This window comes from Hydractinia symbiolongicarpus, chromosome 1 (assembly GCF_029227915.1).
Source record: "Hydractinia symbiolongicarpus strain clone_291-10 chromosome 1, HSymV2.1, whole genome shotgun sequence".
NCBI lineage: Eukaryota > Metazoa > Cnidaria > Hydrozoa > Anthoathecata > Hydractiniidae > Hydractinia > Hydractinia symbiolongicarpus.
In genome coordinates this window covers 41,460,836-41,532,924 of record NC_079875.1, presented here as the reverse complement: position 1 = coordinate 41,532,924, position 72,089 = coordinate 41,460,836, and positions in this window count along the sequence as shown.

Sequence of the window (72,089 nt, the reverse complement as noted above, 5' to 3'; positions counted from 1 at the left end):
ACCACTAAAACGCATAAGTCTTGTAGTTTTCAAAAATGTTTACATTTTTGATGAGACGCTGAATAAAAGAAGTTTAATCGCCGGCAAACGAAAACCCGCGATTTCCCGTAAATCCCGGGCTTGGCCCGTATAGTCGAATGTATACAAAGAAAGTACCCTGTGAGTAAACTCATTTCCAAAACGATTTTTTAAATTATCTTTTCACCACTAAAACGCTTGAAACTTGTAGTTTTCAAAAATGTTTTCATTTTTGATGAGACGCTGAATAAAAGAAGTTTAATCGCCGGCAAACGAAAACCCGCCATTTCCCGTAAACTCCGGACTCGGCCCGCATAGTCAAAAGTATACAAAGAAAGTACCCAAGGAGTTAGCTCATTTCCCGAACGATTTTTTAAATTATTTTTTCACCACTAAAACGCATAAGTCTTGTAGTTTTCAAAAATGTTTACATTTTTGATGAGACGCTGAATAAAAGAAGTTTAATCGTTGGCAAACGAAAACCCGCGATTTCCCGTAAATCCCGGGCTTGGCCCGTATAGTCGAATGTATACAAAGAAAGTACCCTGTGAGTAAACTCATTTCCAAAACGATTTTTTAAATTATCTTTTCACCACTAAAACGCTTGAAACTTGTAGTTTTCAAAAATGTTTTCATTTTTGATGAGACGCTGAATAAAAGAAGTTTAATCGCCGGCAAACGAAAACCCGCCATTTCCCGTAAACCCCGGACTCGGCCCGCATAGTCAAAAGTATACAAAGAAGGTACCTAGGGAGTTAGCTCATTTCCCGAACGATTTTTAAAATTATTTTTTCACCACTAAAACGCATGAGACTTGCAGTTTTCAAAAATGTTTTTATTTTTGATGAGACGCTGAATAAAAGAAGTTTAATCGCCGGCAAACGAAAACTCGCGATTTCCCGTAAATCCCGGGCTTGAACCGTATAGTCGAATGTATACAAAGAAAGTACCCTGTGAGTAAACTCATCCCCAGAACGATTTTTTAAATTATTTTTTCACCACTAAAACGCATAAGACTTGTAGTTTTCAAAAATGTTTACATTTTTGATGAGACGCTGAATAAAAGAAGTTTAATCGCCGGCAAACGAAAACCCGCGATTTCCCTTAAATCCCGGGCTTGGGCTGTATAGTCGAATGTATACAAGGAAAGTACCCTGTGAGTAAACTCATTTCCAAAACGATTTTTTAAATTATCTTTTCACCACTAAAACGTTTGAAACTTGTAGTTTTCAAAAATGTTTTCATTTTTGATGAGACGCTGAACAAAAGAAGTTTAATCGCCGGCAAACGAAAACCCGCCATTTCCCGTAAACCCCGGACTCGGCCCGCATAGTCAAAAGTATACAAAGAAGGTACCTAGGGAGTTAGCTCATTTCCCGAACGATTTTTAAAATTATTTTTTCACCACTAAAACGCATGAGACTTGCAGTTTTCAAAAATGTTTTCAATTTTGATGACACGCTGAATAAAAGAAGTTTAACGCCGGCAAACGAAAACCTGCGATTTCCCGTAAATCCCGGACTAGGCCCGTATAGTCAAAAGTATACAAAGAGAGTACCCAGGGTGTAAACTCATTTCCCGAACGATTTTTTAAATTATTATTTCTCCACTAAAGCCCATGAGACTTGTAGTTTTTAAAAATGTTTTCATTTTTGATGAGACGCTGAATAAAACAAGTTTAATCGCCGGCAAACGAAAACCCGCGACTTCCCGTAAATCCCGGACGCGGCCCGTATAGTCAAAAGTATACAAAGAAAGTACCCAGGGAGTAAACTCATTTCCCGAACGATTTTTTAAATTATTTTTTCACCACTAAAACGCATAAGTCTTGTAGTTTTCAAAAATGTTTACATTTTTGATGAGACGCTGAATAAAAGAAGTTTAATCGCCGGCAAACGAAAACCCGCGATTTCCCGTAAATCCCGGGCTTGGCCCGTATAGTCGAATGTATACAAAGAAAGTACCCTTTGAGTAAACTCATTTCCAAAACGATTTTTTAAATTATCTTTTCACCACTAAAACGCTTGAGACTTGTAGTTTTCAAAAATGTTTTCATTTTTGATGAGACGCTGAATAAAAGAAGTTTAATCGCCGGCAAACGAAAACCCGCCATTTCCCGTAAACCCCGGACTCGGCCTGCATAGTCAAAAGTATACAAAGAAAGTACCCAAGGAGTTAGCTCATTTCCCGAACGATTTTTTCACCACTAAAACGCATGAGACTTGCAGTTTTCAAAAATGTTTTCAATTTTGATGAGACGCTGAATAAAAGAAGTTTAATCGCCGGCAAACGAAAACCCGCGACTTCCCGTAAATCCCGGACTCGACCCGTATAGTCAAAAGCATACAAAGAAAGTACCCGGGGAGTAAACTCATTTCCCGAACGATTTTTTAAATTATTTTTTCACCACTAAAACGCATGAGACTTGTAGTTTTCACAAATATTTTTATTTTTGATGATACGCTGAATAAAAGAAGTTTAATCGCCGGCAAACGAAAACCCGCGATTTCCCGTAAATCCCGGGCTTGGCCCGTATAGTCGAATGTATACAAAGAAAGTACCCTGTGAGTAAAGTCATCTCCAGAACGATTTTTTAAATTATTTTTTCACCACTAAAACGCATAAGACTTGTAGTTTTCAAAAATGTTTACATTTTTGATGAGACGCTGAATAAAAGAAGTTTAATCGCCGGCAAACTAAAACCCGCGATTTCCCTTAAATCCCAGGCTTGGCCCGTATAGTCGAATGTATACAAAGAAAGTACACTGTGAGTAAACTCATTTCCAAAACGATTTTTTATATTATTTTTTCACCACTAAAACGCATGAGACTTGTAGTCTTCAAACTTGTTTTCATTTTTGATGAGACGCTGAGTAAAAGAAGTTTAATCGCCGGCAAACAAAAACCCGCCATTTCCCGTAAACCCCGGACTCGGCCCGCATAGTCAAAAGTATACAAAGAAAGTACCCAGGGAGTTAGCTCATTTCCCGAACGATTTTTTAAATTTTTTTTTCACCACTAAAACGCATGAGACTTGTAGTTTTCAAAAATGTTTAAAATTTTGATGAGACGCTGAATAAAAGAAGTTTAATCGCCGGCAAACGAAAACCCGCGATTTCCCGTAAATCCCGGGCTTGGCCCGTATAGTCAAAAGTATACAAAGAAAGTACCCTGTGAGTAAAGTCATCTCCAGAGCGATTTTTTAAATTATTTTTTCACCACTAAAACGCATAAGACTTGTAGTTTTCAAAAATGTTTACATTTTTGATGAGACGCTGAATAAAAGAAGTTTAATCGCCGGCAAACTAAAACCCGCGATTTCCCTTAAATCCCAGGCTTGGCCCGTATAGTCGAATGTATACAAAGAAAGTACACTGTGAGTAAACTCATTTCCAAAACGATTTTTTATATTATTTTTTCACCACTAAAACGCATGAGACTTGTAGTCTTCAAACTTGTTTTCATTTTTGATGAGACGCTGAGTAAAAGAAGTTTAATCGCCGGCAAACAAAAACCCGCCATTTCCCGTAAACCCCGGACTCGGCCCGCATAGTCAAAAGTATACAAAGAAAGTACCCAGGGAGTTAGCTCATTTCCCGAACGATTTTTTAAATTTTTTTTTCACCACTAAAACGCATGAGACTTGTAGTTTTCAAAAATGTTTAAAATTTTGATGAGACGCTGAATAAAAGAAGTTTAATCGCCGGCAAACGAAAACCCGCGATTTCCCGTAAATCCCGGGCTTGGCCCGTATAGTCAAAAGTATACAAAGAAAGTACCCAGGGTGTAAACTCATTTCCCGAACGATTTTTTAAATTATTATTTCACCACTAAAGCCCATGAGACTTGTAGTTTTTAAAAATGTTTTCATTTTTGATGAGACGCTGAATAAAAGAAGTTTAATCGCCGGCAAACGAAAACCCTCGACTTCCCGTAAATCCCGGACTCGGCCCGTATAGTCAAAAGTATACAAGGGAAGTACTCAGGGAGTAAACTCATTTCGCGAACGATTTTTAAATTATTTTTTCACCACTAAAACGCATGAGACTTGTAGTTTTCAAAAATGTTTTCATTTTTGATGAGACGCTGAATAAAAGAAGTTTAATCGCCGGCAAACGAAAACCCTCGACTTCCCGTAAATCCCGGACTCGGCCCGTATAGTCAAAAGTATACAAGGGAAGTACTCAGGGAGTAAACTCATTTCGCGAACGATGATTTAAATTATTTTTTCACCACTAAAACGCATGAGACTTGTAGTTTTCAAAAATGTTTTCATTTTTGATGAGACGCTTAATGAAAGAGGTTTAATCGCCGGCAAACGAAAACCCGCGATTTCCCGTAAATCCCGGGCTTGGCCCGTATAGTCGAATGTATACAAAGAAAGTACCCTGTGAGTAAACTCATCTCCAGAACGATTTTTTAAATTATCTTTTCACCACTAAAACGCTTGAGACTTGTAGTTTTTAAAAATATTTTTATTTTTGATGATACGCTGAATAAAAGAAGTTTAATCGCCGGCAAACGAAAACCCGCGATTTCCCGTAAATCCCGGGCTTGGCCCGTATAGTCGAATGTATACAAAGAAAGTACCCTGTGAGTAAACTCATCTCCGGAACGATTTTTTAAATTATTTTTTCACCACTAAAACGCATGAGACTTGTAGTTTTCAAAAATGTTTTCATTTTTGATGAGACGCTGAATAAAAGAAGTTTAATCGCCGGCAAACGAAAACCCGCGATTTCCAGTAAATCCCGGGCTTGGCCCGTATAGTCAAAAGTATACAAAGAAAGTACCCAGGGTGTAAACTCATTTCCCGAAAGATTTTTTAAATTATTATTTCACCACTAAAGCCCATGAGACTTGTAGTTTTTAAAAATATTTTTATTTTTGATGAGACGCTGAATAAAAGAAGTTTAATCGCCGGCAAACGAAAACCCGCGACTTCCCGTAAATCCCGGACTCGGCCCGTATAGTCAAAAGTATACAAAGAAAGTACCCGGGGAGTAAACTCATTTCCCGAACGATTTCTTAAATTATTTTTTCACCACTAAAACGCATGAGACTTGTAGTTTTCAAAAATATTTTTATTTTTGATGATACGCTGAATAAAAGAAGTTTAATCGCCGGCAAACGAAAACCCGCGATTTCCCGTAAATCCCGGGCTTGGCCCGTATAGTCGAATGTATACAAAGAAAGTTCCCATGTGAGTAAACTCATCTCCAGAACGATTTTTTAAATTATTTTTTCACCACTAAAACGCATGAGACTTGTAGTTTTCAAAAATGTTTTCATTTTTGATGAGACGCTGGATAAAAGAAGTTTAATCGCCGGCAAACGAAAACCTGCGATTTCCCGTAAATCCCGGACTCGGCCCGTATAGTCAAAAGTATACAAAGAAGGTACCCAGGGAGTAAACTCATTTCCCGAACGATTTTTAAATTATTTTTTCACCACTAAAACGCATGAGACTTGTAGTTTTCAAAAATGTTTTCATTTTTGATGAGACGCTGAATAAAAGAAGTTTAATCGCCGGCAAACGAAAACCCTCGACTTCCCGTAAATCCCGGACTCGGCCCGTATAGTCAAAAGTATACAAAGGAAGTACTCAGGGAGTAAACTCATTTCGCGAACGATGTTTTAAATTATTTTTTCACCACTAAAACGCATGAGACTTGTAGTTTTCAAAAATGTTTTCATTTTTGATGAGACGCTTAATGAAAGAGGTTTAATCGCCGGCAAACGAAAACCCGCGATTTCCCGTAAATCCCGGGCTTGGCCCGTATAGTCGAATGTATACAAAGAAAGTACCCTGTGAGCAAACTCATCTCCAGAACGATTTTTTAAATTATCTTTTCACCACTAAAACGCTTGAGACTTGTAGTTTTTAAAAATATTTTTATTTTTGATGATACGCTGAATAAAAGAAGTTTAATCGCCGGCAAACGAAAACCCGCGATTTCCCGTAAATCCCGGGCTTGGCCCGTATAGTCGAATGTATACAAAGAAAGTACCCTGTGAGTAAACTCATCTCCGGAACGACTTTTTAAATTATTTTTTCACCACTAAAACGCATGAGACTTGTATTTTTCAAAAATGTTTTCATTTTTGATGAGACGCTGAATAAAAGAAGTTTAATCGCCGGCAAACGAAAACCTGCGATTTCCCGTAAATCCCAGACTCGGCCCGTATAGTCAAAAGTATACAAAGAAAGTACCCAGGGAGTAAACTCATTTCCCGAACGATTTTTAAATTATTTTTTCACCACTAAAACGCATGAGACTTGTAGTTTTCAAAAATGTTTTCATTTTTGATGAGACGCTGAATAAAAGAAGTTTAATCGCCGGCAAACGAAAACCCTCGACTTCCCGTAAATCCCGGACTTGGCCCGTATAGTCAAAAGTATACAAAGAAAGTACTCAGGGAGTACACTCATTTCGCGAACGATGTTTTAAATTATTTTTTCACCACTAAAACGCATGAGACTTGTAGTTTTCAAAAATGTTTTCATTTTTGATGAGACGCTTAATGAAAGAGGTTTAATCGCCGGCAAACGAAAACCCGCGATTTCCCGTAAATCCCGGGCTTGGCCCGTATAGTCGAATGTATACAAAGAAAGTACCCTGTGAGTAAACTCATCTCCAAAACGATTTTTTAAATTATTTTTTCACCACTAAAACGCATAAGACTTGTAGTTTTCAAAAATGTTTACATTTTTGATGAGACGCTAAATAAAAGAAGTTTAATCACCGGCAAACGAAAACCGCGATTTCCCGTAAATCCCGGGCTTGGCCCGTATAGTCGAATGTATACAAAGAAAGTACCCTGTGAGTAAACTCATTTCCAAAACGATTTTTTAAATTATCTTTTCACCACTAAAACGCTTGAGACTTGTAGTTTTCAAAAATGATTTCATTTTTGATGAGACGCTGAATAAAAGAAGTTTAATCGCCGGCAAACGAAAACCCGCCATTTCCCGTAAACCCCGGACTCAGCCTGCATAGTCAAAAGTATACAAAGAAAGTACCCAGGGAGTTAGCTCATTTCCCGAACGATTTTTTAAATTATTTTTTCACCACTAAAACGCATGAGACTTGTAGTTTTCAAAAATGTTTACATTTTTGATGAGACGCTGAATAAAAGAAGTTTAATCGCCGGCAAACGAAAACCCGCGCTTTCCCGTAAATCCCGGGCTTGACCCGTATAGTCAAAAGTATACAAAGAAAGTACCCAGGGTGTAAACTCATTTCCCAAACGATTTTTTAAATTATTATTTCACCACTAAAGCCCATGAGACTTGTAGTTTTTAAAAATGTTTTTATTTTTGATGAGACGCTGAATAAAAGAAGTTTAATCGCCGGCAAACGAAAACACGCCATTTCCCGTAAACCCCGGACTCGGCCTGCATAGTCAAAAGTATACAAAGAAAGTACCCAAGGAGTTAGCTCATTTCCCGAACGATTTTTTAAATTATTTTTTCACCACTAAAACGATAAGTCTTGTAGTTTTCAAAAATGTTTACATTTTTGATGAGACGCTGAATAAAAGAAGTTTAATCGCCGGCAAACGAAAACCCGCGATTTCCCGTAAATCCCGGGCTTGGCCCGTATAGTCGAATGTATACAAAGAAAGTACCCTTTGAGTAAACTCATTTCCAAAACGATTTTTTAAATTATCTTTTCACCACTAAAACGCTTGAGACTTGTAGTTTTCAAAAATGTTTTCATTTTTGATGAGACGCTGAATAAAAGAAGTTTAATCGCCGGCAAACGAAAACCCGCCATTTCCCGTAAACCCCGGACTCGGCCTGCATAGTCAAAAGTATACAAAAAAAGTACCCAAGGAGTTAGCTCATTTCCCGAACGATTTTTTCACCACTAAAACGCATGAGACTTGCAGTTTTCAAAAATGTTTTCAATTTTGATGAGACGCTGAATAAAAGAAGTTTAATCGCCGGCAAACGAAAACCCGCGACTTCCCGTAAATCCCGGACTCGGCCCGTATAGTCAAAAGTATACAAAGAAAGTACCCGGGGAGTAAACTCATTTCCCGAACGATTTTTTAAATTATTTTTTCACCACTAAAACGCATGAGACTTGTAGTTTTCACAAATATTTTTATTTTTGATGATACGCTGAATAAAAGAAGTTTAATCGCCGGCAAACGAAAACCTGCGATTTCCCGTAAATCCCGGGCTTGGCCCGTATAGTCGAATGTATACAAAGAAAGTACCCTGTGAGTAAACTCATCTCCAGAACGATTTTTTAAATTATTTTTTCACCACTAAAACGCATAAGACTTGTAGTTTTCAAAAATGTTTACATTTTTGATGAGACGCTGAATAAAAGAAGTTTAATCGCCGGCAAACGAAAACCCGCGATTTCCCTTAAATCCCAGGCTTGGCCCGTATAGTCGAATGTATACAAAGAAAGTACACTGTGAGTAAACTCATTTCCAAAACGATTTTTTAAATTATCTTTTCACCACTAAAACGCATGAGACTTGTAGTCTTCAAACTTGTTTTCATTTTTGATGAGACGCTGAATAAAAGAAGTTTAATCGCCGGCAAACGAAAACCCGCCATTTCCCGTAAACCCCGGACTCGGCCGGCATAGTCAAAAGTATACAAAGAAAGTACCCAGGGAGTTAGCTCATTTCCCGAACGATTTTTTAAATTATTTTTTCACCACTAAAACGCATGAGACTTGTAGTTTTCAAAAATGTTTTCATTTTTGATGAGACGCTTAATGAAAGAGGTTTAATCGCCGGCAAACGAAAACCCGCGATTTCCCGTAAATCCCGGGCTTGGCCCGTATAGTCGAATGTATACAAAGAAAGTACCCTGTGAGTAAACTCATCTCCAGAACGATTTTTTAAATTATCTTTTCACCACTAAAACGCTTGAGACTTGTAGTTTTTAAAAATATTTTTATTTTTGATGATACGCTGAATAAAAGAAGTTTAATCGCCGGCAAACGAAAACCCGCCATTTCCCGTAAACCCCGGACTCGGCCGGCATAGTCAAAAGTATACAAAGAAAGTACCCAGGGAGTTAGCTCATTTCCCGAACGATTTTTTAAATTATTTTTTCACCACTAAAACGCATGAGACTTGTAGTTTTCAAAAATGTTTACATTTTTGATGAGACGCTGAATAAAAGAAGTTTAATCGCCGGCAAACGAAAACCCTCGACTTCCCGTAAATCCCGGACTCGGCCCGTATAGTCAAAAGTATACAAGGGAAGTACTCAGGGAGTAAACTCATTTCGCGAACGATGTTTTAAATTATTTTTTCACCACTAAAACGCATGAGACTTGTAGTTTTCAAAAATGTTTTCATTTTTGATGAGACGCTTAATGAAAGAGGTTTAATCGCCGGCAAACGAAAACCCGCGATTTCCCGTAAATCCCGGGCTTGGCCCGTATAGTCGAATGTATACAAAGAAAGTACCCTGTGAGTAAACTCATCTCCAGAACGATTTTTTAAATTATCTTTTCACCACTAAAACGCTTGAGACTTGTAGTTTTTAAAAATATTTTTATTTTTGATGATACGCTGAATAAAAGAAGTTTAATCGCCGGCAAACGAAAACCCGCGATTTCCCGTAAATCCCGGGCTTGGCCCGTATAGTCGAATGTATACAAAGAAAGTACCCTGTGAGTAAACTCATCTCCGGAACGATTTTTTAAATTATTTTTTCACCACTAAAACGCATGAGACTTGTAGTTTTCAAAAATGTTTTCATTTTTGATGAGACGCTGAATAAAAGAAGTTTAATCGCCGGCAAACGAAAACCCGCGATTTCCAGTAAATCCCGGGCTTGGCCCGTATAGTCAAAAGTATACAAAGAAAGTACCCAGGGTGTAAACTCATTTCCCGAACGATTTTTTAAATTATTATTTCACCACTAAAGCCCATGAGACTTGTAGTTTTTAAAAATATTTTTATTTTTGATGAGACGCTGAATAAAAGAAGTTTAATCGCCGGCAAACGAAAACCCTCGACTTCCCGTAAATCCCGGACTCGGCCCGTATAGTCAAAAGTATACAAAGGAAGTACTCAGGGAGTAAACTCATTTCGCGAACGATGTTTTAAATTATTTTTTCACCACTAAAACGCATGAGACTTGTAGTTTTCAAAAATGTTTTCATTTTTGATGAGACGCTTAATGAAAGAGGTTTAATCGCCGGCAAACGAAAACCCGCGATTTCCCGTAAATCCCGGGCTTGGCCCGTATAGTCGAATGTATACAAAGAAAGTACCCTGTGAGTAAACTCATCTCCAGAACGATTTTTTAAATTATCTTTTCACCACTAAAACGCTTGAGACTTGTAGTTTTTAAAAATATTTTTATTTTTGATGATACGCTGAATAAAAGAAGTTTAATCGCCGGCAAACGAAAACCCGCGATTTCCCGTAAATCCCGGGCTTGGCCCGTATAGTCGAATGTATACAAAGAAAGTACCCTGTGAGTAAACTCATCTCCGGAACGACTTTTTAAATTATTTTTTCACCACTAAAACGCATGAGACTTGTATTTTTCAAAAATGTTTTCATTTTTGATGAGACGCTGAATAAAAGAAGTTTAATCGCCGGCAAACGAAAACCTGCGATTTCCCGTAAATCCCAGACTCGGCCCGTATAGTCAAAAGTATACAAAGAAAGTACCCAGGGAGTAAACTCATTTCCCGAACGATTTTTAAATTATTTTTTCACCACTAAAACGCATGAGACTTGTAGTTTTCAAAAATGTTTTCATTTTTGATGAGACGCTGAATAAAAGAAGTTTAATCGCCGGCAAACGAAAACCCTCGACTTCCCGTAAATCCCGGACTTGGCCCGTATAGTCAAAAGTATACAAAGAAAGTACTCAGGGAGTACACTCATTTCGCGAACGATGTTTTAAATTATTTTTTCACCACTAAAACGCATGAGACTTGTAGTTTTCAAAAATGTTTTCATTTTTGATGAGACGCTTAATGAAAGAGGTTTAATCGCCGGCAAACGAAAACCCGCGATTTCCCGTAAATCCCGGGCTTGGCCCGTATAGTCGAATGTATACAAAGAAAGTACCCTGTGAGTAAACTCATCTCCAAAACGATTTTTTAAATTATTTTTTCACCACTAAAACGCATAAGACTTGTAGTTTTCAAAAATGTTTACATTTTTGATGAGACGCTAAATAAAAGAAGTTTAATCACCGGCAAACGAAAACCGCGATTTCCCGTAAATCCCGGGCTTGGCCCGTATAGTCAAATGTATACAAAGAAAGTACCCTGTGAGTAAACTCATTTCCAAAACGATTTTTTAAATTATCTTTTCACCACTAAAACGCTTGAGACTTGTAGTTTTCAAAAATGATTTCATTTTTGATGAGACGCTGAATAAAAGAAGTTTAATCGCCGGCAAACGAAAACCCGCCATTTCCCGTAAACCCCGGACTCAGCCTGCATAGTCAAAAGTATACAAAGAAAGTACCCAGGGAGTTAGCTCATTTCCCGAACGATTTTTTAAATTATTTTTTCACCACTAAAACGCATGAGACTTGTAGTTTTCAAAAATGTTTACATTTTTGATGAGACGCTGAATAAAAGAAGTTTAATCGCCGGCAAACGAAAACCCGCGATTTCCCGTAAATCCCGGGCTTGACCCGTATAGTCAAAAGTATACAAAGAAAGTACCCAGGGTGTAAACTCATTTCCCAAACGATTTTTTAAATTATTATTTCACCACTAAAGCCCATGAGACTTGTAGTTTTTAAAAATGTTTTTATTTTTGATGAGACGCTGAATAAAAGAAGTTTAATCGCCGGCAAACGAAAACACGCCATTTCCCGTAAACCCCGGACTCGGCCTGCATAGTCAAAAGTATACCAAGAAAGTACCCAAGGAGTTAGCTCATTTCCCGAACGATTTTTTAAATTATTTTTTCACCACTAAAACGATAAGTCTTGTAGTTTTCAAAAATGTTTACATTTTTGATGAGACGCTGAATAAAAGAAGTTTAATCGCCGGCAAACGAAAACCCGCGATTTCCCGTAAATCCCGGGCTTGGCCCGTATAGTCGAATGTATACAAAGAAAGTACCCTTTGAGTAAACTCATTTCCAAAACGATTTTTTAAATTATCTTTTCACCACTAAAACGCTTGAGACTTGTAGTTTTCAAAAATGTTTTCATTTTTGATGAGACGCTGAATAAAAGAAGTTTAATCGCCGGCAAACGAAAACCCGCCATTTCCCGTAAACCCCGGACTCGGCCTGCATAGTCAAAAGTATACAAAAAAAGTACCCAAGGAGTTAGCTCATTTCCCGAACGATTTTTTCACCACTAAAACGCATGAGACTTGCAGTTTTCAAAAATGTTTTCAATTTTGATGAGACGCTGAATAAAAGAAGTTTAATCGCCGGCAAACGAAAACCCGCGACTTCCCGTAAATCCCGGACTCGGCCCGTATAGTCAAAAGTATACAAAGAAAGTACCCGGGGAGTAAACTCATTTCCCGAACGATTTTTTAAATTATTTTTTCACCACTAAAACGCATGAGACTTGTAGTTTTCACAAATATTTTTATTTTTGATGATACGCTGAATAAAAGAAGTTTAATCGCCGGCAAACGAAAACCTGCGATTTCCCGTAAATCCCGGGCTTGGCCCGTATAGTCGAATGTATACAAAGAAAGTACCCTGTGAGTAAACTCATCTCCAGAACGATTTTTTAAATTATTTTTTCACCACTAAAACGCATAAGACTTGTAGTTTTCAAAAATGTTTACATTTTTGATGAGACGCTGAATAAAAGAAGTTTAATCGCCGGCAAACGAAAACCCGCGATTTCCCTTAAATCCCAGGCTTGGCCCGTATAGTCGAATGTATACAAAGAAAGTACACTGTGAGTAAACTCATTTCCAAAACGATTTTTTAATTTATCTTTTCACCACTAAAACGCATGAGACTTGTAGTCTTCAAACTTGTTTTCATTTTTGATGAGACGCTGAATAAAAGAAGTTTAATCGCCGGCAAACGAAAACCCGCCATTTCCCGTAAACCCCGGACTCGGCCGGCATAGTCAAAAGTATACAAAGAAAGTACCCAGGGAGTTAGCTCATTTCCCGAACGATTTTTTAAATTATTTTTTCACCACTAAAACGCATGAGACTTGTAGTTTTCAAAAATGTTTACATTTTTGATGAGACGCTGAATAAAAGAAGTTTAATCGCCGGCAAACGAAAATCCGCGATTTCCCGTAAATCCCGGGCTTGGCCCGTATAGTCAAAAGTATACAAAGAAAGTACCCAGGGTGTAAACTCATTTCCCGAACGATTTTTTAAATTATTATTTCACCACTAAAACGCATGAGACTTGTAGTTTTCAAAAATGTTTTTATTTTTGATAAGACGCTGAATAAAAGAAGTTTAATCGCCGGCAAACGAAAACCCGCGATTTCCCGTAAATCCCGGGCTTGGCCCGTATAGTCGAATGTATACAAAGAAAGTACCCTGTGAGTAAACTCATCTCCAGAACGATTTTTTAAATTATTTTTTCACCACTAAAACGCATGAGACTTGTAGTTTTCAAAAATGTTTTCATTTTTGATGAGACGCTGAATAAAAGAAGTTTAATCGCCGGCAAACGAAAACCCTCGACTTCCCGTAAAGCTCGGACTCGGCCCGTATAGTCAAAAGTATACAAAGAAAGTACTCAGGAAGTAAACTCATTTCCCGAACGATGTTTTAAATTATTTTTTCACCACTAAAACGCATGAGACTTGTAGTTTTCAAAAATGTTTTCATTTTTGATGAGACGCTTAATGAAAGAGGTTTAATCGCCGGCAAACGAAAACCCGCGATTTCCCGTAAATCCCGGGCTTGGCCCGTATAGTCGAATGTATACAAAGAAAGTACCCTGTGAGTAAACTCATCTCCAGAACGATTTTTTAAATTATTTTTTCACCACTAAAACGCATAAGACTGTTAGTTTTCAAAAATGTTTACATTTTTGATGAGACGCTAAATAAAAGAAGTTTAATCACCGGCAAACGAAAACCGCGATTTCCCGTAAATCCCGGGCTTGGCCCGTATAGTCGAATGTATACAAAGAAAGTACCCTGTGAGTAAACTCATTTCTCGAACGATTTTTAAATTATTTTTTCACCACTAAAACGCATGAGACTTGTAGTTTTCAAAAATGTTTTCATTTTTGATGAGACGCTTAATGAAAGGGGTTTAATCGCCGGCAAACGAAAACCCGCGATTTCCAGTAAATCCCGGGCTTGGCCCGTATAGTCAAAAGTATACAAGGAAAGTACCCGGGGAGTAAACTCATTTCCCGAACGATTTTTTAAATTATTTTTTCACCACTAAAACGCATGAGACTTGTAGTTTTCACAAATATTTTTATTTTTGATGATACGCTGAATAAAAGAAGTTTAATCGCCGGCAAACGAAAACCTGCGATTTCCCGTAAATCCCGGGCTTGGCCCGTATAGTCGAATGTAAACAAAGAAAGTACCCTGTGAGTAAACTCATCTCCAGAACGATTTTTTAAATTATTTTTTCACCACTAAAACGCATAAGACTTGTAGTTTTCAAAAATGTTTACATTTTTGATGAGACGCTGAATAAAAGAAGTTTAATCGCCGGCAAACGAAAACCCGCGATTTCCCTTAAATCCCAGGCTTGGCCCGTATAGTCGAATGTATACAAAGAAAGTACACTGTGAGTAAACTCATTTCCAAAACGATTTTTTAAATTATCTTTTCACCACTAAAACGCATGAGACTTGTAGTCTTCAAACTTGTTTTCATTTTTGATGAGACGCTGAATAAAAGAAGTTTAATCGCCGGCAAACGAAAACCCGCCATTTCCCGTAAACCCCGGACTCAGCCGGCATAGTCAAAAGTATACAAAGAAAGTACCCAGGGAGTTAGCTCATTTCCCGAACGATTTTTTAAATTATTTTTTCACCACTAAAACGCATGAGACTTGTAGTTTTCAAAAATGTTTACATTTTTGATGAGACGCTGAATAAAAGAAGTTTAATCGCCGGCAAACGAAAATCCGCGATTTCCCGTAAATCCCGGGCTTGGCCCGTATAGTCAAAAGTATACAAAGAAAGTACCCAGGGTGTAAACTCATTTCCCGAACGATTTTTTAAATTATTATTTCACCACTAAAGCGCATGAGACTTGTAGTTTTCAAAAATGTTTTTATTTTTGATAAGACGCTGAATAAAAGAAGTTTAATCGCCGGCAAACGAAAACCCGCGATTTCCCGTAAATCCCGGGCTTGGCCCGTATAGTCGAATGTATACAAAGAAAGTACCCTGTGAGTAAACTCATCTCCAGAACGATTTTTTAAATTATTTTTTCACCACTAAAACGCATGAGACTTGTAGTTTTCAAAAATGTTTTCATTTTTGATGAGACGCTGAATAAAAGAAGTTTAATCGCCGGCAAACGAAAACCCTCGACTTCCCGTAAATCTCGGACTCGGCCCGTATAGTCAAAAGTATACAAAGAAAGTACTCAGGAAGTAAACTCATTTCCCGAACGATGTTTTAAATTATTTTTTCACCACTAAAACGCATGAGACTTGTAGTTTTCAAAAATGTTTTCATTTTTGATGAGACGCTTAATGAAAGAGGTTTAATCGCCGGCAAACGAAAACCCGCGATTTCCCGTAAATCCCGGGCTTGGCCCGTATAGTCGAATGTATACAAAGAAAGTACCCTGTGAGTAAACTCATCTCCAGAACGATTTTTTAAATTATTTTTTCACCACTAAAACGCATAAGACTGTTAGTTTTCAAAAATGTTTACATTTTTGATGAGACGCTAAATAAAAGAAGTTTAATCACCGGCAAACGAAAACCGCGATTTCCCGTAAATCCCGGGCTTGGCCCGTATAGTCGAATGTATACAAAGAAAGTACCCTGTGAGTAAACTCATTTCTCGAACGATTTTTAAATTATTTTTTCACCACTAAAACGCATGAGACTTGTAGTTTTCAAAAATGTTTTCATTTTTGATGAGACGCTTAATGAAAGGGGTTTAATCGCCGGCAAACGAAAACCCGCGATTTCCAGTAAATCCCGGGCTTGGCCCGTATAGTCAAAAGTATACAAGGAAAGTACCCAGGGTGTAAACTCATTTCCCAAACGATTTTTTAAATTATTATTTCACCACTAAAGCCCATGAGACTTGTAGTTTTTAAAAATGTTTTTATTTTTGATGAGACGCTGAATAAAAGAAGTTTAATCGCCGGCAAACGAAAACCCGCCATTTCCCGTAAACCCCGGACTCGGCCTGCATAGTCAAAAGTATACAAAGAAAGTACCCAAGGAGTTAGCTCATTTCCCGAACGATTTTTTAAATTATTTTTTCACCACTAAAGCGCATAAGTCTTGTAGTTTTCAAAAATGTTTACATTTTTGATGAGACGCTGAATAAAAGAAGTTTAATCGCCGGCAAACGAAAACCCGCGATTTCCTGTAAATCCCGGGCTTGGCCCGTATAGTCGAATGTATACAAAGAAAGTACCCTTTAAGTAAACTCATTTCCAAAACGATTTTTTAAATTATTTTTTCACCACTAAAACGCATGAGACTTGCAGTTTTCAAAAATGTTTTCAATTTTGATGAGACGCTGAAAAAAAGAAGTTTAATCGCCGGCAAACGAAAACCCGCGACTTCCCGTAAATCCCGGACTCGGCCCGTATAGTCAAAAGTATACAAAGAAAGTACCCGGGGAGTAAACTCATTTCCCGAACGATTTTTTAAATTATTTTTTCACCACTAAAACGCATGAGACTTGTAGTTTTCAAAAATGTTTACATTTTTGATGAGACGCTGAATAAAAGAAGTATAATCGCCGGCCAACGGAAACCCGCGATTTCCCGTAAATCCCGGGCTTGGCCCGTATAGTCAAAAGTATACAAAGAAAGTACCCAGGGTGTAAACTCATTTCCCGAACGATTTTTTAAATTATTATTTCACCACTAAAGCCCATTAGACTTGTAGTTTTTAAAAATATTTTTATTTTTGATGAGACGCTGAATAAAAGAAGTTTAATCGCCGGCAAACGAAAACCCGCGACTTCCCGTAAATCCTGGACTCGGCCGGTATAGTCAAAAGTATACAAAGAAAGTGCCCAGGGAGTAAACTCATTTCCCGAACGATTTTTTAAATTTTTTTTTTCACCACTAAAACGCATGAGACTTGTAGTTTTCAAAAATGTTTTTATTTTTGATAAGACGCTGAACAAAAGAAGTTTAATCGCCGGCAAACGAAAACCAGCGATTTCCCGTAAATCCCGGACTTGGCCCGTATAGTCGAATGTATACAAAGGAAGTACCCTGTGAGTAAACTCATCTCCAGAACGATTTTTTAAATTATTTTTTCACCACTAAAACGCATGAGACTAGTAGTTTTCAAAAATGTTTTCATTTTTGATGAGACGCTGAATAAAAGAAGTTTAATCGCCGGCAAACGAAAACCTGCGATTTCCCGTAAATCCCGGACTCGGCCCGTATAGTCAAAAGTATACAAAGAAAGTACCCAGGGAGTAAACTCATTTCCCGAACGATTTTTAAATTATTTTTTCACCACTAAAACGCATGAGACTTGTAGTTTTCAAAACTGTTTTCATTTTTGATGAGACGCTGAATAAAAGAAGTTTAATCGCCGGCAAACGAAAACCCTCGACTTCCCGTAAATCCCGGACTCGGCCCGTGTAGTCAAAAGTATACAAAGAAAGTACTCAGGGAGTAAACTCATTTCGCGAACGATGTTTTAAATTATTTTTTCACCACTAAAACGCATGAGACTTGTAGTTTTCAAAAATGTTTTCATTTTTGATGAGACGCTTAATGAAAGAGGTTTAATCGCCGGCAAACGAAAACCCGCGATTTCCCGTAAATCCCGGGCTTGGCCCGTATAGTCAAATGTATACAAAGAAAGTACCCTGTGAGTAAACTCATCTCCAGAACGATTTTTTAAATTATTTTTTCACCACTAAAACGCATAAGACTTGTAGTTTTCAAAAATGTTTACATTTTTGATGAGACGCTAAATAAAAGAAGTTTAATCACCGGCAAACGAAAACCGCGATTTCCCGTAAATCCCGGGCTTGACCTGTATAGTCGAATGTATACAAGGAAAGTACCCTGTGAGTAAACTCATTTCCAAAACGATCTTTTAAATTATTTTTTCACCACTAAAACGCATGAGCCTTGTAGTCTTCAAACTTGTTTTCATTTTTGATGAGACGCTGAATAAAAGAAGTTTAATCGCCGGCAAACGAAAACCCGCCATTTCCCGTAAACCCCGGACTCGGCCCGCATAGTCAAAAGTATACAAAGAAAGTACCCAGGGAGTTAGCTCATTTCCCGAACGATTTTTTAAATTATTTTTTCACCACTAAAACGCATGAGACTTGTAGTTTTCAAAAATGTTTACATTTTTGATGAGACGCTGAATAAAAGAAGTTTAATCGCCGGCAAACAAAAACCCGCGACTTCCCGTAAATCCTGGACTCGGCCGGTATAGTCAAAAGTATACAAAGAAAGTGCCCAGGGAGTAAACTCATTTCCCGAACGATTTTTTAAATCATTTTTTCACCACTAAAACGCATGAGACTTGTAGTTTTCAAAAATGTTTTTATTTTTGATAAGACGCTGAATAAAAGAAGTTTAATCGCCGGCAAACGAAAACCCGCGATTTCCCGTAAATCCCGGGCTTGGCCCGTATAGTCGAATGTATACAAAGAAAGTACCCTGTGAGTAAACTCATCTCCAGAACGATTTTTCAAATTATTTTTTCACCACTAAAACGCATGAGACTAGTAGTTTTCAAAAATGTTTTCATTTTTGATGAGACGCTGAATAAAAGAAGTTTAATCGCCGGCAAACGAAAACCTGCGATTTCCCGTAAATCCCGGACTCGGCCCGTATAGTCAAAAGTATACAAAGAAAGTACCCAGGGAGTAAACTCATTTCCCGAACGATTTTTAAATTATTTTTTCACCACTAAAACGCATGAGACTTGTAGTTTTCAAAAATGTTTACATTTTTGATGAGACGCTAAATAAAAGAAGTTTAATCACCGGCAAACGAAAACCGCGATTTCCCGTAAATCCCGGGCTTGGCCCGTATAGTCGAATGTATACAAAGAAAGTACCGTGTGAGTAAACTCATTTCCAAAACGATTTTTGAAATTATCTTTTCACCACTAAAACGCTTGAGACTTGTAGTTTTCAAAAATGATTTCATTTTTGATGAGACGCTGAATAAAAGAAGTTTAATCGCCGGCCAGCGAAAACCCGCCATTTCCCGTAAACCCCGGACTCGGCCCGCATAGTCAAAAGTATACAAAGAAAGTACCCAGGGAGTTAGCTCATTTCCCGAACGATTTTTTAAATTATTTTTTCACCACTAAAACGCATGAGACTTGCAGTTTTCAAAAATGTTTTCAATTTTGATGAGACGCTGAATAAAAGAAGTTTAATCGCCGGCAAACCAAAACCTGCGATTTCCCGTAAATCCCGGACTCGGCCCGTATAGTCAAAAGTATACAAAGAAAGTACCCAGGGTGTAAACTCATTTCCAAAACGATTTTTTAAATTATCTTTTCACCACTAAAACGCTTGAGACTTGTAGTTTTTAAAAATGTTTTCATTTTTGATGAGACGCTGAATAAAAGAAGTTTAATCGCCGGCAAACGAAAACCCGCGACTTTCCGTAAATCCCGGACTCGGCCCGTATAGTCAAAAGTATACAAAGAAAGTACCCAGGGTGTAAACTCATTTCCAAAACGATTTTTTAAATTATCTTTTCACCACTAAAACGCTTGAGACTTGTAGTTTTTAAAAATGTTTTCATTTTTGATGAGACGCTGAATAAAAGAAGTTTAATCGCCGGCAAACGAAAACCCGCGACTTCCCGTAAATCCCGGACTCGGCCCGTATAGTCAAAAGTATACAAAGAAAGTACCCAGGGAGTAAACTCATTTACCGAACGATTTTTTAAATTATTTTTTCACCACTACAACGCATGAGACTTGTAGTTTTCAAAAATGTTTTCATTTTTGATGAGACGCTGAATAAAAGAAGTTTAATCGCCGGCAAACGAAAACCCGCGATTTCCCGTAAATCCCGGGCTTGGCCCGTATAGTCGAATGTATACAAAGAAAGTACCGTGTGAGTAAACTCATTTCCAAAACGATTTTTGAAATTATCTTTTCACCACTAAAACGCTTGAGACTTGTAGTTTTCAAAAATGATTTCATTTTTGATGAGACGCTGAATAAAAGAAGTTTAATCGCCGGCCAGCGAAAACCCGCCATTTCCCGTAAACCCCGGACTCGGCCCGCATAGTCAAAAGTATACAAAGAAAGTACCCAGGGAGTTAGCTCATTTCCCGAACGATTTTTTAAATTATTTTTTCACCACTAAAACGCATGAGACTTGCAGTTTTCAAAAATGTTTTCAATTTTGATGAGACGCTGAATAAAAGAAGTTTAATCGCCGGCAAACCAAAACCTGCGATTTCCCGTAAATCCCGGACTCGGCCCGTATAGTCAAAAGTATACAAAGAAAGTACCCAGGGTGTAAACTCATTTCCAAAACGATTTTTTAAATTATCTTTTCACCACTAAAACGCTTGAGACTTGTAGTTTTTAAAAATGTTTTCATTTTTGATGAGACGCTGAATAAAAGAAGTTTAATCGCCGGCAAACGAAAACCCGCGACTTTCCGTAAATCCCGGACTCGGCCCGTATAGTCAAAAGTATACAAAGAAAGTACCCAGGGTGTAAACTCATTTCCAAAACGATTTTTTAAATTATCTTTTCACCACTAAAACGCTTGAGACTTGTAGTTTTTAAAAATGTTTTCATTTTTGATGAGACGCTGAATAAAAGAAGTTTAATCGCCGGCAAACGAAAACCCGCGACTTCCCGTAAATCCCGGACTCGGCCCGTATAGTCAAAAGTATACAAAGAAAGTACCCAGGGAGTAAACTCATTTACCGAACGATTTTTTAAATTATTTTTTCACCACTACAACGCATGAGACTTGTAGTTTTCAAAAATGTTTTCATTTTTGATGAGACGCTGAATAAAAGAAGTTTAATCGCCGGCAAACGAAAACCCGCGATTTCCCGTAAATCCCGGGCTTGGCCCGTATAGTCGAATGTATACAAAGAAAGTACCCTGTGAGTAAACTCATCTCCAGAACGATTTTTTAAATTATTTTTTCACCACTAAAACGCATAAGACTTGTAGTTTTCAAAAATGTTTACATTTTTGATGAGACGCTGAATAAAAGAATTTTAATCGCCAGCAAACGAAAACCCGCGATTTCCCTTAAATCCCGGACTAGGCCCGTATAGTCAAAAGTATATAAAGAGAGTACCCAGGGTGTAAACTCATTTCCCGAACGATTTTTTAAATTATTATTTCACCACTAAAGCCCGTGAAACTTGTAGTTTTTAAAAATGTTTTCATTTTTGATGAGACGCTGAATAAAAGAAGTTTATTCGCCGGCAAACGAAAACCCGCGACTTCCCGTAAATCCCGGGCTTGGCCCGTATAGTCGAATGTATAAAAAGAAAGTACCCTGTGAGTAAACTCATCTCCAGAACGATTTTTTAAATTATTTTTTCACCAATAAAACGGTTGAGACTTGTAGTTTTCAAAAATGTTTACATTTTTGATGTGACGCTGAATAAAAGAAGTTTAATCGCCGGCAAACGAAAACCCGCGATTTCCAGTAAATCCCGGGCTTGGCCCGTATAGTCGAATGTATACAAAGAAAGTACCCTGTGAGTAAACTCATTTCCAAAACGATTTTTTAAATTATCTTTTCACCACTAAAACGGTTGAGACTTGTAGTTTTCAAAAATGTTTTCATTTTTGATGAGTTGCTGAATAAAAGAAGTTTAATCGCCGGCAAACGAAAACCCGCCATTTCCCGTAAACCCCGGACTCGGCCCGCGTAGTCAAAAGTATACAAAGAAAGTACCCTGTGAGTAAACTCATTTCCAAAACGATTTTTTAAATTATCTTTTCACCACTAAAACGCATGAGACTTGTAGTTTTCAAAAATGTTTTCATTTTTGATGAGACGCTGAATAAAAGAAGTTTAATCGCCGGCAAACGAAAACCCGCCATTTCCCGTAAACCCCGGACTCGGCCCGTATGGTCAAAAGTATACAAATAAAGTACCCAGGGAGTAAACTCATTTCCCGAACGATTTTTTAAATTATTTTTTCACCACTAAAACGCATGAGACTTTTAGTATTCAAAAATGTTTTCATTTTTGATGAGACGCTGAATAAAAGAAGTTTAATCTCCGGCAAACGAAAACCTGCGATTTCCCGTAAATCCCGGACTCGGCCCGTATAGTCAAAAGTATACAAAGAAAGTACCCAGGTAGAAAACTCATTTCCCGAACGATTTTTTAAATTATTTTTTCACCACTAAAACGCATGAGACTTGTAGTTTTCAGAAATGTTTTCAATTTTGATGAGTCGCTTAATGAAAGAGGTTTAATCGCCGGCAAAAGAAAACCAGCGATTTCCCGTAAATCCCGGGCTTGGCCCGTATAGTCGAATGTATACAAAGAAAGTATCCTGTGAGTAAACTCATTTCCAGAACGATTTTTTAAATTATTTTTTCACCACTAAAACGCATAAGACTTGTAGTTTTCAAAAATGTTTTCATTTTTGATGAGACGCTGAATAAAAGAAGTTTAATCGCCGGCAAACAAAAACCCGCCATTTCCCGTAAACCAATAAAACGCATGAGACTTGTAGTTTTCAAAAATGTTTTCATTTTTGATGAGACGCTGAATAAAAGAAGTTTAATCTCCGGCAAACGAAAACCCGCGACTTCCCGTAAATCCCGGACTCGGCCCGTATAGTCACAAGTATACAAAGAAAGTACTCAGGGAGTAAACTCATTTCGCGAACGATGTTTTAAATTATTTTTTCACCACTAAAACGCATGAGACTCGTAGTTTTCAAAAATGTTTTCATTTTTGATGAGACGCTTAATGAAAGAGGTTTAATCGCCGGCAAACGAAAACCCGCGATTTCCCGTAAATCCCGGGCTTGGCCCGTATAGTCGAATGTATACAAAGAAAGTACCCTGTGAGTAAACTCATTTCCAAAACGATTTTTTAAATTATCTTTTCACCACTAAAACGCTTGAGACTTGTAGTTTTCAAAAATGTTTTCATTTTTGATGAGACGCTGAATAAAAGAAGTTTAATCGCCGGCAAACAAAAACTCGCCATTTCCCGTAAACCCCGGACTCGGCCCGTATAGTCAAAAGTATACAAACAAAGTACCCAGGGAGTAAACTCATTTCCCGAACGATTTTTTAAATTATTTTTTCACCACTACAACGCATGAGACTTGTAGTTTTCAAAAATGTCTTCATTTTTGATGAGACGCTGAATAAAAGAAGTTAAAACGCCGGCAAACGAAAACCCGCCATTTCCCGTAAACCACGGACTCGGCCCGTATAGTTAAAAGTATACAAAGAAAGTACCCAGGGAGTAAACTCATTTTCCGAACGATTTTTTAAATTATTTTTTCACCACTACAACGCATGAGACTTGTAGTTTTCAAAAATGTTTTCATTTTTGATGAGACGCTGAATAAAAGAAGTTTAATCGCCGTTAAACGAAAATCCACGATTTCCCGTAAATTCCGGACTCGGCCCGTATAGTAAAAAGTATAGAAAGAAAGTACCCAGGGATTAAACTCATTTTCCGAACGATTTTTTAAATAATTTTTTCACCACTACAACGCATGAGACTTGTAGTTCTCAAAAATGTTTTCATTTTTGATGAGACGCTGAATAAAAAAAGTTTAATCGCCGGCAAACGAAAACCTGCGATTTCCCGTAAACCCCGGGCTCAGCCCGTATAGTCAAAAGTATACAAAGAAAGTACCCAAGGAGTTAGCTCATTTCCCGAACGATTTTTTCACCACTAAAACGCATGAGACTTGCAGTTTTCAAAAATGTTTTCAATTTTGATGAGACGCTGAATAAAAGCAGTTTAATCGCCGGCAAACAAAAACCCGCCATTTCCCGTAAACCCCGGACTCGGCCCGTATAGTCAAAAGTATACAAAGAAAGTACCCAGGGAGTAAACTCATTTCCCGAACGATTTTTTATATTATTTTTTTACCACTAAAACGCATGAGACTTGTAGTTTTCACAAATATTTTTATTTTTGATGATACGCTGAATAAAAGAAGTTTAATCGCCGGCAAACGAAAACCCGCGATTTCCCGTAAATCCCGGGCTTGGCCCGTATAGTCGAATGTATACAAAGAAAGTACCCTGTGAGTAAAGTCATCTCCAGAACGATTTTTTAAATTATTTTTTCACCACTAAAACGCATGAGACTTGTAGTCTTCAAACTTGTTTTCATTTTTGATGAGACGCTGAGTAAAAGAAGTTTAATCGCCGGCAAACAAAAACCCGCCATTTCCCGTAAACCCCGGACTCGGCCCGCATAGTCAAAAGTATACAAAGAAAGTACCCAGGGAGTTAGCTCATTTCCCGAACGATTTTTTAAATTTTTTTTTCACCACTAAAACGCATGAGACTTGTAGTTTTCAAAAATGTTTAAAATTTTGATGAGACGCTGAATAAAAGAAGTTTAATCGCCGGCAAACGAAAACCCGCGATTTCCCGTAAATCCCGGGCTTGGCCCGTATAGTCAAAAGTATACAAAGAAAGTACCCTGTGAGTAAAGTCATCTCCAGAGCGATTTTTTAAATTATTTTTTCACCACTAAAACGCATAAGACTTGTAGTTTTCAAAAATGTTTACATTTTTGATGAGACGCTAAATAAAAGAAGTTTAATCGCCGGCAAACTAAAACCCGCGATTTCCCTTAAATCCCAGGCTTGGCCCGTATAGTCGAATGTATACAAAGAAAGTACACTGTGAGTAAACTCATTTCCAAAACGATTTTTTATATTATTTTTTCACCACTAAAACGCATGAGACTTGTAGTTTTCAAAAATGTTTAAAATTTTGATGAGACGCTGAATAAAAGAAGTTTAATCGCCGGCAAACGAAAACCCGCGATTTCCCGTAAATCCCGGGCTTGGCCCGTATAGTCAAAAGTATACAAAGAAAGTACCCTGTGAGTAAAGTCATCTCCAGAGCGATTTTTTAAATTATTTTTTCACCACTAAAACGCATAAGACTTGTAGTTTTCAAAAATGTTTACATTTTTGATGAGACGCTAAATAAAAGAAGTTTAATCGCCGGCAAACTAAAACCCGCGATTTCCCTTAAATCCCAGGCTTGGCCCGTATAGTCGAATGTATACAAAGAAAGTACACTGTGAGTAAACTCATTTCCAAAACGATTTTTTATATTATTTTTTCACCACTAAAACGCATGAGACTTTTAGTCTTCAAACTTGTTTTCATTTTTGATGAGACGCTGAGTAAAAGAAGTTTAATCGCCGGCAAACAAAAACCCGCCATTTCCCGTAAACCCCGGACTCGGCCCGCATAGTCAAAAGTATACAAAGAAAGTACCCAGGGAGTTAGCTCATTTCCCGAACGATTTTTTAAATTTTTTTTTCACCACTAAAACGCATGAGACTTGTAGTTTTCAAAAATGTTTAAAATTTTGATGAGACGCTGAATAAAAGAAGTTTAATCGCCGGCAAACGAAAACCCGCGATTTCCCGTAAATCCCGGGCTTGGCCCGTATAGTCAAAAGTATACAAAGAAAGTACCCAGGGTGTAAACTCATTTCCCGAACGATTTTTTAAATTATTATTTCACCACTAAAGCCCATGAGACTTGTAGTTTTTAAAAATATTTTTATTTTTGATGAGACGCTGAATAAAAGAAGTTTAATCGCCGGCAAACGAAAACCCGCGACTTCCCGTAAATCCCGGACTCGGCCCGTATAGTCAAAAGTATACAAAGAAAGTACCCGGGGAGTAAACTCATTTCCCGAACGATTTCTTAAATTATTTTTTCACCACTAAAACGCATGAGACTTGTAGTTTTCAAAAATATTTTTATTTTTGATGATACGCTGAATAAAAGAAGTTTAATCGCCGGCAAACGAAAACCCGCGATTTCCCGTAAATCCCGGGCTTGGCCCGTATAGTCGAATGTATACAAAGAAAGTTCCCATGTGAGTAAACTCATCTCCAGAACGATTTTTTAAATTATTTTTTCACCACTAAAACGCATGAGACTTGTAGTTTTCAAAAATGTTTTCATTTTTGATGAGACGCTGGATAAAAGAAGTTTAATCGCCGGCAAACGAAAACCTGCGATTTCCCGTAAATCCCGGACTCGGCCCGTATAGTCAAAAGTATACAAAGAAGGTACCCAGGGAGTAAACTCATTTCCCGAACGATTTTTAAATTATTTTTTCACCACTAAAACGCATGAGACTTGTAGTTTTCAAAAATGTTTTCATTTTTGATGAGACGCTGAATAAAAGAAGTTTAATCGCCGGCAAACGAAAACCCTCGACTTCCCGTAAATCCCGGACTCGGCCCGTATAGTCAAAAGTATACAAGGGAAGTACTCAGGGAGTAAACTCATTTCGCGAACGATGTTTTAAATTATTTTTTCACCACTAAAACGCATGAGACTTGTAGTTTTCAAAAATGTTTTCATTTTTGATGAGACGCTTAATGAAAGAGGTTTAATCGCCGGCAAACGAAAACCCGCGATTTCCCGTAAATCCCGGGCTTGGCCCGTATAGTCGAATGTATACAAAGAAAGTACCCTGTGAGTAAACTCATCTCCAGAACGATTTTTTAAATTATCTTTTCACCACTAAAACGCTTGAGACTTGTAGTTTTTAAAAATATTTTTATTTTTGATGATACGCTGAATAAAAGAAGTTTAATCGCCGGCAAACGAAAACCCGCGATTTCCCGTAAATCCCGGGCTTGGCCCGTATAGTCGAATGTATACAAAGAAAGTACCCTGTGAGTAAACTCATCTCCGGAACGATTTTTTAAATTATTTTTTCACCACTAAAACGCATGAGACTTGTAGTTTTCAAAAATGTTTTCATTTTTGATGAGACGCTGAATAAAAGAAGTTAAAACGCCGGCAAACGAAAACCCGCCATTTCCCGTAAACCACGGACTCGGCCCGTATAGTTAAAAGTATACAAAGAAAGTACCCAGGGAGTAAACTCATTTTCCGAACGATTTTTTAAATTATTTTTTCACCACTACAACGCATGAGACTTGTAGTTTTCAAAAATGTTTTCATTTTTGATGAGACGCTGAATAAAAGAAGTTTAATCGCCGTTAAACGAAAATCCACGATTTCCCGTAAATTCCGGACTCGGCCCGTATAGTAAAAAGTATAGAAAGAAAGTACCCAGGGATTAAACTCATTTTCCGAACGATTTTTTAAATAATTTTTTCACCACTACAACGCATGAGACTTGTAGTTCTCAAAAATGTTTTCATTTTTGATGAGACGCTGAATAAAAAAAGTTTAATCGCCGGCAAACGAAAACCTGCGATTTCCCGTAAACCCCGGGCTCAGCCCGTATAGTCAAAAGTATACAAAGAAAGTACCCAAGGAGTTAGCTCATTTCCCGAACGATTTTTTCACCACTAAAACGCATGAGACTTGCAGTTTTCAAAAATGTTTTCAATTTTGATGAGACGCTGAATAAAAGCAGTTTAATCGCCGGCAAACAAAAACCCGCCATTTCCCGTAAACCCCGGACTCGGCCCGTATAGTCAAAAGTATACAAAGAAAGTACCCAGGGAGTAAACTCATTTCCCGAACGATTTTTTATATTATTTTTTTACCACTAAAACGCATGAGACTTGTAGTTTTCACAAATATTTTTATTTTTGATGATACGCTGAATAAAAGAAGTTTAATCGCCGGCAAACGAAAACCCGCGATTTCCCGTAAATCCCGGGCTTGGCCCGTATAGTCGAATGTATACAAAGAAAGTACCCTGTGAGTAAAGTCATCTCCAGAACGATTTTTTAAATTATTTTTTCACCACTAAAACGCATGAGACTTGTAGTCTTCAAACTTGTTTTCATTTTTGATGAGACGCTGAGTAAAAGAAGTTTAATCGCCGGCAAACAAAAACCCGCCATTTCCCGTAAACCCCGGACTCGGCCCGCATAGTCAAAAGTATACAAAGAAAGTACCCAGGGAGTTAGCTCATTTCCCGAACGATTTTTTAAATTTTTTTTTCACCACTAAAACGCATGAGACTTGTAGTTTTCAAAAATGTTTAAAATTTTGATGAGACGCTGAATAAAAGAAGTTTAATCGCCGGCAAACGAAAACCCGCGATTTCCCGTAAATCCCGGGCTTGGCCCGTATAGTCAAAAGTATACAAAGAAAGTACCCTGTGAGTAAAGTCATCTCCAGAGCGATTTTTTAAATTATTTTTTCACCACTAAAACGCATAAGACTTGTAGTTTTCAAAAATGTTTACATTTTTGATGAGACGCTGAATAAAAGAAGTTTAATCGCCGGCAAACTAAAACCCGCGATTTCCCTTAAATCCCAGGCTTGGCCCGTATAGTCGAATGTATACAAAGAAAGTACACTGTGAGTAAACTCATTTCCAAAACGATTTTTTATATTATTTTTTCACCACTAAAACGCATGAGACTTTTAGTCTTCAAACTTGTTTTCATTTTTGATGAGACGCTGAGTAAAAGAAGTTTAATCGCCGGCAAACAAAAACCCGCTATTTCCCGTAAACCCCGGACTCGGCCCGCATAGTCAAAAGTATACAAAGAAAGTACCTAGGGAGTTAGCTCATTTCCCGAACGATTTTTTAAATTTTTTTTTCACCACTAAAACGCATGAGACTTGTAGTTTTCAAAAATGTTTAAAATTTTGATGAGACGCTGAATAAAAGAAGTTTAATCGCCGGCAAACGAAAACCCGCGATTTCCCGTAAATCCCGGGCTTGGCCCGTATAGTCAAAAGTATACAAAGAAAGTACCCAGGGTGTAAACTCATTTCCCGAACGATTTTTTAAATTATTATTTCACCACTAAAGCCCATGAGACTTGTAGTTTTTAAAAATATTTTTATTTTTGATGAGACGCTGAATAAAAGAAGTTTAATCGCCGGCAAACGAAAACCCGCGACTTCCCGTAAATCCCGGACTCGGCCCGTATAGTCAAAAGTATACAAAGAAAGTACCCGGGGAGTAAACTCATTTCCCGAACGATTTCTTAAATTATTTTTTCACCACTAAAACGCATGAGACTTGTAGTTTTCAAAAATATTTTTATTTTTGATGATACGCTGAATAAAAGAAGTTTAATCGCCGGCAAACGAAAACCCGCGATTTCCCGTAAATCCCGGGCTTGGCCCGTATAGTCGAATGTATACAAAGAAAGTTCCCATGTGAGTAAACTCATCTCCAGAACGATTTTTTAAATTATTTTTTCACCACTAAAACGCATGAGACTTGTAGTTTTCAAAAATGTTTTCATTTTTGATGAGACGCTGGATAAAAGAAGTTTAATCGCCGGCAAACGAAAACCTGCGATTTCCCGTAAATCCCGGACTCGGCCCGTATAGTCAAAAGTATACAAAGAAGGTACCCAGGGAGTAAACTCATTTCCCGAACGATTTTTAAATTATTTTTTCACCACTAAAACGCATGAGACTTGTAGTTTTCAAAAATGTTTTCATTTTTGATGAGACGCTGAATAAAAGAAGTTTAATCGCCGGCAAACGAAAACCCTCGACTTCCCGTAAATCCCGGACTCGGCCCGTATAGTCAAAAGTATACAAGGGAAGTACTCAGGGAGTAAACTCATTTCGCGAACGATGTTTTAAATTATTTTTTCACCACTAAAACGCATGAGACTTGTAGTTTTCAAAAATGTTTTCATTTTTGATGAGACGCTTAATGAAAGAGGTTTAATCGCCGGCAAACGAAAACCCGCGATTTCCCGTAAATCCCGGGCTTGGCCCGTATAGTCGAATGTATACAAAGAAAGTACCCTGTGAGTAAACTCATCTCCAGAACGATTTTTTAAATTATCTTTTCACCACTAAAACGCTTGAGACTTGTAGTTTTTAAAAATATTTTTATTTTTGATGATACGCTGAATAAAAGAAGTTTAATCGCCGGCAAACGAAAACCCGCGATTTCCCGTAAATCCCGGGCTTGGCCCGTATAGTCGAATGTATACAAAGAAAGTACCCTGTGAGTAAACTCATCTCCGGAACGATTTTTTAAATTATTTTTTCACCACTAAAACGCATGAGACTTGTAGTTTTCAAAAATGTTTTCATTTTTGATGAGACGCTGAATAAAAGAAGTTTAATCGCCGGCAAACGAAAACCCGAGATTTCCAGTAAATCCCGGGCTTGGCCCGTATAGTCAAAAGTATACAAAGAAAGTACCCAGGGTGTAAACTCATTTCCCGAACGATTTTTTAAATTATTATTTCACCACTAAAGCCCATGAGACTTGTAGTTTTTAAAAATATTTTTATTTTTGATGAGACGCTGAATAAAAGAAGTTTAATCGCCGGCAAACGAAAACCCGCGACTTCCCGTAAATCCCGGACTCGGCCCGTATAGTCAAAAGTATACAAAGAAAGTACCCGGGGAGTAAACTCATTTCCCGAACAATTTCTTAAATTATTTTTTCACCACTAAAACGCATGAGACTTGTAGTTTTCAAAAATATTTTTATTTTTGATGATACGCTGAATAAAAGAAGTTTAATCGCCGGCAAACGAAAACCCGCGATTTCCCGTAAATCCCGGGCTTGGCCCGTATAGTCGAATGTATACAAAGAAAGTTCCCATGTGAGTAAACTCATCTCCAGAACGATTTTTTAAATTATTTTTTCACCACTAAAACGCATGAGACTTGTAGTTTTCAAAAATGTTTTCATTTTTGATGAGACGCTGGATAAAAGAAGTTTAATCGCCGGCAAACGAAAACCTGCGATTTCCCGTAAATCCCGGACTCGGCCCGTATAGTCAAAAGTATACAAAGAAGGTACCCAGGGAGTAAACTCATTTCCCGAACGATTTTTAAATTATTTTTTCACCACTAAAACGCATGAGACTTGTAGTTTTCAAAAATGTTTTCATTTTTGATGAGACGCTGAATAAAAGAAGTTTAATCGCCGGCAAACGAAAACCCTCGACTTCCCGTAAATCCCGGACTCGGCCCGTATAGTCAAAAGTATACAAGGGAAGTACTCAGGGAGTAAACTCATTTCGCGAACGATGTTTTAAATTATTTTTTCACCACTAAAACGCATGAGACTTGTAGTTTTCAAAAATGTTTTCATTTTTGATGAGACGCTTAATGAAAGAGGTTTAATCGCCGGCAAACGAAAACCCGCGATTTCCCGTAAATCCCGGGCTTGGCCCGTATAGTCGAATGTATACAAAGAAAGTACCCTGTGAGTAAACTCATCTCCAGAACGATTTTTTAAATTATCTTTTCACCACTAAAACGCTTGAGACTTGTAGTTTTTAAAAATATTTTTATTTTTGATGATACGCTGAATAAAAGAAGTTTAATCGCCGGCAAACGAAAACCCGCGATTTCCCGTAAATCCCGGGCTTGGCCCGTATAGTCGAATGTATACAAAGAAAGTACCCTGTGAGTAAACTCATCTCCGGAACGATTTTTTAAATTATTTTTTCACCACTAAAACGCATGAGACTTGTAGTTTTCAAAAATGTTTTCATTTTTGATGAGACGCTGAATAAAAGAAGTTTAATCGCCGGCAAACGAAAACCCGAGATTTCCAGTAAATCCCGGGCTTGGCCCGTATAGTCAAAAGTATACAAAGAAAGTACCCAGGGTGTAAACTCATTTCCCGAACGATTTTTTAAATTATTATTTCACCACTAAAGCCCATGAGACTTGTAGTTTTTAAAAATATTTTTATTTTTGATGAGACGCTGAATAAAAGAAGTTTAATCGCCGGCAAACGAAAACCCGCGACTTCCCGTAAATCCCGGACTCGGCCCGTATAGTCAAAAGTATACAAAGAAAGTACCCGGGGAGTAAACTCATTTCCCGAACGATTTCTTAAATTATTTTTTCACCACTAAAACGCATGAGACTTGTAGTTTTCAAAAATATTTTTATTTTTGATGATACGCTGAATAAAAGAAGTTTAATCGCCGGCAAACGAAAACCCGCGATTTCCCGTAAATCCCGGGCTTGGCCCGTATAGTCGAATGTATACAAAGAAAGTTCCCATGTGAGTAAACTCATCTCCAGAACGATTTTTTAAATTATTTTTTCACCACTAAAACGCATGAGACTTGTAGTTTTCAAAAATGTTTTCATTTTTGATGAGACGCTGGATAAAAGAAGTTTAATCGCCGGCAAACGAAAACCTGCGATTTCTCGTAAATCCCGGACTCGGCCCGTATAGTCAAAAGTATACAAAGAAGGTACCCAGGGAGTAAACTCATTTCCCGAACGATTTTTAAATTATTTTTTCACCACTAAAACGCATGAGACTTGTAGTTTTCAAAAATGTTTTCATTTTTGATGAGACGCTGAATAAAAGAAGTTTAATCGCCGGCAAACGAAAACCCTCGACTTCCCGTAAATCCCGGACTCGGCCCGTATAGTCAAAAGTATACAAGGGAAGTACTCAGGGAGTAAACTCATTTCGCGAACGATGTTTTAAATTATTTTTTCACCACTAAAACGCATGAGACTTGTAGTTTTCAAAAATGTTTTCATTTTTGATGAGACGCTTAATGAAAGAGGTTTAATCGCCGGCAAACGAAAACCCGCGATTTCCCGTAAATCCCGGGCTTGGCCCGTATAGTCGAATGTATACAAAGAAAGTACCCTGTGAGTAAACTCATCTCCAGAACGATTTTTTAAATTATCTTTTCACCACTAAAACGCTTGAGACTTGTAGTTTTTAAAAATATTTTTATTTTTGATGATACGCTGAATAAAAGAAGTTTAATCGCCGGCAAACGAAAACCCGCGATTTCCCGTAAATCCCGGGCTTGGCCCGTATAGTCGAATGTATACAAAGAAAGTACCCTGTGAGTAAACTCATCTCCGGAACGATTTTTTAAATTATTTTTTCACCACTAAAACGCATGAGACTTGTAGTTTTCAAAAATGTTGTCATTTTTGATGAGACGCTGAATAAAAGAAGTTTAATCGCCGGCAAACGAAAACCCGCGATTTCCAGTAAATCCCGGGCTTGGCCCGTATAGTCAAAAGTATACAAAGAAAGTACCCAGGGTGTAAACTCATTTCCCGAACGATTTTTTAAATTATTATTTCACCACTAAAGCCCATGAGACTTGTAGTTTTTAAAAATATTTTTATTTTTGATGAGACGCTGAATAAAAGAAGTTTAATCGCCGGCAAACGAAAACCCGCGACTTCCCGTAAATCCCGGACTCGGCCCGTATAGTCAAAAGTATACAAAGAAAGTACCCGGGGAGTAAACTCATTTCCCGAACGATTTCTTAAATTATTTTTTCACCACTAAAACGCATGAGACTTGTAGTTTTCAAAAATATTTTTATTTTTGATGATACGCTGAATAAAAGAAGTTTAATCGCCGGCAAACGAAAACCCGCGATTTCCCGTAAATCCCGGGCTTGGCCCGTATAGTCGAATGTATACAAAGAAAGTTCCCATGTGAGTAAACTCATCTCCAGAACGATTTTTTAAATTATTTTTTCACCACTAAAACGCATGAGACTTGTAGTTTTCAAAAATGTTTTCATTTTTGATGAGACGCTGGATAAAAGAAGTTTAATCGCCGGCAAACGAAAACCTGCGATTTCCCGTAAATCCCGGACTCGGCCCGTATAGTCAAAAGTATACAAAGAAGGTACCCAGGGAGTAAACTCATTTCCCGAACGATTTTTAAATTATTTTTTCACCACTAAAACGCATGAGACTTGTAGTTTTCAAAAATGTTTTCATTTTTGATGAGACGCTGAATAAAAGAAGTTTAATCGCCGGCAAACGAAAACCCTCGACTTCCCGTAAATCCCGGACTCGGCCCGTATAGTCAAAAGTATACAAAGGAAGTACTCAGGGAGTAAACTCATTTCGCGAACGATGTTTTAAATTATTTTTTCACCACTAAAACGCATGAGACTTGTAGTTTTCAAAAATGTTTTCATTTTTGATGAGACGCTTAATGAAAGAGGTTTAATCGCCGGCAAACGAAAACCCGCGATTTCCCGTAAATCCCGGGCTTGGCCCGTATAGTCGAATGTATACAAAGAAAGTACCCTGTGAGTAAACTCATCTCCGGAACGACTTTTTAAATTATTTTTTCACCACTAAAACGCATGAGACTTCTAGTTTTCAAAAATGTTTTCATTTTTGATGAGACGCTGAATAAAAGAAGTTTAATCGCCGGCAAACGAAAACCTGCGATTTCCCGTAAATCCCAGACTCGGCCCGTATAGTCAAAAGTATACAAAGAAAGTACCCAGGGAGTAAACTCATTTCCCGAACGATTTTTAAATTATTTTTTCACCACTAAAACGCATGAGACTTGTAGTTTTCAAAAATGTTTTCATTTTTGATGAGACGCTGAATAAAAGAAGTTTAATCGCCGGCAAACGAAAACCCTCGACTTCCCGTAAATCCCGGACTCGGCCCGTATAGTCAAAAGTATACAAAGAAAGTACTCAGGGAGTACACTCATTTCGCGAACGATGTTTTAAATTACTTTTTCACCACTAAAACGCATGAGACTTGTAGTTTTCAAAAATGTTTTCATTTTTGATGAGACGCTTAATGAAAGAGGTTTAATCGCCGGCAAACGAAAACCCGCGATTTCCCGTAAATCCCGGGCTTGGCCCGTATAGTCGAATGTATACAAAGAAAGTACCCTGTGAGTAAACTCATCTCCAAAACGATTTTTTAAATTATTTTTTCACCACTAAAACGCATAAGACTTGTAGTTTTCAAAAATGTTTACATTTTTGATGAGACGCTGAATAAAAGAAGTTTAATCGCCGGCAAACGAAAACCCGCGATTTCCCGTAAATCCCGGGCTTGGCCCGTATAGTCGAATGTATACAAAGAAAGTTCCCATGTGAGTAAACTCATCTCCAGAACGATTTTTTAAATTATTTTTTCACCACTAAAACGCATGAGACTTGTAGTTTTCAAAAATGTTTTCATTTTTGATGAGACGCTGGATAAAAGAAGTTTAATCGCCGGCAAACGAAAACCTGCGATTTCCCGTAAATCCCGGACTCGGCCCGTATAGTCAAAAGTATACAAAGAAGGTACCCAGGGAGTAAACTCATTTCCCGAACGATTTTTAAATTATTTTTTCACCACTAAAACGCATGAGACTTGTAGTTTTCAAAAATGTTTTCATTTTTGATGAGACGCTGAATAAAAGAAGTTTAATCGCCGGCAAACGAAAACCCTCGACTTCCCGTAAATCCCGGACTCGGCCCGTATAGTCAAAAGTATACAAGGGAAGTACTCAGGGAGTAAACTCATTTCGCGAACGATGTTTTAAATTATTTTTTCACCACTAAAACGCATGAGACTTGTAGTTTTCAAAAATGTTTTCATTTTTGATGAGACGCTTAATGAAAGAGGTTTAATCGCCGGCAAACGAAAACCCGCGATTTCCCGTAAATCCCGGGCTTGGCCCGTATAGTCGAATGTATACAAAGAAAGTACCCTGTGAGTAAACTCATCTCCAGAACGATTTTTTAAATTATCTTTTCACCACTAAAACGCTTGAGACTTGTAGTTTTTAAAAATATTTTTATTTTTGATGATACGCTGAATAAAAGAAGTTTAATCGCCGGCAAACGAAAACCCGCGATTTCCCGTAAATCCCGGGCTTGGCCCGTATAGTCGAATGTATACAAAGAAAGTACCCTGTGAGTAAACTCATCTCCGGAACGATTTTTTAAATTATTTTTTCACCACTAAAACGCATGAGACTTGTAGTTTTCAAAAATGTTTTCATTTTTGATGAGACGCTGAATAAAAGAAGTTTAATCGCCGGCAAACGAAAACCCGCGATTTCCAGTAAATCCCGGGCTTGGCCCGTATAGTCAAAAGTATACAAAGAAAGTACCCGGGGAGTAAACTCATTTCCCGAACGATTTCTTAAATTATTTTTTCACCACTAAAACGCATGAGACTTGTAGTTTTCAAAAATATTTTTATTTTTGATGATACGCTGAATAAAAGAAGTTTAATCGCCGGCAAACGAAAACCCGCGATTTCCCGTAAATCCCGGGCTTGGCCCGTATAGTCGAATGTATACAAAGAAAGTTCCCATGTGAGTAAACTCATCTTCAGAACGATTTTTTAAATTATTTTTTCACCACTAAAACGCATGAGACTTGTAGTTTTCAAAAATGTTTTCATTTTTGATGAGACGCTGAATAAAAGAAGTTTAATCGCCGGCAAACGAAAACCCTCGACTTCCCGTAAATCCCGGACTCGGCCCGTATAGTCAAAAGTATACAAGGGAAGTACTCAGGGAGTAAACTCATTTCGCGAACGATGTTTTAAATTATTTTTTCACCACTAAAACGCATGAGACTTGTAGTTTTCAAAAATGTTTTCATTTTTGATGAGACGCTTAATGAAAGAGGTTTAATCGCCGGCAAACGAAAACCCGCGATTTCCCGTAAATCCCGGGCTTGGCCCGTATAGTCGAATGTATACAAAGAAAGTACCCTGTGAGTAAACTCATCTCCAGAACGATTTTTTAAATTATCTTTTCACCACTAAAACGCTTGAGACTTGTAGTTTTTAAAAATATTTTTATTTTTGATGATACGCTGAATAAAAGAAGTTTAATCGCCGGCAAACGAAAACCCGCGATTTCCCGTAAATCCCGGGCTTGGCCCGTATAGTCGAATGTATACAAAGAAAGTACCCTGTGAGTAAACTCATCTCCGGAACGATTTTTTAAATTATTTTTTCACCACTAAAACGCATGAGACTTGTAGTTTTCAAAAATGTTTTCATTTTTGATGAGACGCTGAATAAAAGAAGTTTAATCGCCGGCAAACGAAAACCCGAGATTTCCAGTAAATCCCGGGCTTGGCCCGTATAGTCAAAAGTATACAAAGAAAGTACCCAGGGTGTAAACTCATTTCCCGAACGATTTTTTAAATTATTATTTCACCACTAAAGCCCATGAGACTTGTAGTTTTTAAAAATATTTTTATTTTTGATGAGACGCTGAATAAAAGAAGTTTAATCGCCGGCAAACGAAAACCCGCGACTTCCCGTAAATCCCGGACTCGGCCCGTATAGTCAAAAGTATACAAAGAAAGTACCCGGGGAGTAAACTCATTTCCCGAACGATTTCTTAAATTATTTTTTCACCACTAAAACGCATGAGACTTGTAGTTTTCAAAAATATTTTTATTTTTGATGATACGCTGAATAAAAGAAGTTTAATCGCCGGCAAACGAAAACCCGCGATTTCCCGTAAATCCCGGGCTTGGCCCGTATAGTCGAATGTATACAAAGAAAGTTCCCATGTGAGTAAACTCATCTCCAGAACGATTTTTTAAATTATTTTTTCACCACTAAAACGCATGAGACTTGTAGTTTTCAAAAATGTTTTCATTTTTGATGAGACGCTGGATAAAAGAAGTTTAATCGCCGGCAAACGAAAACCTGCGATTTCCCGTAAATCCCGGACTCGGCCCGTATAGTCAAAAGTATACAAAGAAGGTACCCAGGGAGTAAACTCATTTCCCGAACGATTTTTAAATTATTTTTTCACCACTAAAACGCATGAGACTTGTAGTTTTCAAAAATGTTTTCATTTTTGATGAGACGCTGAATAAAAGAAGTTTAATCGCCGGCAAACGAAAACCCTCGACTTCCCGTAAATCCCGGACTCGGCCCGTATAGTCAAAAGTATACAAGGGAAGTACTCAGGGAGTAAACTCATTTCGCGAACGATGTTTTAAATTATTTTTTCACCACTAAAACGCATGAGACTTGTAGTTTTCAAAAATGTTTTCATTTTTGATGAGACGCTTAATGAAAGAGGTTTAATCGCCGGCAAACGAAAACCCGCGATTTCCCGTAAATCCCGGGCTTGGCCCGTATAGTCGAATGTATACAAAGAAAGTACCCTGTGAGTAAACTCATCTCCAGAACGATTTTTTAAATTATCTTTTCACCACTAAAACGCTTGAGACTTGTAGTTTTTAAAAATATTTTTATTTTTGATGATACGCTGAATAAAAGAAGTTTAATCGCCGGCAAACGAAAACCCGCGATTTCCCGTAAATCCCGGGCTTGGCCCGTATAGTCGAATGTATACAAAGAAAGTACCCTGTGAGTAAACTCATCTCCGGAACGATTTTTTAAATTATTTTTTCACCACTAAAACGCATGAGACTTGTAGTTTTCAAAAATGTTGTCATTTTTGATGAGACGCTGAATAAAAGAAGTTTAATCGCCGGCAAACGAAAACCCGCGATTTCCAGTAAATCCCGGGCTTGGCCCGTATAGTCAAAAGTATACAAAGAAAGTACCCAGGGTGTAAACTCATTTCCCGAACGATTTTTTAAATTATTATTTCACCACTAAAGCCCATGAGACTTGTAGTTTTTAAAAATATTTTTATTTTTGATGAGACGCTGAATAAAAGAAGTTTAATCGCCGGCAAACGAAAACCCGCGACTTCCCGTAAATCCCGGACTCGGCCCGTATAGTCAAAAGTATACAAAGAAAGTACCCGGGGAGTAAACTCATTTCCCGAACGATTTCTTAAATTATTTTTTCACCACTAAAACGCATGAGACTTGTAGTTTTCAAAAATATTTTTATTTTTGATGATACGCTGAATAAAAGAAGTTTAATCGCCGGCAAACGAAAACCCGCGATTTCCCGTAAATCCCGGGCTTGGCCCGTATAGTCGAATGTATACAAAGAAAGTTCCCATGTGAGTAAACTCATCTCCAGAACGATTTTTTAAATTATTTTTTCACCACTAAAACGCATGAGACTTGTAGTTTTCAAAAATGTTTTCATTTTTGATGAGACGCTGGATAAAAGAAGTTTAATCGCCGGCAAACGAAAACCTGCGATTTCCCGTAAATCCCGGACTCGGCCCGTATAGTCAAAAGTATACAAAGAAGGTACCCAGGGAGTAAACTCATTTCCCGAACGATTTTTAAATTATTTTTTCACCACTAAAACGCATGAGACTTGTAGTTTTCAAAAATGTTTTCATTTTTGATGAGACGCTGAATAAAAGAAGTTTAATCGCCGGCAAACGAAAACCCTCGACTTCCCGTAAATCCCGGACTCGGCCCGTATAGTCAAAAGTATACAAAGGAAGTACTCAGGGAGTAAACTCATTTCGCGAACGATGTTTTAAATTATTTTTTCACCACTAAAACGCATGAGACTTGTAGTTTTCAAAAATGTTTTCATTTTTGATGAGACGCTTAATGAAAGAGGTTTAATCGCCGGCAAACGAAAACCCGCGATTTCCCGTAAATCCCGGGCTTGGCCCGTATAGTCGAATGTATACAAAGAAAGTACCCTGTGAGTAAACTCATCTCCGGAACGACTTTTTAAATTATTTTTTCACCACTAAAACGCATGAGACTTCTAGTTTTCAAAAATGTTTTCATTTTTGATGAGACGCTGAATAAAAGAAGTTTAATCGCCGGCAAACGAAAACCTGCGATTTCCCGTAAATCCCAGACTCGGCCCGTATAGTCAAAAGTATACAAAGAAAGTACCCAGGGAGTAAACTCATTTCCCGAACGATTTTTAAATTATTTTTTCACCACTAAAACGCATGAGACTTGTAGTTTTCAAAAATTTTTTCATTTTTGATGAGACGCTGAATAAAAGAAGTTTAATCGCCGGCAAACGAAAACCCTCGACTTCCCGTAAATCCCGGACTCGGCCCGTATAGTCAAAAGTATACAAAGAAAGTACTCAGGGAGTACACTCATTTCGCGAACGATGTTTTAAATTACTTTTTCACCACTAAAACGCATGAGACTTGTAGTTTTCAAAAATGTTTTCATTTTTGATGAGACGCTTAATGAAAGAGGTTTAATCGCCGGCAAACGAAAACCCGCGATTTCCCGTAAATCCCGGGCTTGGCCCGTATAGTCGAATGTATACAAAGAAAGTACCCTGTGAGTAAACTCATCTCCAAAACGATTTTTTAAATTATTTTTTCACCACTAAAACGCATAAGACTTGTAGTTTTCAAAAATGTTTACATTTTTGATGAGACGCTGAATAAAAGAAGTTTAATCGCCGGCAAACGAAAACCCGCGATTTCCCGTAAATCCCGGGCTTGGCCCGTATAGTCGAATGTATACAAAGAAAGTTCCCATGTGAGTAAACTCATCTCCAGAACGATTTTTTAAATTATTTTTTCACCACTAAAACGCATGAGACTTGTAGTTTTCAAAAATGTTTTCATTTTTGATGAGACGCTGGATAAAAGAAGTTTAATCGCCGGCAAACGAAAACCTGCGATTTCCCGTAAATCCCGGACTCGGCCCGTATAGTCAAAAGTATACAAAGAAGGTACCCAGGGAGTAAACTCATTTCCCGAACGATTTTTAAATTATTTTTTCACCACTAAAACGCATGAGACTTGTAGTTTTCAAAAATGTTTTCATTTTTGATGAGACGCTGAATAAAAGAAGTTTAATCGCCGGCAAACGAAAACCCTCGACTTCCCGTAAATCCCGGACTCGGCCCGTATAGTCAAAAGTATACAAGGGAAGTACTCAGGGAGTAAACTCATTTCGCGAACGATGTTTTAAATTATTTTTTCACCACTAAAACGCATGAGACTTGTAGTTTTCAAAAATGTTTTCATTTTTGATGAGACGCTTAATGAAAGAGGTTTAATCGCCGGCAAACGAAAACCCGCGATTTCCCGTAAATCCCGGGCTTGGCCCGTATAGTCGAATGTATACAAAGAAAGTACCCTGTGAGTAAACTCATCTCCAGAACGATTTTTTAAATTATCTTTTCACCACTAAAACGCTTGAGACTTGTAGTTTTTAAAAATATTTTTATTTTTGATGATACGCTGAATAAAAGAAGTTTAATCGCCGGCAAACGAAAACCCGCGATTTCCCGTAAATCCCGGGCTTGGCCCGTATAGTCGAATGTATACAAAGAAAGTACCCTGTGAGTAAACTCATCTCCGGAACGATTTTTTAAATTATTTTTTCACCACTAAAACGCATGAGACTTGTAGTTTTCAAAAATGTTTTCATTTTTGATGAGACGCTGAATAAAAGAAGTTTAATCGCCGGCAAACGAAAACCCGCGATTTCCAGTAAATCCCGGGCTTGGCCCGTATAGTCAAAAGTATACAAAGAAAGTACCCAGGGTGTAAACTCATTTCCCGAACGATTTTTTAAATTATTATTTCACCACTAAAGCCCATGAGACTTGTAGTTTTTAAAAATATTTTTATTTTTGATGAGACGCTGAATAAAAGAAGTTTAATCGCCGGCAAACGAAAACCCGCGACTTCCCGTAAATCCCGGACTCGGCCCGTATAGTCAAAAGTATACAAAGAAAGTACCCGGGGAGTAAACTCATTTCCCGAACGATTTCTTAAATTATTTTTTCACCACTAAAACGCATGAGACTTGTAGTTTTCAAAAATATTTTTATTTTTGATGATACGCTGAATAAAAGAAGTTTAATCGCCGGCAAACGAAAACCCGCGATTTCCCGTAAATCCCGGGCTTGGCCCGTATAGTCGAATGTATACAAAGAAAGTTCCCATGTGAGTAAACTCATCTCCAGAACGATTTTTTAAATTATTTTTTCACCACTAAAACGCATGAGACTTGTAGTTTTCAAAAATGTTTTCATTTTTGATGAGACGCTGGATAAAAGAAGTTTAATCGCCGGCAAACGAAAACCTGCGATTTCCCGTAAATCCCGGACTCGGCCCGTATAGTCAAAAGTATACAAAGAAGGTACCCAGGGAGTAAACTCATTTCCCGAACGATTTTTAAATTATTTTTTCACCACTAAAACGCATGAGACTTGTAGTTTTCAAAAATGTTTTCATTTTTGATGAGACGCTGAATAAAAGAAGTTTAATCGCCGGCAAACGAAAACCCTCGACTTCCCGTAAATCCCGGACTCGGCCCGTATAGTCAAAAGTATACAAGGGAAGTACTCAGGGAGTAAACTCATTTCGCGAACGATGTTTTAAATTATTTTTTCACCACTAAAACGCATGAGACTTGTAGTTTTCAAAAATGTTTTCATTTTTGATGAGACGCTTAATGAAAGAGGTTTAATCGCCGGCAAACGAAAACCCGCGATTTCCCGTAAATCCGGGCTTGGCCCGTATAGTCGAATGTATACAAAGAAAGTACCCTGTGAGTAAACTCATCTCCAGAACGATTTTTTAAATTATCTTTTCACCACTAAAACGCTTGAGACTTGTAGTTTTTAAAAATATTTTTATTTTTGATGATACGCTGAATAAAAGAAGTTTAATCGCCGGCAAACGAAAACCCGCGATTTCCCGTAAATCCCGGGCTTGGCCCGTATAGTCGAATGTATACAAAGAAAGTACCCTGTGAGTAAACTCATCTCCGGAACGATTTTTTAAATTATTTTTTCACCACTAAAACGCATGAGACTTGTAGTTTTCAAAAATGTTTTCATTTTTGATGAGACGCTGAATAAAAGAAGTTTAATCGCCGGCAAACGAAAACCCGCGATTTCCAGTAAATCCCGGGCTTGGCCCGTATAGTCAAAAGTATACAAAGAAAGTACCCAGGGTGTAAACTCATTTCCCGAACGATTTTTTAAATTATTATTTCACCACTAAAGCCCATGAGACTTGTAGTTTTTAAAAATATTTTTATTTTTGATGAGACGCTGAATAAAAGAAGTTTAATCGCCGGCAAACGAAAACCCGCGACTTCCCGTAAATCCCGGACTCGGCCCGTATAGTCAAAAGTATACAAAGAAAGTACCCGGGGAGTAAACTCATTTCCCGAACGATTTCTTAAATTATTTTTTCACCACTAAAACGCATGAGACTTGTAGTTTTCAAAAATATTTTTATTTTTGATGATACGCTGAATAAAAGAAGTTTAATCGCCGGCAAACGAAAACCCGCGATTTCCCGTAAATCCCGGGCTTGGCCAGTATAGTCGAATGTATACAAAGAAAGTTCCCATGTGAGTAAACTCATCTCCAGAACGATTTTTTAAATTATTTTTTCACCACTAAAACGCATGAGACTTGTAGTTTTCAAAAATGTTTTCATTTTTGATGAGACGCTGGATAAAAGAAGTTTAATCGCCGGCAAACGAAAACCTGCGATTTCCCGTAAATCCCGGACTCGGCCCGTATAGTCAAAAGTATACAAAGAAGGTACCCAGGGAGTAAACTCATTTCCCGAACGATTTTTAAATTATTTTTTCACCACTAAAACGCATGAGACTTGTAGTTTTCAAAAATGTTTTCATTTTTGATGAGACGCTGAATAAAAGAAGTTTAATCGCCGGCAAACGAAAACCCTCGACTTCCCGTAAATCCCGGACTCGGCCCGTATAGTCAAAAGTATACAAAGGAAGTACTCAGGGAGTAAACTCATTTCGCGAACGATGTTTTAAATTATTTTTTCACCACTAAAACGCATGAGACTTGTAGTTTTCAAAAATGTTTTCATTTTTGATGAGACGCTTAATGAAAGAGGTTTAATCGCCGGCAAACGAAAACCCGCGATTTCCCGTAAATCCCGGGCTTGGCCCGTATAGTCGAATGTATACAAAGAAAGTACCCTGTGAGTAAACTCATCTCCAGAACGATTTTTTAAATTATCTTTTCACCACTAAAACGCTTGAGACTTGTAGTTTTTAAAAATATTTTTATTTTTGATGATACGCTGAATAAAAGAAGTTTAATCGCCGGCAAACGAAAACCCGCGATTTCCCGTAAATCCCGGGCTTGGCCCGTATAGTCGAATGTATACAAAGAAAGTACCCTGTGAGTAAACTCATCTCCAGAACGATTTTTTAAATTATCTTTTCACCACTAAAACGCTTGAGACTTGTAGTTTTTAAAAATATTTTTATTTTTGATGATACGCTGAATAAAAGAAGTTTAATCGCCGGCAAACGAAAACCCGCGATTTCCCGTAAATCCCGGGCTTGGCCCGTATAGTCGAATGTATACAAAGAAAGTACCCTGTGAGTAAACTCATCTCCGGAACGACTTTTTAAATTATTTTTTCACCACTAAAACGCATGAGACTTGTAGTTTTCAAAAATGTTTTCATTTTTGATGAGACGCTGAATAAAAGAAGTTTAATCGCCGGCAAACGAAAACCTGCGATTTCCCGTAAATCCCAGACTCGGCCCGTATAGTCAAAAGTATACAAAGAAAGTACCCAGGGAGTAAACTCATTTCCCGAACGATTTTTAAATTATTTTTTCACCACTAAAACGCATGAGACTTGTAGTTTTCAAAAATGTTTTCATTTTTGATGAGACGCTGAATAAAAGAAGTTTAATCGCCGGCAAACGAAAACCCTTGACTTCCCGTAAATCCCGGACTCGGCCCGTATAGTCAAAAGTATACAAAGAAAGTACTCAGGGAGTACACTCATTTCGCGAACGATGTTTTAAATTACTTTTTCACCACTAAAACGCATGAGACTTGTAGTTTTCAAAAATGTTTTCATTTTTGATGAGACGCTTAATGAAAGAGGTTTAATCGCCGGCAAACGAAAACCCGCGATTTCCCGTAAATCCCGGGCTTGGCCCGTATAGTCGAATGTATACAAAGAAAGTACCCTGTGAGTAAACTCATCTCCAAAACGATTTTTTAAATTATTTTTTCACCACTAAAACGCATAAGACTTGTAGTTTTCAAAAATGTTTACATTTTTGATGAGACGCTAAATAAAAGAAGTTTAATCACCGGCAAACGAAAACCGCGATTTCCCGTAAATCCCGGGCTTGGCCCGTATAGTCGAATGTATACAAAGAAAGTACCCTGTGAGTAAACTCATTTCCAAAACGAATTTTTAAATTATCTTTTCACCACTAAAACGCTTGAGACTTGTAGTTTTCAAAAATGATTTCATTTTTGATGAGACGCTGAATAAAAGAAGTTTAATCGCCGGCAAACGAAAACCCGCCATTTCCCGTAAACCCCGGACTCAGCCTGCATAGTCAAAAGTATACAAAGAAAGTACCCAGGGAGTTAGCTCATTTCCCGAACGATTTTTTAAATTATTTTTTCACCACTAAAACGCATGAGACTTGTAGTTTTCAAAAATGTTTACATTTTTGATGAGACGCTGAATAAAAGAAGTTTAATCGCCGGCAAACGAAAACCTGCGATTTCCCGTAAATCCCGGGCTTGACCCGTATAGTCAAAAGTATACAAAGAAAGTACCCAGGGTGTAAACTCATTTCCCAAACGATTTTTTAAATTATTATTTCACCACTAAAGCCCATGAGACTTGTAGTTTTTTAAAATGTTTTTATTTTTGATGAGACGCTGAATAAAAGAAGTTTAATCGCCGGCAAACGAAAACACGCCATTTCCCGTAAACCCCGGACTCGGCCTGCATAGTCAAAAGTATACAAAGAAAGTACCCAAGGAGTTAGCTCATTTCCCGAACGATTTTTTAAATTATTTTTTCACCACTAAAACGATAAGTCTTGTAGTTTTCAAAAATGTTTACATTTTTGATGAGACGCTGAATAAAAGAAGTTTAATCGCCGGCAAACGAAAACCCGCGATTTCCCGTAAATCCCGGGCTTGGCCCGTATAGTCGAATGTATACAAAGAAAGTACCCTTTGAGTAAACTCATTTCCAAAACGATTTTTTAAATTATCTTTTCACCACTAAAACGCTTGAGACTTGTAGTTTTCAAAAATGTTTTCATTTTTGATGAGACGCTGAATAAAAGAAGTTTAATCGCCGGCAAACGAAAACCCGCCATTTCCCGTAAACCCCGGACTCGGCTTGCATAGTCAAAAGTATACAAAAAAAGTACCCAAGGAGTTAGCTCATTTCCCGAACGATTTTTTCACCACTAAAACGCATGAGACTTGCAGTTTTCAAAAATGTTTTCAATTTTGATGAGACGCTGAATAAAAGAAGTTTAATCGCCGGCAAACGAAAACCCGCGACTTCCCGTAAATCCCGGACTCGGCCCGTATAGTCAAAAGTATACAAAGAAAGTACCCGGGGAGTAAACTCATTTCCCGAACGATTTTTTAAATTATTTTTTCACCACTAAAACGCATGAGACTTGTAGTTTTCACAAATATTTTTATTTTTGATGATACGCTGAATAAAAGAAGTTTAATCGCCGGCAAACGAAAACCTGCGATTTCCCGTAAATCCCGGGCTTGGCCCGTATAGTCGAATGTATACAAAGAAAGTACCCTGTGAGTAAACTCATCTCCAGAACGATTTTTTAAATTATTTTTTCACCACTAAAACGCATAAGACTTGTAGTTTTCAAAAATGTTTACATTTTTGATGAGACGCTGAATAAAAGAAGTTTAATCGCCGGCAAACGAAAACCCGCGATTTCCCTTAAATCCCAGGCTTGGCCCGTATAGTCGAATGTATACAAAGAAAGTACACTGTGAGTAAACTCATTTCCAAAACGATTTTTTAAATTATCTTTTCACCACTAAAACGCATGAGACTTGTAGTCTTCAAACTTGCTTTCATTTTTGATGAGACGCTGAATAAAAGAAGTTTAATCGCCGGCAAGCGAAAACCCGCCATTTCCCGTAAACCCCGGACTCGGCCGGCATAGTCAAAAGTATACAAAGAAAGTACCCAGGGAGTTAGCTCATTTCCCGAACGATTTTTTAAATTATTTTTTCACCACTAAAACGCATGAGACTTGTAGTTTTCAAAAATGTTTACATTTTTGATGAGACGCTGAATAAAAGAAGTTTAATCGCCGGCAAACGAAAATCCGCGATTTCCCGTAAATCCCGGGCTTGGCCCGTATAGTCAAAAGTATACAAAGAAAGTACCCAGGGTGTAAACTCATTTCCCGAACGATTTTTTAAATTATTATTTCACCACTAAAACGCATGAGACTTGTAGTTTTCAAAAATGTTTTTATTTTTGATAAGACGCTGAATAAAAGAAGTTTAATCGCCGGCAAACGAAAACCCGCGATTTCCCGTAAATCCCGGGCTTGGCCCGTATAGTCGAATGTATACAAAGAAAGTACCCTGTGAGTAAACTCATCTCCAGAACGATTTTTTAAATTATTTTTTCACCACTAAAACGCATGAGACTTGTAGTTTTCAAAAATGTTTTCATTTTTGATGAGACGCTGAATAAAAGAAGTTTAATCGCCGGCAAACGAAAACCCTCGACTTCCCGTAAATCTCGGACTCGGCCCGTATAGTCAAAAGTATACAAAGAAAGTACTCAGGAAGTAAACTCATTTCCCGAACGATGTTTTAAATTATTTTTTCACCACTAAAACGCATGAGACTTGTAGTTTTCAAAAATGTTTTCATTTTTGATGAGACGCTTAATGAAAGAGGTTTAATCGCCGGCAAACGAAAACCCGCGATTTCCCGTAAATCCCGGGCTTGGCCCGTATAGTCGAATGTATACAAAGAAAGTACCCTGTGAGTAAACTCATCTCCAGAACGATTTTTTAAATTATTTTTTCACCACTAAAACGCATAAGACTGTTAGTTTTCAAAAATGTTTACATTTTTGATGAGACGCTAAATAAAAGAAGTTTAATCACCGGCAAACGAAAACCGCGATTTCCCGTAAATCCCGGGCTTGGCCCGTATAGTCGAATGTATACAAAGAAAGTACCCTGTGAGTAAACTCATTTCTCGAACGATTTTTAAATTATTTTTTCACCACTAAAACGCATGAGACTTGTAGTTTTCAAAAATGTTTTCATTTTTGATGAGACGCTTAATGAAAGGGGTTTAATCGCCGGCAAACGAAAACCCGCGATTTCCAGTAAATCCCGGGCTTGGCCCGTATAGTCAAAAGTATACAAGGAAAGTACCCGGGGAGTAAACTCATTTCCCGAACGATTTTTTAAATTATTTTTTCACCACTAAAACGCATGAGACTTGTAGTTTTCACAAATATTTTTATTTTTGATGATACGCTGAATAAAAGAAGTTTAATCGCCGGCAAACGAAAACCTGCGATTTCCCGTAAATCCCGGGCTTGGCCCGTATAGTCGAATGTATACAAAGAAAGTACCCTGTGAGTAAACTCATCTCCAGAACGATTTTTTAAATTATTTTTTCACCACTAAAACGCATAAGACTTGTAGTTTTCAAAAATGTTTACATTTTTTATGAGACGCTGAATAAAAGAAGTTTAATCGCCGGCAAACGAAAACCCGCGATTTCCCTTAAATCCCAGGCTTGGCCCGTATAGTCGAATGTATACAAAGAAAGTACACTGTGAGTAAACTCATTTCCAAAACGATTTTTTAAATTATCTTTTCACCACTAAAACGCATGAGACTTGTAGTCTTCAAACTTGTTTTCATTTTTGATGAGACGCTGAATAAAAGAAGTTTAATCGCCGGCAAACGAAAACCCGCCATTTCCCGTAAACCCCGGACTCGGCCGGCATAGTCAAAAGTATACAAAGAAAGTACCCAGGGAGTTAGCTCATTTCCCGAACGATTTTTTAAATTATTTTTTCACCACTAAAACGCATGAGACTTGTAGTTTTCAAAAATGTTTACATTTTTGATGAGACGCTGAATAAAAGAAGTTTAATCGCCGGCAAACGAAAATCCGCGATTTCCCGTAAATCCCGGGCTTGGCCCGTATAGTCAAAAGTATACAAAGAAAGTACCCAGGGTGTAAACTCATTTCCCGAACGATTTTTTAAATTATTATTTCACCACTAAAACGCATGAGACTTGTAGTTTTCAAAAATGTTTTTATTTTTGATAAGACGCTGAATAAAAGAAGTTTAATCGCCGGCAAACGAAAACCCGCGATTTCCCGTAAATCCCGGGCTTGGCCCGTATAGTCGAATGTATACAAAGAAAGTACCCTGTGAGTAAACTCATCTCCAGAACGATTTTTTAAATTATTTTTTCACCACTAAAACGCATGAGACTTGTAGTTTTCAAAAATGTTTTCATTTTTGATGAGACGCTGAATAAAAGAAGTTTAATCGCCGGCAAACGAAAACCCTCGACTTCCCGTAAATCTCGGACTCGGCCCGTATAGTCAAAAGTATACAAAGAAAGTACTCAGGAAGTAAACTCATTTCCCGAACGATGTTTTAAATTATTTTTTCACCACTAAAACGCATGAGACTTGTAGTTTTCAAAAATGTTTTCATTTTTGATGAGACGCTTAATGAAAGAGGTTTAATCGCCGGCAAACGAAAACCCGCGATTTCCCGTAAATCCCGGGCTTGGCCCGTATAGTCGAATGTATACAAAGAAAGTACCCTGTGAGTAAACTCATCTCCAGAACGATTTTTTAAATTATTTTTTCACCACTAAAACGCATAAGACTGTTAGTTTTCAAAAATGTTTACATTTTTGATGAGACGCTAAATAAAAGAAGTTTAATCACCGGCAAACGAAAACCGCGATTTCCCGTAAATCCCGGGCTTGGCCCGTATAGTCGAATGTATACAAAGAAAGTACCCTGTGAGTAAACTCATTTCTCGAACGATTTTTAAATTATTTTTTCACCACTAAAACGCATGAGACTTGTAGTTTTCAAAAATGTTTTCATTTTTGATGAGACGCTTAATGAAAGGGGTTTAATCGCCGGCAAACGAAAACCCGCGATTTCCAGTAAATCCCGGGCTTGGCCCGTATAGTCAAAAGTATACAAGGAAAGTACCCAGGGTGTAAACTCATTTCCCAAACGATTTTTTAAATTATTATTTCACCACTAAAGCCCATGAGACTTGTAGTTTTTAAAAATGTTTTTATTTTTGATGAGACGCTGAATAAAAGAAGTTTAATCGCCGGCAAACGAAAACCCGCCATTTCCCGTAAACCCCGGACTCGGCCTGCATAGTCAAAAGTATACAAAGAAAGTACCCAAGGAGTTAGCTCATTTCCCGAACGATTTTTTAAATTATTTTTTCACCACTAAAGCGCATAAGTCTTGTAGTTTTCAAAAATGTTTACATTTTTGATGAGACGCTGAATAAAAGAAGTTTAATCGCCGGCAAACGAAAACCCGCGATTTCCTGTAAATCCCGGGCTTGGCCCGTATAGTCGAATGTATACAAAGAAAGTACCCTTTGAGTAAACTCATTTCCAAAACGATTTTTTAAATTATTTTTTCACCACTAAAACGCATGAGACTTGCAGTTTTCAAAAATGTTTTCAATTTTGATGAGACGCTGAAAAAAAGAAGTTTAATCGCCGGCAAACGAAAACCCGCGACTTCCCGTAAATCCCAGACTCGGCCCGTATAGTCAAAAGTATACAAAGAAAGTACCCGGGGAGTAAACTCATTTCCCGAACGATTTTTTAAATTATTTTTTCACCACTAAAACGCATGAGACTTGTAGTTTTCAAAAATGTTTACATTTTTGATGAGACGCTGAATAAAAGAAGTATAATCGCCGGCCAACGGAAACCCGCGATTTCCCGTAAATCCCGGGCTTGGCCCGTATAGTCAAAAGTATACAAAGAAAGTACCCAGGGTGTAAACTCATTTCCCGAACGATTTTTTAAATTATTATTTCACCACTAAAGCCCATTAGACTTGTAGTTTTTAAAAATATTTTTATTTTTGATGAGACGCTGAATAAAAGAAGTTTAATCGCCGGCAAACGAAAACCCGCGACTTCCCGTAAATCCTGGACTCGGCCGGTATAGTCAAAAGTATACAAAGAAAGTGCCCAGGGAGTAAACTCATTTCCCGAACGATTTTTTAAATTTTTTTTTTCACCACTAAAACGCATGAGACTTGTAGTTTTCAAAAATGTTTTTATTTTTGATAAGACGCTGAACAAAAGAAGTTTAATCGCCGGCAAACGAAAACCCGCGATTTCCCGTAAATCCCGGACTTGGCCCGTATAGTCGAATGTATACAAAGGAAGTACCCTGTGAGTAAACTCATCTCCAGAACGATTTTTTAAATTATTTTTTCACCACTAAAACGCATGAGACTAGTAGTTTTCAAAAATGTTTTCATTTTTGATGAGACGCTGAATAAAAGAAGTTTAATCGCCGGCAAACGAAAACCTGCGATTTCCCGTAAATCCCGGACTCGGCCCGTATAGTCAAAAGTATACAAAGAAAGTACCCAGGGAGTAAACTCATTTCCCGAACGATTTTTAAATTATTTTTTCACCACTAAAACGCATGAGACTTGTAGTTTTCAAAACTGTTTTCATTTTTGATGAGACGCTGAATAAAAGAAGTTTAATCGCCGGCAAACGAAAACCCTCGACTTCCCGTAAATCCCGGACTCGGCCCGTGTAGTCAAAAGTATACAAAGAAAGTACTCAGGGAGTAAACTCATTTCGCGAACGATGTTTTAAATTATTTTTTCACCACTAAAACGCATGAGACTTGTAGTTTTCAAAAATGTTTTCATTTTTGATGAGACGCTTAATGAAAGAGGTTTAATCGCCGGCAAACGAAAACCCGCGATTTCCCGTAAATCCCGGGCTTGGCCCGTATAGTCAAATGTATACAAAGAAAGTACCCTGTGATTAAACTCATCTCCAGAACGATTTTTTAAATTATTTTTTCACCACTAAAACGCATAAGACTTGTAGTTTTCAAAAATGTTTACATTTTTGATGAGACACTAAATAAAAGAAGTTTAATCACCGGCAAACGAAAACCGCGATTTCCCGTAAATCCCGGGCTTGGCCTGTATAGTCGAATGTATACAAGGAAAGTACCCTGTGAGTAAACTCATTTCCAAAACGATTTTTTAAATTATTTTTTCACCACTAAAACGCATGAGACTTGTAGTCTTCAAACTTGTTTTCATTTTTGATGAGACGCTGAATAAAAGAAGTTTAATCGCCGGCAAACGAAAACCCGCCATTTCCCGTAAACCCCGGACTCGGCCCGCATAGTCAAAAGTATACAAAGAAAGTACCCAGGGAGTTAGCTCATTTCCCGAACGATTTTTTAAATTATTTTTTCACCACTAAAACGCATGAGACTTGTAGTTTTCAAAAATGTTTACATTTTTGATGAGACGCTGAATAAAAGAAGTTTAATCGCCGGCAAACGAAAACCCGCGACTTCCCGTAAATCCTGGACTCGGCCGGTATAGTCAAAAGTATACAAAGAAAGTGCCCAGGGAGTAAACTCATTTTCCGAACGATTTTTTAAATCATTTTTTCACCACTAAAACGCATGAGACTTGTAGTTTTCAAAAATGTTTTTATTTTTGATAAGACGCTGAATAAAAGAAGTTTAATCGCCGGCAAACGAAAACCCGCGATTTCCCGTAAATCCCGGGCTTGGCCCGTATAGTCGAATGTATACAAAGAAAGTACCCTGTGAGTAAACTCATCTCCAGAACGATTTTTCAAATTATTTTTTCACCACTAAAACGCATGAGACTAGTAGTTTTCAAAAATGTTTTCATTTTTGATGAGACGCTGAATAAAAGAAGTTTAATCGCCGGCAAACGAAAACCTGCGATTTCCCGTAAATCCCGGACTCGGCCCGTATAGTCAAAAGTATACAAAGAAAGTACCCAGGGAGTAAACTCATTTCCCGAACGATTTTTAAATTATTTTTTCACCACTAAAACGCATGAGACTTGTAGTTTTCAAAAATGTTTACATTTTTGATGAGACGCTAAATAAAAGAAGTTTAATCACCGGCAAACGAAAACCGCGATTTCCCGTAAATCCCGGGCTTGGCCCGTATAGTCGAATGTATACAAAGAAAGTACCCTGTGAGTAAACTCATTTCCAAAACGATTTTTGAAATTATCTTTTCACCACTAAAACGCTTGAGACTTGTAGTTTTCAAAAATGATTTCATTTTTGATGAGACGCTGAATAAAAGAAGTTTAATCGCCGGCAAACGAAAACCCGCCATTTCCCGTAAACCCCGGACTCGGCCCGCATAGTCAAAAGTATACAAAGAAAGTACCCAGGGAGTTAGCTCATTTCCCGAACGATTTTTTAAATTATTTTTTCACCACTAAAACGCATGAGACTTGCAGTTTTCAAAAATGTTTTCAATTTTGATGAGACGCTGAATAAAAGAAGTTTAATCGCCGGCAAACCAAAACCTGCGATTTCCCGTAAATCCCGGACTCGGCCCGTATAGTCAAAAGTATACAAAGAAAGTACCCAGGGTGTAAACTCATTTCCAAAACGATTTTTTAAATTATCTTTTCACCACTAAAACGCTTGAGACTTGTAGTTTTTAAAAATGTTTTCATTTTTGATGAGACGCTGAATAAAAGAAGTTTAATCGCCGGCAAACGAAAACCCGCGACTTTCCGTAAATCCCGGACTCGGCCCGTATAGTCAAAAGTATACAAAGAAAGTACCCAGGGTGTAAACTCATTTCCAAAACGATTTTTTAAATTATCTTTTCACCACTAAAACGCTTGAGACTTGTAGTTTTTAAAAATGTTTTCATTTTTGATGAGACGCTGAATAAAAGAAGTTTAATCGCCGGCAAACGAAAACCCGCGACTTCCCGTAAATCCCGGACTCGGCCCGTATAGTCAAAAGTATACAAAGAAAGTACCCAGGGAGTAAACTCATTTACCGAACGATTTTTTAAATTATTTTTTCACCACTACAACGCATGAGACTTGTAGTTTTCAAAAATGTTTTCATTTTTGATGAGACGCTGAATAAAAGAAGTTTAATCGCCGGCAAACGAAAACCCGCGATTTCCCGTAAATCCCGGGCTTGGCCCGTATAGTCGAATGTATACAAAGAAAGTACCCTGTGAGTAAACTCATCTCCAGAACGATTTTTTAAATTATTTTTTGACCACTAAAACGCATAAGACTTGTAGTTTTCAAAAATGTTTACATTTTTGATGAGACGCTGAATAAAAGAATTTTAATCGCCAGCAAACGAAAACCCGCGATTTCCCTTAAATCCCGGACTAGGCCCGTATAGTCAAAAGTATATAAAGAGAGTACCCAGGGTGTAAACTCATTTCCCGAACGATTTTTTAAATTATTATTTCACCACTAAAGCCCGTGAAACTTGTAGTTTTTAAAAATGTTTTCATTTTTGATGAGACGCTGAATAAAAGAAGTTTATTCGCCGGCAAACGAAAACCCGCGACTTCCCGTAAATCCCGGGCTTGGCCCGTATAGTCGAATGTATAAAAAGAAAGTACCCTGTGAGTAAACTCATCTCCAGAACGATTTTTTAAATTATTTTTTCACCAATAAAACGGTTGAGACTTGTAGTTTTCAAAAATGTTTACATTTTTGATGTGACGCTGAATAAAAGAAGTTTAATCGCCGGCAAACGAAAACCCGCGATTTCCAGTAAATCCCGGGCTTGGCCCGTATAGTCGAATGTATACAAAGAAAGTACCCTGTGAGTAAACTCATTTCCAAAACGATTTTTTAAATTATCTTTTCACCACTAAAACGGTTGAGACTTGTAGTTTTCAAAAATGTTTTCATTTTTGATGAGTTGCTGAATAAAAGAAGTTTAATCGCCGGCAAACGAAAACCCGCCATTTCCCGTAAACCCCGGACTCGGCCCGCGTAGTCAAAAGTATACAAAGAAAGTACCCTGTGAGTAAACTCATTTCCAAAACGATTTTTTAAATTATCTTTTCACCACTAAAACGCATGAGACTTGTAGTTTTCAAAAATGTTTTCATTTTTGATGAGACGCTGAATAAAAGAAGTTTAATCGCCGGCAAACGAAAACCCGCCATTTCCCGTAAACCCCGGACTCGGCCCGTATGGTCAAAAGTATACAAATAAAGTACCCAGGGAGTAAACTCATTTCCCGAACGATTTTTTAAATTATTTTTTCACCACTAAAACGCATGAGACTTTTAGTATTCAAAAATGTTTTCATTTTTGATGAGACGCTGAATAAAAGAAGTTTAATCTCCGGCAAACGAAAACCTGCGATTTCCCGTAAATCCCGGACTCGGCCCGTATAGTCAAAAGTATACAAAGAAAGTACCCAGGTAGAAAACTCATTTCCCGAACGATTTTTTAAATTATTTTTTCACCACTAAAACGCATGAGACTTGTAGTTTTCAGAAATGTTTTCAATTTTGATGAGTCGCTTAATGAAAGAGGTTTAATCGCCGGCAAAAGAAAACCAGCGATTTCTCGTAAATCCCGGGCTTGGCCCGTATAGTCGAATGTATACAAAGAAAGTATCCTGTGAGTAAACTCATTTCCAGAACGATTTTTTAAATTATTTTTTCACCACTAAAACGCATAAGACTTGTAGTTTTCAAAAATGTTTTCATTTTTGATGAGACGCTGAATAAAAGAAGTTTAATCGCCGGCAAACAAAAACCCGCCATTTCCCGTAAACCAATAAAACGCATGAGACTTGTAGTTTTCAAAAATGTTTTCATTTTTGATGAGACGCTGAATAAAAGAAGTTTAATCTCCGGCAAACGAAAACCCGCGACTTCCCGTAAATCCCGGACTCGGCCCGTATAGTCACAAGTATACAAAGAAAGTACTCAGGGAGTAAACTCATTTCGCGAACGATGTTTTAAATTATTTTTTCACCACTAAAACGCATGAGACTCGTAGTTTTCAAAAATGTTTTCATTTTTGATGAGACGCTTAATGAAAGAGGTTTAATCGCCGGCAAACGAAAACCCGCGATTTCCCGTAAATCCCGGGCTTGGCCCGTATAGTCGAATGTATACAAAGAAAGTACCCTGTGAGTAAACTCATTTCCAAAACGATTTTTTAAATTATCTTTTCACCACTAAAACGCTTGAGACTTGTAGTTTTCAAAAATGTTTTCATTTTTGATGAGACGCTGAATAAAAGAAGTTTAATCGCCGGCAAACAAAAACCCGCCATTTCCCGTAAACCCCGGACTCGGCCCGTATAGTCAAAAGTATACAAACAAAGTACCCAGGGAGTAAACTCATTTCCCGAACGATTTTTTAAATTATTTTTTCACCACTACAACGCATGAGACTTGTAGTTTTCAAAAATGTCTTCATTTTTGATGAGACGCTGAATAAAAGAAGTTAAAACGCCGGCAAACGAAAACCCGCCATTTCCCGTAACCACGGACTCGGCCCGTATAGTTAAAAGTATACAAAGAAAGTACCCAGGGAGTAAACTCATTTTCCGAACGATTTTTTAAATTATTTTTTCACCACTACAACGCATGAGACTTGTAGTTTTCAAAAATGTTTTCATTTTTGATGAGACGCTGAATAAAAGAAGTTTAATCGCCGTTAAACGAAAATCCACGATTTCCCGTAAATTCCGGACTCGGCCCGTATAGTAAAAAGTATACAAAGAAAGTACCCAGGGATTAAACTCATTTTCCGAACGATTTTTTAAATAATTTTTTCACCACTACAACGCATGAGACTTGTAGTTCTCAAAAATGTTTTCATTTTTGATGAGACGCTGAATAAAAAAAGTTTAATCGCCGGCAAACGAAAACCTGCGATTTCCCGTAAACCCCGGGCTCAGCCCGTATAGTCAAAAGTATACAAAGAAAGTACCCAGGGAGTAAACTCATATCCAGAACGATTTTTTAAATTATTTTTACACCACTAAAACGCATGAGACTTATAGTTTTCAGAAATGTTTTCATTTTTGCTGAGACGCTGAATAAAAGCAGTTTAATCGCCGGCAAACAAAAACCCGCCATTTCCCGTAAACCCCGGACTCGGCCCGTATAGTCAAAAGTATACAAAGAAAGTACCCAGGGAGTAAACTCATTTCCCGAACGATTTTTTATATTATTTTTTTACCACTAAAACGCATGAGATTTGTAGTTTTCAAAAATGTTTTCATATTTGATGGGACGCTGAATAAAAGAAGTTTAATCGCCGGCAAACGAAAATCCGCGATTTCCCGTAAATCCCGGACTCGGCCCGTATAGTCAAAAGTATACAAAGAAAGTACCCAGGGAGTAAACTCATTTCCCGAACGATTTTTTAAATTATTTTTTCACCACTAAAACGCATGAGACTTTTAGTATTCAAAAATGTTTTCATTTTTGATGTGACGCTGAATAAAAGAAGTTTAATCGCCGGCAAAGGAAAACCCGCCATTTCCCGTAAACCCCGGACTCGGCCCGTATAGTGAAAAGTATACAAAGAAAGTACCAAGGGAGTAAACTCATTTTCCGAACGATTTTTTAAATTATTTTTTCACCACTAAAACGCATAAGACTTGTAGTTTTCAAAAATGTTTATATTTTTGATTAGACGCTGAATAAAAGAATTTTAATCGCCAGCAAACGAAAACCCGCGATTTCCCTTAAATCCCGGACTAGGCCCGTATAGTCAAAAGTATACAAAGAGAGTACCCAGGTTGTAAACTCATTTCCCGAACGATTTTTTAAATTATTATTTCACCACTAAAGCCCGTGAAACTTGTAGTTTTTAAAAATGTTTTCATTTTTGATGAGACGCTGAATAAAAGAAGTTTATTCGCCGGCAAACGAAAGCCCGCGACTTCCCGTAAATCCCGTACTCGGCCGTATAGTCAAAAGTATACAAAGAAAGTACCCAGGGAGTAAACTCATTTCCCGAACGATTTTTTAAATTATTTTTTCACCACTAAAACGCATGAGACTTGTAGTTTTCAAAAATGTTTTCATTTTAGATGAGACGCTGAATAAAAGAAGCTTAATCGCCGGCAAACGAAAACCTGCGATTTCCCGTAAATCCCGGACTCGGCCCGTATAGTCAAAAGTATACAAAGAAAGTACCCAGGGAGTAAACTCATTTCCCGAACGATTTTTTAAATTATTTCTGCACCACTAAAACGCATGAGATTTGTAGTTTTCAGAAATGTTTTCATTTTTGATGAGACGCTTAATGAAAGAGGTTTAATCGCCGGCAAACGAAAACCCGCGATTTCCCGTAAATCCCGGGCTTGGCCCGTATAGTCGAATTATAAAAAGAAAGTACCCTGTGAGTAAACTCATCTCCAGAACGATTTTTTAAATTATTTTTTCACCAATAAAACGCATAAGACTTGTAGTTTTCAAAAATGTTTACATTTTTGATGTGACGCTGAATAAAAGAAGTTTAATCGCCGGCAAACGAAAACCCGCGATTTCCAGTAAATCCCGGGCTTGGCCCGTATAGTCGAATGTATACAAAGAAAGTACCCTGTGAGTAAACTCATTTCCAAAACGATTTTTTAAATTATCTTTTCACCACTAAAACGATTGAGACTTGTAGTTTTCAAAAATGTTTTCATTTTTGATGAGACGCTGAATAAAAGAAGTTTAATCGCCGGCAAACGAAAACCCGCGATTTCCAGTAAATCCCGGGCTTGGCCCGTATAGTCAAAAGTATACAAGGAAAGTACCCAGGGTGTAAACTCATTTCCCAAACGATTTTTTAAATTATTATTTCACTACTAAAGCCCATGAGACTTGTAGTTTTTAAAAATGTTTTTATTTTTGATGAGACGCTGAATAAAAGAAGTTTAATCGCCGGCAAACGAAAACCCGCCATTTCCCGTAAACCCCGGACTCGGCCTGCATAGTCAAAAGTATACAAAGAAAGTACCCAAGGAGTTAGCTCATTTCCCGAACGATTTTTTCACCACTAAAACGCATGAGACTTGCAGTTTTCAAAAATGTTTTCAATTTTAATGACACGCTGAATAAAAGAAGTTTATTCGGCGGCAAACGAAAACCCGCGACTTCCCGTAAATCCCGGACTCGGCCCGTATAGTCAAAAGTATACAAAGAAAGTACCCGGGGAGTAAACTCATTTCCCGAACGATTTTTTAAATTATTTTTTCACCACTAAAACGCATGAGACTTGTAGTTTTCACAAATATTTTTATTTTTGATGATACGCTGAATAAAAGAAGTTTAATCGCCGGCAAACGAAAACCCGCGATTTCCCGTAAATCCCGGGCTTGGCCCGTATAGTCGAATGTATACAAAGAAAGTACCCTGTGAGTAAACTCATCTCCAGAACGATTTTTTAAATTATTTTTTCACCACTAAAACGCATAAGACTTGTAGTTTTCAAAAATGTTTACATTTTTGATGAGACGCTGAATAAAAGAAGTTTAATCGCCGGCAAACTAAAACCCGCGATTTCCCTTAAATCCCAGGCTTGGCCCGTATAGTCGAATGTATACAAAGAAAGTACACTGTGAGTAAACTCATTTCCAAAACGATTTTTTATATTATTTTTTCACCACTAAAACGCATGAGACTTGTAGTCTTCAAACTTGTTTTCATTTTTGATGAGACGCTGAATAAAAGAAGTTTAATCGCCGGCAAACGAAAACCCGCGACTTCCCGTAAATCCTGGACTCGGCCGGTATAGTCAAAAGTATACAAAGAAAGTGCCCAGGGAGTAAACTCATTTCCCGAACGATTTTTTAAATTATTTTTTCACCACTAAAACGCATGAGACTTGTAGTTTTCAAAAATGTTTTTATTTTTGATAAGACGCTGAATAAAAGAAGTTTAATCGCCGGCAAACGAAAACCCGCGATTTCCCGTAAATCCCGGGCTTGGCCCGTATAGTCGAATGTATACAAAGAAAGTACCCTGTGAGTAAACTCATCTCCAGAACGATTTTTTAAATTAATTTTTCACCACTAAAACGCATAAGACTTGTAGTTTTCAAAAATGTTTACATTTTTGATGAGACGCTAAATAAAAGAAGTTTAATCACCGGCAAACGAAAACCGCGATTTCCCGTAAATCCCGGGCTTGGCCCGTATAGTCGAATGTATACAAAGAAAGTACCCTGTGAGTAAACTCATTTCCAAAACGATTTTTTAAATTATCTTTTCACCACTAAAACGCTTGAGACTTGTAGTTTTCAAAAATGATTTCATTTTTGATGAGACGCTGAATAAAAGAAGTTTAATCGCCGGCAAACGAAAACCCGCCATTTCCCGTAAACCCCGGACTCGGCCCGCATAGTCAAAAGTATACAAAGAAAGTACCCAGGGAGTTAGCTCATTTCCCGAACGATTTTTTAAATTATTTTTTCACCACTAAAACGCATGAGACTTGCAGTTTTCAAAAATGTTTTCAATTTTGATGAGACGCTGAATAAAAGAAGTTTAATCGCCGGCAAACCAAAACCTGCGATTTCCCGTAAATCCCGGACTCGGCCCGTATAGTCAAAAGTATACAAAGAAAGTACCCAGGGTGTAAACTCATTTCCAAAACGATTTTTTAAATTATCTTTTCACCACTAAAACGCTTGAGACTTGTAGTTTTTAAAAATGTTTTCATTTTTGATGAGACGCTGAATAAAAGAAGTTTAATCGCCGGCAAACGAAAACCCGCGACTTCCCGTAAATCCCGGACTCGGCCCGTATAGTCAAAAGTATACAAAGAAAGTACCCAGGGTGTAAACTCATTTCCAAAACGATTTTTTAAATTATCTTTTCACCACTAAAACGCTTGAGACTTGTAGTTTTTAAAAATGTTTTCATTTTTGATGAGACGCTGAATAAAAGAAGTTTAATCGCCGGCAAACGAAAACCCGCGACTTCCCGTAAATCCCGGACTCGGCCCGTATAGTCAAAAGTATACAAAGAAAGTACCCAGGGAGTAAACTCATTTACCGAACGATTTTTTAAATTATTTTTTCACCACTACAACGCATGAGACTTGTAGTTTTCAAAAATGTTTTCATTTTTGATGAGACGCTGAATAAAAGAATTTTAATCGCCCTCAAACGAAAATCCGCGATTTCCCGTAAATCCCGGACTCGGCCTGTATAGTCAAAAGTATACAAACAAAGTACCCAGGGAGTAAACTCATTTCCCGAACGATTTTTTAAATTATTATTTCACCACTAAAGCCCATGAGACTTGTAGTTTTTAAAAATGTTTTCATTTTTGATGAGACGCTGAATAAAAGAAGTTTAATCGCCGGCAAACGAAAACCCGCGACTTCCCGTAAATCCCGGAGTCGGCCCGTATAGTCAAAAGTATACAAAGAAAGTACCCAGGGAGTAAACTCATTTCCCGAACGAATTTTTAAATTATTTTTTCACCACTAAAACGCATGAGACTTGTAGTTTTCAAAAATGTTTTCATTTTTGATGAGACGCTGAATAAAAGAAGTTTAATCGCCGGCAAACAAAAACCCGCGATTTCCCGTAAATCCCGGGCTTGGCCCGTATAGTCGAATGTATACAAAGAAAGTACCCTGTGAGTAAACTCATCTCCAGAACGATTTTTTAAATTATTTTTTCACCACTAAAACGCATAAGACTTGTAGTTTTCAAAAATGTTTACATTTTTGATGAGACGCTGAATAAAAGAATTTTAATCGCCAGCAAACGAAAACCCGCGATTTCCCTTAAATCCCGGACTAGGCCCGTATAGTCAAAAGTCTACAAAGAGAGTACCCAGGGTGTAAACTCATTTCCCGAACGATTTTTTAAATTATTATTTCACCACTAAAGCCCGTGAAACTTGTAGTTTTTAAAAATGCTTTCATTTTTGATGAGACGCTGAATAAAAGGAGTTTATTCGCCGGCAAACGAAAACCCGCGACTTCCCGTAAATCCCGGACTCGGCCGTATAGTCAAAAGTATACAAAGAAAGTACCCAGGGAGTAAACTCATTTCCCGAACGATTTTTTAAATTATTTTTTCACCACTAAAACGCATGAGATTTGTAGTTTTCAGAATAGTTTTCATTTTTGATGAGACGCTTAATGAAAGAGGTTTAATTGCCGGCAAACGAAAACCCGCGATTTCCCGTAAATCCCGGGCTTGGCCCGTATAGTCGAATGTATACAAAGAAAGTACCCTGTGAGTAAACTCATCTCCAGAACGATTTTTTAAATTATTTTTTCACCAATAAAACGGTTGAGACTTGTAGTTTTCAAAAATGTTTTCATTTTTGATGAGTCGCTGAATAAAAGAAGTTTAATCGCCGGCAAACGAAAACCCGCAATTTCCCGTAAATCCCGGGCTTGGCCCGTATAGTCGAATGTATAAAAAGAAAGTACCCTGTGAGTAAACTCATCTCCAGAACGATTTTTTAAATTATTTTTTCACCAATAAAACGGTTGAGACTTGTAGTTTTCAAAAATGTTTACATTTTTGATGTGACGCTGAATAAAAGAAGTTTAATCGCCGGCAAACGAAAACCCGCCATTTCCCGTAAACCCCGGACTCGGCCCGCGTAGTCAAAAGTATACAAAGAAAGTACCCAGTGAGTAAACTCATTTCCAAAACGATTTTTTAAATTATCTTTTCACCACTAAAACGCATGAGACTTGTAGTTTTCAAAAATGTTTTCATTTTTGATGAGACGCTGAATAAAAGAAGTTTAATCGCCGGCAAACGAAAACCCGCCATTTCCCGTAAACCCCGGACTCGGCCCGTATGGTCAAAAGTATACAAATAAAGTACCCAGGGAGTAAACTCATTTCCCAAACGATTTTTTAAATTATTTTTTCACCACTAAAACGCATGAGACTTTTAGTATTCAAAAATGTTTTCATTTTTGATGAGACGCTGAATAAAAGAAGTTTAATCGCCGGCAAACGAAAACCTGCGATTTCCCGTAAATCCCGGACTCGGCCCGTATAGTCAAAAGTATACAAAAAAAGTACCCAGGGAGAAAACTCATTTCCCGAACGATTTTTTAAATTATTTTTTCACCACTAAAACGCATGAGACTTGTAGTTTTCAGAAATGTTTTCAATTTTGATGAGTCGCTTAATGAAAGAGGTTTAATCGCCGGCAAAAGAAAACCAGCGATTTCCCGTAAATCCCGGGCTTGGCCCGTATAGTCGAATGTATACAAAGAAAGTATCCTGTGAGTAAACTCATTTCCAGAACGATTTTTTAAATTATTTTTTCACCACTAAAACGCATAAGACTTGTAGTTTTCAAAAATGTTTTCATTTTTGATGAGACGCTGAATAAAAGAAGTTTAATCGCCGGCAAACGAAAACCCGCCATTTCCCGTAAACCACTAAAACGCATGAGACTTGTAGTTTTCAAAAATGTTTTCATTTTTGATGAGACGCTGAATAAAAGAAGTTTAATCGCCGGCAAACGAAAACCCGCGACTTCCCGTAAATCCCGGACTCGGCCCGTATAGTCAAAAGTATACAAAGAAAGTACTCAGGGAGTAAACTCATTTCGCGAACGATGTTTTAAATTATTTTTTCACCACTAAAACGCATGAGACTCGTAGTTTTCAAAAATGTTTTCATTTTTGATGAGACGCTTAATGAAAGAGGTTTAATCGCCGGCAAACGAAAACCCGCGATTTCCCGTAAATCCCGGGCTTGGCCCGTATAGTCGAATGTATACAAAGAAAGTACCCTGTGAGTAAACTCATTTCCAAAACGATTTTTTAAATTATCTTTTCACCACTAAAACGCTTGAGACTTGTAGTTTTCAAAAATGTTTTCATTTTTGATGAGACGCTGAATAAAAGAAGTTTAATCGCCGGCAAACAAAAACCCGCCATTTCCCGTAAACCCCGGACTCGGCCCGTATAGTCAAAAGTATACAAACAAAGTACCCAGGGAGTAAACTCATTTCCCGAACGATTTTTTAAATTATTTTTTCACCACTACAACGCATGAGACTTGTAGTTTTCAAAAATGTCTTCATTTTTGATGAGACGCTGAATAAAAGAAGTTTAATCGCCGGCAAACGAAAACCCGCCATTTCCCGTAAACCCCGGACTCGGCCCGTATGGTCAAAAGTATACAAATAAAGTACCCAGGGAGTAAACTCATTTCCCAAACGATTTTTTAAATTATTTTTTCACCACTAAAACGCATGAGACTTTTAGTATTCAAAAATGTTTTCATTTTTGATGAGACGCTGAATAAAAGAAGTTTAATCGCCGGCAAACGAAAACCTGCGATTTCCCGTAAATCCCGGACTCGGCCCGTATAGTCAAAAGTATACAAAAAAAGTACCCAGGGAGAAAACTCATTTCCCGAACGATTTTTTAAATTATTTTTTCACCACTAAAACGCATGAGACTTGTAGTTTTCAGAAATGTTTTCAATTTTGATGAGTCGCTTAATGAAAGAGGTTTAATCGCCGGCAAAAGAAAACCAGCGATTTCCCGTAAATCCCGGGCTTGGCCCGTATAGTCGAATGTATACAAAGAAAGTATCCTGTGAGTAAACTCATTTCCAGAACGATTTTTTAAATTATTTTTTCACCACTAAAACGCATAAGACTTGTAGTTTTTAAAAATGTTTTCATTTTTGATGAGACGCTGAATAAAAGAAGTTTAATCGCCGGCAAACGAAAACCCGCCATTTCCCGTAAACCACTAAAACGCATGAGACTTGTAGTTTTCAAAAATGTTTTCATTTTTGATGAGACGCTGAATAAAAGAAGTTTAATCGCCGGCAAACGAAAACCCGCGACTTCCCGTAAATCCCGGACTCGGCCCGTATAGTCAAAAGTATACAAAGAAAGTACTCAGGGAGTAAACTCATTTCGCGAACGATGTTTTAAATTATTTTTTCACCACTAAAACGCATGACACTCGTAGTTTTCAAAAATGTTTTCATTTTTGATGAGACGCTTAATGAAAGAGGTTTAATCGCCGGCAAACGAAAACCCGCGATTTCCCGTAAATCCCGGGCTTGGCCCGTATAGTCGAATGTATACAAAGAAAGTACCCTGTGAGTAAACTCATTTCCAAAACGATTTTTTAAATTATCTTTTCACCACTAAAACGCTTGAGACTTGTAGTTTTCAAAAATGTTTTCATTTTTGATGAGACGCTGAATAAAAGAAGTTTAATCGCCGGCAAACAAAAACCCGCCATTTCCCGTAAACCCCGGACTCGGCCCGTATAGTCAAAAGTATACAAACAAAGTACCCAGGGAGTAAACTCATTTCCCGAACGATTTTTTAAATTATTTTTTCACCACTACAACGCATGAGACTTGTAGTTTTCAAAAATGTCTTCATTTTTGATGAGACGCTGAATAAAAGAAGTTAAAACGCCGGCAAACGAAAACCCGCCATTTCCCGTAAACCACGGACTCGGCCCGTATAGTTAAAAGTATACAAAGAAAGTACCCAGGGAGTAAACTCATTTTCCGAACGATTTTTTAAATTATTTTTTCACCCCTACAACGCATGAGACTTGTAGTTTTCAAAAATGTTTTCATTTTTGATGAGACGCTGAATAAAAGAAGTTTAATCGCCCTTAAACGAAAATCCGCGATTTCCCGTAAATTCCGGACTCGGCCCGTATAGTAAAAAGTATACAAAGAAAGTACCCAGGGATTAAACTCATTTTCCGAACGATTTTTTAAATAATTTTTTCACCACTACAACGCATGAGACTTGTAGTTCTCAAAAATGTTTTCATTTTTGATGAGACGCTGAATAAAAAAAGTTTAATCGCCGGCAAACGAAAACCTGCGATTTCCCGTAAACCCCGGGCTCAGCCCGTATAGTCAAAAGTATAAAAAGAAAGTACCCAGGGAGTAAACTCATATCCAAAACGATTTTTTAAATTATTTCTACACCACTAAAACGCATGAGACTTGTAGTTTTCAGAAATGTTTTCATTTTTGCTGAGACGCTGAATAAAAGCAGTTTAATCGCCGGCAAACAAAAACCCGCCATTTCCCGTAAACCCCGGACTCGGCCCGTATAGTCAAAAGTATACAAAGAAAGTACCCAGGGAGTAAACTCATTTCCCAAACGATTTTTTATATTATTTTTTTACCACTAAAACGCATGAGATTTGTAGTTTTCAAAAATGTTTTCATATTTGATGGGACGCTGAATAAAAGAAGTTTAATCGCCGGCAAACGAAAATCCGCGATTTCCCGTAAATCCCGGACTCGGCCCGTATAGTCAAAAGTATACAAAGAAAGTACCCAGGGAGTAAACTCATTTCCCGAACGATTTTTTAAATTATTTTTTCACCACTAAAACGCATGAGACTTTTAGTATTCAAAAATGTTTTCATTTTTGATGAGACGCTGAATAAAAGAAGTTTAATCGCCGGCAAACGAAAACCTGCGATTTCCCGTAAATCCCGGACTCGGCCCGTATAGTCAAAAGTATACAAAAAAAGTACCCAGGGAGAAAACTCATTTCTCGAACGATTTTTTAAATTATTTTTTCACCACTAAAACGCATGAGACTTGTAGTTTTCAGAAATGTTTTCAATTTTGATGAGTCGCTTAATGAAAGAGGTTTAATCGCCGGCAAATGAAAACCAGCGATTTCCCGTAAATCCCGGGCTTGGCCCGTATAGTCGAATGTATACAAAGAAAGTATCCTGTGAGTAAACTCATTTCCAGAACGATTTTTTAAATTATTTTTTCACCACTAAAACGCATAAGACTTGTAGTTTTCAAAAATGTTTTCATTTTTGATGAGACGCTGAATAAAAGAAGTTTAATCGCCGGCAAACGAAAACCCGCCATTTCCCGTAAACCACTAAAACGCATGAGACTTGTAGTTTTCAAAAATGTTTTCATTTTTGATGAGACGCTGAATAAAAGAAGTTTAATCGCCGGCAAACGAAAACCCGCGACTTCCCGTAAATCCCGGACTCGGCCCGTATAGTCAAAAGTATACAAAGAAAGTACTCAGGGAGTAAACTCATTTCGCGAACGATGTTTTAAATTATTTTTTCACCACTAAAACGCATGAGACTCGTAGTTTTCAAAAATGTTTTCATTTTTGATGAGACGCTTAATGAAAGAGGTTTAATCGCCGGCAAACGAAAACCCGCGATTTCCCGTAAATCCCGGGCTTGGCCCGTATAGTCGATTGTATACAAAGAAAGTACCCTGTGAGTAAACTCATTTCCAAAACGATTTTTTAAATTATCTTTTCACCACTAAAACGCTTGAGACTTGTAGTTTTCAAAAATGTTTTCATTTTTGATGAGACGCTGAATAAAAGAAGTTTAATCGCCGGCAAACAAAAACCCGCCATTTCCCGTAAACCCCGGACTCGGCCCGTATAGTCAAAAGTATACAAACAAAGTACCCAGGGAGTAAACTCATTTCCCGAACGATTTTTTAAATTATTTTTTCACCACTACAACGCATGAGACTTGTAGTTTTCAAAAATGTCTTCATTTTTGATGAGACGCTGAATAAAAGAAGTTAAAACGCCGGCAAACGAAAACCCGCCATTTCCCGTAAACCACGGACTCGGCCCGTATAGTTAAAAGTATACAAAGAAAGTACCCAGGGAGTAAACTCATTTTCCGAACGATTTTTTAAATTATTTTTTCACCACTACAACGCATGAGACTTGTAGTTTTCAAAAATGTTTTCATTTTTGATGAGACGCTGAATAAAAGAAGTTTAATCGCCCTTAAACGAAAATCCGCGATTTCCCGTAAATTCCGGACTCGGCCCGTATAGTAAAAAGTGTACAAAGAAAGTACCCAGGGATTAAACTCATTTTCCGAACGATTTTTTAAATAATTTTTTCACCACTACAACGCATGAGACTTGTAGTTCTCAAAAATGTTTTCATTTTTGATGAGACGCTAAATAAAAAAAGTTTAATCGCCGGCAAACGAAAACCTGCGATTTCCCGTAAACCCCGGGCTCAGCCCGTATAGTCAAAAGTATACAAAGAAAGTACCCAGGGAGTAAACTCATATCCAGAACGATTTTTTAAATTATTTTTACACCACTAAAACGCATGAGACTTGTAGTTTTCAGAAATGTTTTCATTTTTGCTGAGACGCTGAATAAAAGCAGTTTAATCGCCGGCAAACAAAAACCCGCCATTTCCCGTAAACCCCGGACTCGGCCCGTATAGTCAAAAGTATACAAAGAAAGTACCCAGGGAGTAAACTCATTTCCCGAACGATTTTTTATATTATTTTTTTACCACTAAAACGCATGAGATTTGTAGTTTTCAAAAATGTTTTCATATTTGATGGGACGCTGAATAAAAGAAGTTTAATCGCCGGCAAACAAAAATCCGCGATTTCCCGTAAATCCCGGACTCGGCCCGTATAGTCAAAAGTATACAAAGAAAGTACCCAGGAAGTAAACTCATTTCCCGAACGATTTTTTAAATTATTTTTTCACCACTAAAACGCATGAGACTTTTAGTATTCAAAAATGTTTTCATTTTTGATGTGACGCTGAATAAAAGAAGTTTAATCGCCGGCAAAGGAAAACCCGCCATTTCCCGTAAACCCCGGACTCGGCCCGTATAGTGAAAAGTATACAAAGAAAGTACCAAGGGAGTAAACTCATTTTCCGAACGATTTTTTAAATTATTTTTTCACCACTAAAACGCATAAGACTTGTAGTTTTCAAAAATGTTTACATTTTTGATGAGACGCTGAATAAAAGAATTTTAATCGCCAGCAAACGAAAACCCGCGATTTCCCTTAAATCCTGGACTAGGCCCGTATAGTCAAAAGTATACAAAGAGAGTACCCAGGTTGTAAACTCATTTCCCGAACGATTTTTTAAATTATTATTTCACCACTAAAGCCCGTGAAACTTGTAATTTTTAAAAATGTTTTCATTTTTGATGAGACGCTGAATAAAAGAAGTTTATTCGCCGGCAAACGAAAACCCGCGACTTCCCGTAAATCGCGTACTCGGCCGTATAGTCAAAAGTATACAAAGAAAGTACCCAGGGAGTAAACTCATTTCCCGAACGATTTTTTAAATTATTTTTTCACCACTAAAACGCATGAGACTTGTAGTTTTCAAAAATGTTTTCATTTTAGATGAGACGCTGAATAAAAGAAGCTTAATCGCCGGCAAACGAAAACCTGCGATTTCCCGTAAATCCCGGACTCGGCCCGTATAGTCAAAAGTATACAAAGAAAGTACCCAGGGAGTAAACTCATTTCCCGAACGATTTTTTAAATTATTTCTGCACCACTAAAACGCATGAGACTTGTAGTTTTCAGAAATGTTTTCATTTTTGATGAGACGCTTAATGAAAGAGGTTTAATCGCCGGCAAACGAAAACCCGCCATTTCCCGTAAACCCCGGACTCGGCCCGTATAGTCAAAAGTATACAAAGAAAGTACCCAGGGAGTAAACTCATTTCCCGAACGATTTTTTATATTATTTTTTTACCACTAAAACGCATGAGATTTGTAGTTTTCAAAAATGTTTTCATATTTGATGGGACGCTGAATAAAAGAAGTTTAATCGCCGGCAAACGAAAATCCGCGATTTCCCGTAAATCCCGGACTCGGCCCGTATAGTCAAAAGTATACAAAGAAAGTACCCAGGGAGTAAACTCATTTCCCGAACGATTTTTTAAATTATTTTTTCACCACTAAAACGCATGAGACTTTTAGTATTCAAAAATGTTTTCATTTTTGATGTGACGCTGAATAAAAGAAGTTTAATCGCCGGCAAAGGAAAACCCGCCATTTCCCGTAAACCCCGGACTCGGCCCGTATAGTGAAAAGTATACAAAGAAAGTACCAAGGGAGTAAACTCATTTTCCGAACGATTTTTTAAATTATTTTTTCACCACTAAAACGCATAAGACTTGTAGTTTTCAAAAATGTTTACATTTTTGATGAGACGCTGAATAAAAGAATTTTAATCGCCAGCAAACGAAAACCCGCGATTTCCCTTAAATCCCGGACTAGGCCCGTATAGTCAAAAGTATACAAAGAGAGTACCCAGGTTGTAAACTCATTTCCCGAACGATTTTTTAAATTATTATTTCACCACTAAAGCCCGTGAAACTTGTAATTTTTAAAAATGTTTTCATTTTTGATGAGACGCTGAATAAAAGAAGTTTATTCGCCGGCAAACGAAAACCCGCGACTTCCCGTAAATCGCGTACTCGGCCGTATAGTCAAAAGTATACAAAGAAAGTACCCAGGGAGTAAACTCATTTCCCGAACGATTTTTTAAATTATTTTTTCACCACTAAAACGCATGAGACTTGAAGTTTTCAAAAATGTCTTCATTTTAGATGAGACGCTGAATAAAAGAAGCTTAATCGCCGGCAAACGAAAACCTGCGATTTCCCGTAAATCCCGGACTCGGCCCGTATAGTCAAAAGTATACAAAGAAAGTACCCAGGGAGTAAACTCATTTCCCGAACGATTTTTTAAATTATTTCTGCACCACTAAAACGCATGAGACTTGTAGTTTTCAGAAATGTTTTCATTTTTGATGAGACGCTTAATGAAAGAGGTTTAATCGCCGGCAAACGAAAACCCGCGATTTCCCGTAAATCCCGGGCTTGGCCCGTATAGTCGAATGTATAAAAAGAAAGTACCCTGTGAGTAAACTCATCTCCAGAACGATTTTTTAAATTATTTTTTCACCAATAAAACGCATAAGACTTGTAGTTTTCAAAAATGTTTACATTTTTGATGTGACGCTGAATAAAAGAAGTTTAATCGCCGGCAAACGAAAACCCGCGATTTCCAGTAAATCCCGGGCTTGGCCCGTATAGTCGAATGTATACAAAGAAAGTACCCTGTGAGTAAACTCATTTCCAAAATGATTTTTTAAATTATCTTTTCACCACTAAAACGATTGAGACTTGTAGTTTTCAAAAATGTTTTCATTTTTGATGAGTCGCTGAATAAAAGAAGTTTAATCGCCGGCAAACGAAAACCCGCCATTTCCCGTAAACCCTGGACTCGGCCCGCGTAGTCAAAAGTATACAAAGAAAGTACCCTGTGAGTAAACTCATTTCCAAAACGATTTTTTAAATTATCTTTTCACCACTAAAACGCATGAGACTTGTAGTTTTCAAAAATGTTTTCATTTTTGATGAGACGCTGAATAAAAGAAGTTTAATCGCCGGCAAACGAAAACCCGCCATTTCCCGTAAACCCCGGACTCGGCCCGTATGGTCAAAAGTATACAAATAAAGTACCCAGGGAGTAAACTCATTTCCCGAACGATTTTTTAAATTATTTTTTCACCACTAAAACGCATGAGACTTTTAGTATTTAAAAATGTTTTCATTTTTGATGAGACGCTGAATAAAAGAAGTTTAATCGCCGGCAAACGAAAACCTGCGATTTCCCGTAAATCCCGGACTCGGCCCGTATAGTCAAAAGTATACAAAGAAAGTACCCAGGGAGAAAACTCATTTCCCAAACGATTTTTTAAATTATTTTTTCACCACTAAAACGCATGAGACTTGTAGTTTTCAGAAATGTTTTCAATTTTGATGAGTCGCTTAATGAAAGAGGTTTAATCGCCGGCAAAAGAAAACCAGCGATTTCCCGTAAATCCCGGGCTTGGCCCGTATAGTCGAATGTATACAAAGAAAGTACCCTGTGAGTAAACTCATTTCCAGAACGATTTTTTAAATTATTTTTTCACCACTAAAACGCATAAGACTTGTAGTTTTCAAAAATGTTTTCATTTTTGATGAGACGCTGAATAAAAGAAGTTTAATCGCCGGCAAACGAAAACCCGCCATTTCCCGTAAACCACTAAAACGCATGAGACTTGTAGTTTTCAAAAATGTTTTCATTTTTGATGAGACGCTGAATAAAAGAAGTTTAATCGCCGGCAAACGAAAACCCGCGACTTCCCGTAAATCCCGGACTCGGCCCGTATAGTCAAAAGTATACAAAGAAAGTACTCAGGGAGTAAACTCATTTCGCGAACGATGTTTTAAATTATTTTTTCACCACTAAAACGCATGAGACTCGTAGTTTTCAAAAATGTTTTCATTTTTGATGAGACGCTTAATGAAAGAGGTTTAATCGCCGGCAAACGAAAACCCGCGATTTCCCGTAAATCCCGGGCTTGGCCCGTATAGTCGAATGTATACAAAGAAAGTACCCTGTGAGTAAACTCATCTCCAGAACGATTTTTTAAATTATTTTTTCACCACTAAAACGCATAAGACTTGTAGTTTTTAAAAATGTTTACATTTTTGATGAGACGCTGGATAAAAGAAGTTTAATCGCAGAC